Raw genomic sequence first — 71,159 nt, 5'->3', positions numbered from 1 at the left:
AAACCACCATGACAGTGTATTTAAAAACCAGTTCAACACCAAAGACTGTAACTCAACCAAGTCACATTTCAATTTTATTGAAGCATTTTTTGACAAATAAAGCAGCTCAATTGAGGGAGAGGATTCAGTTGTGTTTCCTGGACAGTAGGAAGGCCACCAGAGAGGTGGAGATCAGGACCCCAGCTGCCGACGTCACAGCCACGACCAGAAGTAGCTCAGAACACACATCACCTGCCGAGAACGAGAAGCCAATATGGAGTCAGGAGTCACAGGACTGGAATTGGGTTTTCATACAATCAACACTCACCTCGATAAGAACTCGGAACATCCTCACAAGTCCCAACAGCTTCACTATCCACCGAATGAACCAGGTCCAGATCTACATCCAGAACGATCAGAGGTCCAAGTGAGGCCTCACTCTCCCACACAGGCTCAGACTCTGCAACAATTAGTTCCATCCAGTTACAAAACATCCTTCTTCACCCTCAACACCCAACACAACATTCCAAGCTCAGATGGGACCTCCCTCCTGCACCTGGAGTGTGGTCTTCCTCCAGATCGCAATCTCTCGCCCCTGCAGTTGCCCCCATCACAACAGGCACAAACCTCATTGGATCCTTCCACCAGGGACAGGCCCAACTCGTTCACCAGGGACCATCTAAACAAGGAAGCAAGCCATCAGTCAGAATGCATCCATACGCCAAAAAGAAAGAGGTCCACCATTCGGGGGTAGATTCCTCTCACCGGTTGGCTGGCTTGTGGAAGGAACAGGCTTTGTTGACCGAATCCGGCCTTTGATCTGCTGCAGCTACTCTCAGGTGGCAACTGATGAAGATCTGCAGGAGACACATCCAGGAGTTACTCAGCGTCAACGCTCACCGTCTTACCTTCCAACATCTGGCCAACTCTTACCAGGTCCCTGGCATCCTCAAAGAAGCGGAACGCATCCAGGTTGAACCAGAGCTTGTCCCGGTGATCTCGCGGCGACACAGAAGACGAAAGGGAGTTTTCGCCTCGGCTGTGTCAACAGGCAACTGGAAAGAGGGTGGGAAAGAGCTGCCCGATTGCCTGCCTCTCTTCCGCGGCCACGTTCGCGCCCGGGTGGCCCTGGATATGGAGTACGCGGTATCCACTGGCAGGCTTGAGGCCTTCCGCGACCGGTGGGCGCCGCGGAGAATGGAGTGCATCACCACCCCCGGCAACCAAATTTTAATTTGATTTGTTAAGGTTCCTTTCAAATTTATGTTAATTTACAGACCTTATCGTTTGCGACCCTTTAAAAAGGGAGCACGTGGTTGACTTTTAATAGGCCGTTGCCTATGATAAAGAAAGAGGCAGAGATTGGGTTGACCTTCTCCAAAACCATCAATTGGAAGACACTGGGCGATGTCATCAACCAAAAACCAAACCAAAGTGCCCCCATTGGGTGGAGAGCTTTGGGAACCATCGGCCCAAAGTCGCCTGTAAAAGAAAGACTTGCATTTATATCGCGCCTTTCACAGCCTCAGGACATCCCAAACGCTTTACAGCCAATGAGGTACTTTTTGGAGCGCAGTCACTGTTGTAATGTAGGAAACATGGCAGCCAATTTGCACACAGCATGCTCCCACAAACAGCAATGTGATAATGACCAGATAATCTGTTTTTAGTGATGTTGATTGAGGGATAAATATTGGCTAGGACACCAGGGGATAACTCCCTGCTCTTCTACGAAATAGTGGCCATGGGATCTTTTACATCCACCCGAGAGGGCAGACGGGCCCTCGGTTTAACGTCTCATCCGAAAGATGACACCTCCGACAGTGCGGCGCTCCCTCAGCAGTGGCACTAGAGTGTCAGCCTGCATTAATGTGCTCTTGTCACTGGAGTGGGACTCGAACCCACAACCTTCTGGGAATACCGCACCTATCATGAACTCAGGACGTGCCAGGCTCCCAGAGATGAATCTTTTAATTCCTGGAGACTCTGGGACAATCCTGGAGGGCTGCTAACCCGAGCACAGACCCACAAAATAATACAGCAACTGGGCTTTGATGGCAGCTGTTTACGGGGTGAGCTGGCTGTGTATAAAATGTTAACTGGTTTACTCAAACAAGCACTTCTGTGATTATACATATTTATTGGAAGACTTCAGTGTGAATGCACATCAACTTTTTGTATGTTGTGGATGAGGCTTTGTGTAGACACTCACTAAACCCAGGCGAGACTGACTGCCACATCTCCATTCGCCTGTAGTCTCGACTATTCCAATGCTGACCTTCCACGCACTACACGCAATTTACTTGAGGCCGTCCAAAACTCAGCTGCCCGTATCCTAACTCGCACCAAGTCCCATTCACCCGTCGCTGACCTACATTGATTCCCGGTTAAGCAACGCCTTGATTTTAAAAATTCTCATCGTTGTTTTGAAATCCCTCCAACCTCCTCCAGCCCCACAACCCTCCGCGAGCTCAGCGCTCCTTCAATTTTGGCCTCTTGAGCATCCCCAACTGGGGAATTTATAATGGGGAACAAAGAAATGGCAGACCAATTAAATACATACTTTGGTTCTGTCTTCACAAAGGGGGACACAAATAACCTCCCAAAAATGTCGGGCAACATAGTATCCGACGAAAGGGAGGAACTGAAAGAAATCAGTATTTGTAGGGAAATGGTGTTAGGGAAATTGATGGGATTGAAGGCCGATAAATCCCCAGGGCCTGATAATCTACATCCTAGCGTAATTAAGGAAGTGGCCCTAGAAATAGTAGATGCATTGCTGATCATCTTCCAACATTCGATGGACTCTGGAACAGTACCCATGGATTGAAGGGTAGCTAATGTTACCCCACTATTCCAAAAAGGTGGTAGAGAGAAAACGGGGAATTACAGATCTCGGTAAGCCTGAGATCGGTAGTGGGGAAAGTGCTACAGTCCATTATAAAAGATGTAATAGCAGAGCACTTGGAAAACAGAGACAGGATCGGACAAAGTCAACATGGATTTACAAAAGGTAAATCGTGCTCGACTAATCTACTGGAATTTTTTGAGGATGTCAGTAGTAAAATAGATAAGGGAGAACCAGTGGGTGTGGTGTATTTGGACTTTCAGAAGGCTTTCGATTAAGGTCCCACATAAGAGATTTATATGTAAAGTTAAGGCACATGGGATTGGGGGCAAGGTACTGACTTGGATAGAGAACTGGTTGGCAGATAGAAAGCAAAGAGTTGGAATAAACGGGTCTTTTTCCCCTGAGTGGAAGGCAGTGACTAGTGGGGTACCGCAGGGATCGGTCATTGGACCCCAGCTATTCACAATATATATATTAATGATCTAGACAAGGGAACTAGATGCAATATCTCTAAATTTGCGGACGACACAAAGCTGGGTGGGCGTGTGCGCTGTGAGGAGGATGCCGAGAAACTACAGGATGATTTACAGGTTGGGTGATTGGGCAGAAGCAATAGAACGTGGATAAATGTGAGGTTATCCACTTGGTGGCAAAACCAGGAAGGCAGATTATCTGAATGGCAATAGATTGGGAGAAGGGGAAGTGCAACGAGACCTGGGTGACCTTGTGCACCAGTCGCTGAAGGAGGAATTTCTTCACCCACAGCGTGGTGAACCTGTGGAATTCTCTACCACAGAAGGCAGCTGTTGTGTATGTAACCGTTTACCTTTAAGGGAACTATAGAATGTAACCGTTCGCCTTTAAGAGCACTACTTTAGGGTGGCACTATTTGTTGGCTCATGTATACTGTAATACCGATAGTGACCACACCAGTATATAAGGGTTGTGATACGTTAACTAGGGCAGATTCGCCCGAACCTCTGAATAGTAAAGACCTGTTTTATTTGTTAATTTTGGAGTCTGTGTATTATTTGCAATACAACCCACAGACTTAACAATGGCGACGAGGACGATCGTACCCTGCGGCAACAGTACTTCCTAAGCTACTAAGGAGCGTCGAAGTGAGGCAACCGCCTTCGTCGTGCTGCTGGAAGAACACACGAGGCTGCAGCAACAGACAGGAAGCAGACTAGCAACGAAAGTTCATCAGCAACAGGCACAACTACCCTTTTACCACGGTGCGGAGTGCGTCGATCAACTAACAAAAGAAAGCAACCGGCGACCGCAACGACTGAGTAGGGGAAAGTGTGGAAAATATCCGGAGGATAAGGGCAGTGAGCACCACGGTCGAGGGGGTGAAAAAGGCCGGACAGCGACCGGGATCACAAGGCGCGGTGGCGATAAATAAATAAATAACTAAATAACCCGCGAAGAATCAGCCACAGCCGGGGAGGAAAGGGCCGGACTGCGGGAGGTCGGGGAGAGGCGTTTGAATCCGCTGAGCGAGAGCCCGAGAGGGAGCGAGCAAGAGCCGCGCGAGCCAGAGCCCGAGAGGGAGCGAGCAAGAGCCGCTTCGAGCGGGAGGCGCTTCGCGAGCCAGCGATCGCACCAGCGATAAGGGCCGAGAGCCGCTTCGGGCGAGAGGCGCAGCGCGGGCCATCGATCGCATCCACTGATAAGGGCCGGGCCGCTTTGAAGTGAGGGGCGCAGCCGGGCCATCGATCGCAATCCCTGATAAGGGCCGCACTCGGGCTGGTAGGGCAGAGTCAGCAGACACTGAAGGCGCGAGAGCCGCGGTGAACAGCGCAGGCCATCGTTCGCGGCGGAGATAAGGGCCGCACTCGGGTCAGGTGAAGACCGTCAAGCGCGGGAAAACCGCCATTGAAGTGGGCGGGGAGAGCGAGAAGCGCGGGAAAGCCGCCATTTTTCGCGGGAAAACCGCTGGGGAAGAAGACAGAAGCGGGAAACCGCCATCTTAGAAAATTAATTAGAATTTTCAGAAAGGCTGGTGTGTTCTCAAGAAGAGAGGAAAAATAAGAATAAGTAAAGCAATACTTGTGGTGTTCTCAAGAAGAGAAGAAAATTAATAATAAGTAAAGAAATATTTGTACTGTTCTCGGAAAGAGAAGAAGATGCCTAAGCGAGGAAATATTAATGATTTTAATGCTGAAATAGAAGACTGGGCCACGTATGTGGAACGCATAGGAATATATTGCGTAGCCATATACGACAAGGCAATAACTTTGTTAAATTCGATGGGAGCAAAAACATATGGGCTCTTGAAACATCTAATAGCACCAGTTAAACCAGTGGACCAGACCTTCGAAGAGATCGTAGCAGTGCTGAAGGATCAAATTACTGCAAGCACTTCCAAATGCTACCGTTGTGGAAAGACAACGCACGACCAGAATCAGTGCTGGTTTAAGAACTAGGAGTGCAGGAAATGTGGCAAACTGGGTCACATCGCGAAGGTATGCAGGTCCGGAAAGAAGACCAACAAGCAAAGGAAGCCACCACCACAAGGAAAGTACAAGGTACATCAGGTGGCTGAAACGAGTTCAGACGAACAAAATTCAGACTCGGACCCAAACAGCCAGGAGTTGGATAGTCTGAGAATCCACAATGTGGGTAAAGTGACTGATCTACAGACGATCTGGGTCACACTAAAAATAGCCGGAGTCCAAGTACGAATGGAGCTGGACACGGGATCAGCTGTATCAGTCATCAACCAAAAGGACTACCACCGGCTATTCTCTCACATACCCTTAAGAAATACCAAGTTCGTATTACGGACATATACGGGGCATAACGTATACCCCATGGGGAAAATAAGAGTCAAGGTGAGATAGGGGTAAAGTACACCCAAGAATGAATTTGTACGTACTACCTGAGGGAGGACCACCACTTCTAGGACGGGAGTGGATCAAGAAAATAGACATGGAATGGCACTACCTACAAGCAATGACGAGTGAGGACTCGGTGCAGACAAGCAGCTCAGACTCCGAGCCGGAAGACGATAAGTCCAGCTTATGTATGAAAAACAAGGTTGGAAAATCGATGGCGTGCATAAAAAGAGAATTCTGAGTCTGTTCAAGCTACAGACATATGCATTACGGAGGAACACCGGGCTCGAACTCAACGTTATTGCAAAGTACAACAATTAGAACAATTAAGTTACCGCCTCGTACAAGAGATGAAAACAATGAAAAAGTTCTATGACACCGAATGGGAGAGTCTGGAAAGACAACAGAACCTACTGGCTAAAGCAGAGAGCGACCATAGAGCCATCGTGACCAATTACCGATCACATCTCCTTTATGATGTTCAGGAGTTAGAATATTTGCATGATCTAGAGATACAGCAGAAGGGCAAACCACGCTACACTGAGGATTTTGTTCTGCAATTAGAGACGGAGCTAGTGCAGGCAAGGTTAAGAGAAGTTGAATCGCAGTGTGCTCTTAAGGAGATGGAGAAACAAATCTTGGACATGGAAAAGAGAAATGCTTCTTTACCTGATGTGAATAATGTGGACATGTTGCGAGAGGGGATTATTGAGGCGAAACTGAAAGAAGCTAAGCAAAGGATGTTGGAACTTGAAACACAGAACCAAATCAGCAGAAATCAGCTATGTCGAGCAGAGAAGGAGTGCTATGGTCTACATGAGAAGGTGCAATATCTCTCAGCCCAGAATAAGGGGCTACTCACTCAGTTAAATGAGAGTAAAAGGGAAATGGCTGAGATAGACTGCAAGAATAAAGAAGAATTGATGGCAGTGAGACTTCGAGAGGCAGATAGCATAACAGCCTTGGCTGAACTCCAACAGGAAATTGCAAAAAAACCAATTGCAGAGGAATCTTCAGGAAGCCAGGATTTTATTCCAGTCCTTCTCCATGACTCCTTACAAGCAGAGTGTGAGAAGTTGAAAGAACAGTATGGACAGGCCCAGGCTACAATTCTGGAGGGGATTAACTCGGCAACCCCCGAAAAGCTAGTTTCAGTAGAAGCACATGAACAACTAAAGGTTGAACATGAGCAAGAAGTCCAAAGGCTGCAGGAAATGTTTGATGAGCTCCAGGCCAAGGCTGCCTCATCGGTAAAGATTCCATCCATAGATGAAACATTAGTGGTGGAAGAGGAGGGGTTTGGAGCTCTCAAAAGTTATTGAAATAGCTGAGGTTGCAACACAGACTGAGAAGATGGCAGCAGAGCAACCCTTGGATACCAAAAGTACGCTGACTCACGTCAAGGTAGAACAACAGACCGCTGAAACAGCTGCTCCGGTAGAGGGATTGAATAGTCCGATCAATCAATCTCCAAAGGAAGTTGAAGTATTAAAATCACAAGTGAGGTCATTAGTAAACGACTTGCTGAAAGCCCAGAAAAAGCTGGATGAAGAGGTACACATGAAGAAGTCTCTTCAGGAAAGATGTCTGGATTTGGAACAAGAGCTGGCTAACGTCCAGCTGGGTATGGAGGAAATAGACGACCCTCTCGCTGGCCTACCTCAGGACGACACTGAATATTACCATGACCTGGTGGACTACACCGAATATTGCGATGTCCTGTCCTGCCCAGCTTGTAACTTCGACTCCCAAAGGGCAGAAATCATGGAGGAGCACCAAAAGTCTACGGAACATCGGGTGAAGCTGGCTCTACGACGGAAACAGGAGGCAGAGAAGGAGGAACTGCGCAGGCAGCTGGCAGTGGAGCCCAGAGAGTCTCCAAGAAGCAGAAAAGGAAAAGTCGAAACAGAAGATGACCCATCTGAACCATTATCACCTCTACCAGATCACACACGTGGTCCCTCCGAACGGAGCCAAATCAGTTCGGAAGTTCAAACTGTTAAATCCATGGAAGGACTATTGAACGAGTCACTCCAGCAACGTGAACTGTTTTCCGCAGAGACTGAATCTGTGATCTGTTTGACATGAAGTTATATATATATGTTAAACATGAAGTTATATGATGTTGACTCCATCGAGAGTATATCTGTAAACTGTTTATATGAAGTTGAAGATTGTATGTTTAAAGGGGATTCTGTAAGTAATAAGCTAAAAAGGGAGGTGTTGTGTATGTAACCGTTCGCCTTTAAGAGCACTACTTTAGGGTGGCACTATTTGTTGGCTCATGTATACTGTAATACCGATAGTGACCACACCAGTATATAAGGGTTGAGATACGTTAACTAGGACAAATTCGCCCAAACCTCTGAATAGTAAAGACCTGTTTTATTTGTTAATCTTGGAGTCTGTATTATTTGCAATACAACCCACAGACTTAACAGCAGCAGAGGCCAATTCATTAGATATATTCAAGAAGGAGTTGGATACATTTCTTAAGGCTAAAGGGATCAAGGGGTTATGGGGAGATAGCAGGGATCGGGTACTGAATTTGGATGATCAGCCATGATCGCATTGAATGGCAGAGCAGGCTCAAGCGGCCTACTCCTATCTTCTATGTTTCTATGTAATCGCTCCACCATTGGCAGCCTTGCCTTCAGCTGCCTGGGCCCCAAAAACTCGAATTCCCTCCCTAAACCTCTCCAGTGCTCCCTCCTCCTTGAAACCTACCTCTTGCACAAGCTTTAGGTCATCTGCCCTAATATCTCCGTATGTGGCTCGGTGTCAAATTTTATTCAATAGGGCTTCTGTGAAGCACCTTGGGACATTTCAGTACGTTGAAGGGGCTACGTAAATGTAAGTGGTTAAGTATTGACAACAATTCTACTGCAGATTTCAGCCAGCATTCACTGACCAGGGTCAGCCACAAGAAATACAAAACTCTGCTCGTTAAGTTGGTATGGATTCTATCCCCACCTGCTGTTGGAGATCCAGTACGGCAACTGAATCCCAATTGGGGGCCTAGTATGTTGGTTAGGGATAATTATATTTAATTTTAGGTCCCAAACTCACGTCAGATGTTTAGAAAGAACAATCTTATTTATACAGCACCATACCCAGATTCAGGATGTCACACCAACACCTTAAACATTCACTCCCTCCAGCACTGGCGCACTGCAGCATCTCGCCAAGGCTTCTTCGGCAGCACCTCCCAAACCCGCGACCTCTACCACCTAGAAGGACAAGGGCAGCAGGCATATGGGAACACCACCACCTCCAAGTTACACACCATCCTGACTTGCAAGTATATCGTCAATCCTTCATCGTCACTGGGTCAAAAATCCTGGAACTCCCCAACAGCACACTGACCAACTGGACACTAGAATGCAGCTCACCACCACATTCTCAAGGCTAACTAGGGCTGGGCAATAAATGCAGGCCTTGCCAATGACACCCACAGCCCATGAACGAATTAAAAAATGCATTTCATAACCAATGAATTACTTCTGAAATGTAGTCACTGTTGTCAGAAACATGGTGGCCTATCAAGAGCCTATAAACAGCAATGCGATAATGGCCAGATCATCTTATGATGTTGGCGAATGGATAATAATTGGTCAGAGGGAAGAACTCCCCTGCTCTTCTTCCAAAAGTGCCATAGGATCTTTTACATCCACCCGAGGGGCCAGAAGTGGCCTCGGTTTAACTTCTCATCCGAAAAGATGGCACCTCCAACAGTGCAGCACTGGGGGCGTCAGCCTGGCTTTTGTACTCAAGGTTTCTATAGTGGGATTTGAACCTACGACCTTCCGACTCAGGCTAGAGTGCTGCCCACTGAGCCACGGCCAACACCAAAAGCCATTTAAGGGGCCTTCAGAGATGCAATTCCTCAGGTGACTAATCCTGCAGGTTAACAAGCCATCGACAGCACAGAAACAGGCTATTCAGTCCAACTAGTCCATGCTCCACACAAGCCTCCTCCCACCCTTCATCTCACCCAAACAGCATATCCTTCCTCCCTCATGCTTAGAGCTCCCCCTTAAATGCAGCTACACCATTCGCCTCAACCGCTCCGTGATAGCGAGAGCCACATTCTCACCACTCTCTGGGTAAAGAAGTTTCTCCTGAATTCACCATTGGAGTCATTAGTTAGTTACTACCTTGTAGTTACAGGCCCCTAGTCCTGGTCTTGCCCATAAGTGGAAACATCTCTATATCTAACCTGTCGAACCAAGTCATAATTTTAAACACCTGCAGCCTTCTCTTTCCTAGAGAAGGCAACCCAAACAGGTCAATCTTTCCTAATAAGTCGAATCTCAGTTCTGGAATCATCCAAGTAAATGTTTTGCACCCTCACTAGTGCCTCTATCATTTTTATAATGTGGACATCTACCCCATTTAGACTCATTATCCCAGTCAGTTATAGAGGACTAAACAACCTCCACTTCTAGTAATAAACTAATCCCAGCATTAAAATTTCCAGGAACATTGCAATTTCATGGGGCTCAATAATCAGTCCCACTAACCTCACTCCACAAGAGCCCCACAAAGCTCCTTAACAAGGGACAAACAGCAGGCCAAGATAACTCGCTCCAGGCAAACACTTCCAAGTTGCTGTTAATAAACTAGTGAAATGGGGCACATACCCCAGTAGCCTGATATCTGGTGAAAAGCTTAAATACACTCAGCAGGCATGCCACTGGGTCAAGAATCATTAATGGAAGTAAATAAATATGGAAAACTTCCCATATTCAGAATGCAAATCCCCAGCCGTGATCAATGACCAAATGCAAGCAATAACCATTACAGATTTGCTAATTTCACCACTTTATTAATCACAAGTTGTTGCGCAGGGTTTGCTTGTGTTTCCTGTACAGGAACAAGGCGATCAAAGAAGCAGAGATCAGAGACACAGCAGTCACAGTCAGGGCCACCATCAGGACCACCTCCGACTCAGCACCTAAACAGCAATGAGAAACCAACAGTGAGTGAAGGAAATACTGAGAGGGAAATGGAAACTAGCAGTCGGCCAACTCACCACCTGGAGACCTCTCCTCCATCCGTTGCTCAACCTCATTAAGGGACTCGGTTGCCAGGTCTGTCACATCAGTGTCCAGAATGACCAGGGGTCCAAGGGAGGCCTCACCCTCCCACTTCAATTCAGCATCACTCCCTGCGATATCAAACATTCCAGTTAGAGAGAGGGTAAAGGGCAACCTCCAACATCTAGAGAATCAATCAATGTCCTACCAGCGTCAGGTACAAGATCCCTCCTTGCTCTGGAATCAAATCCAAACTCCCTTGTGGCACTGCAGTTGCCCAAGTGACAACAGGCACAAACGTCATTGTTGGAGACTTCCAATGGGGTCCAGCTAAACAAGAGAATCAGTTTCACAATCAGGTTGGGCATCACTTCCCCACACAACACATCCCTGAGGGAGAGAGGGGGAACTTACACATTCTGCATCTTCTGGAAAGTACAAACTTTGCTCATGGAATCTCTCCGATCCACTGCAGCAACCTTCAGGTGACAGGAGATGAAAATCTGAGGGACACAGTCAACACAAGTCATTATATAGTGACTCCCTCCCAACTTGGGAACTCAATGAACAGGTGGATTCAGGGGACAAGTAGCAGAATGGATAGCAAGCTGGCTAGAAACAGAGAAAAGTGGTTAATGTTAGTGATTCATAGGAACACAGGATATACAGCAGAGGGATTTCAGGGGAAACTTCTTTACCCAGAGTGGTGAGAATATGGAACTCGCTACCACAGGGAGTGTTTGAGGCAAATAGTGTAGATGCATTTAAGGGGAAGCTAGATAAATACATCAGGGAGAAAGGAATAGAAGGATATGTTGGAGTTAGATGAAGAGGGGTGGGAGGACACTCGTGTGGAGCACAAGCCAGTTATGCAGAATGGCTGTAAATACTTGGCAATGGTCGGCTTCCTCTTACCAAGGAACGGTCATCTCCAAAGAAGCGGAACGCATCCAGGTCAAAGTGGAGCTTGTCCAGCTCACGCCTATCTCTTGGCAACACGAAGGTTGAGAAGGAATCCTCAGCTTTGCTGTCCAGGAGGCAACTGAAGAAATAATTTTTTAAAAAGGGACATTGAGTGAATCAAGAGAAGCCATTGAGACAGGACTAGCTGGAGAAAGCAGAGCGCTCCTTACCCATTGTAGTCAATGATGCTGTATCTCGGGGTGGAGTCCGTGTCTGGGCTCAACGTAGCGACACAGCGATCAATGTAGAGCTTCAGGGGCATGTGGTTGGTCATTGAAACAGAGGCCTCAATGTGAATGAGGTCACCCAGGTAGTAGACAGTCGAGGTGCGCTCTGTGAGCCAGTCATCTGAAGTACAAGAGGGACAAGGGTTGGAGACTGGGTACAACTGCCAGTGGGTGACTACAGGAAGTCATTCCCCATCCACCCATCACATACCGTTCATTAGGCGCAGAGAGAATGACAGAAGCCCCTCTCCAGACTTGGTGGAGCTGAACGGGATCCAGGTGGGCTTGATCGGGTCACTGCTCACATTGCCCTTCCTGGAAAGACAATGGAGCCATTTTAGGACAAGGTCAGAGAACTACACCAGCTGTAGACGTTATTTGCGACAGTGTAAAGAATCTTACCTAAAATAGTGGCACTCAATGGGAACGACAGCTCCATTAGTTCTCACAATGACAGATCCATGGGCCTTGGGGGTGTGGTTCAGGTGGGTGGCGTAGACCAGGAAATCTCCAGACATCTGAAAGACATCAGGTTCAGAAATGGACAACATTCTACTCAGGTGGTTGGAAGTTGTGCAGCCTCAGTAGCTAATGCAAGGAGGGGGATTGCAAGCACAAGACAATTAAACAGAATAAAGACTCAATGAAAGGACAGCTTCACTTCAATAAAAGGAGCCACAGGTTGATAATTTAGAGCAATGAAAAGAACAAGATTAAATCCTCATTTAAATCACAGCTCCTCTGTATGAGAGAGAGAGAGAGAGAGAGAGAGAGAGAGAGAGAGAGAGAGAGAGAGAGACAAAAACTGAATATTGTAGATAACTGAACCATTAAACTGAATCCCCAGGGACCTGAAAATCCACAAGACAAGATGCATGGAAGGAAAAGTTTGAAGAACTAAGTGAAGGCTCAAGGCCAATAGGGCTGAGATCACAAGGTTGGAGAGACTCGGGAAGACCAGTTGAAGCAAAGGACAATGCATAATTCAACACAAGTCTGGGGATTTAAAAGCAGGAGACAGGAATCTCCTCAACATCAATGACATTTCACCAAAGTTAGGAATAGAGAGTTGGGTCTAATCCAGCCACCAAGCTTAGAGCAAGAGTTGAGGAATCACATTACCTTCACTCTGCTGCCACACTCATGCAGCCCATAATCAAAGAGGACGGTGTGGTTCTGAGAGTAGATCCCAGTTGGCCGACAACCTGCCGTCCCCAGGGTCAGGTCAGCAGCTTTAATCAGGTGCCTGGTTCCAAATAAATCCATCTGTACCCTGACCAGCAGGTTGTGCTCTCCACACTGCACCCTCACAGTCTGCAGTGGAGACACACTGCGCCCCGCAGACACACTGAAACCAGAGCCAAAGGGAGACCCAGGAGAAGGAACTCGCTGAGGCCCAGGGGTGGCTTTTACTCTTCTCCATGGAAACCTCTGGCCCCCAAACTGTTGCCAAATATCAGAGGAACAAACAGCTCCAACTAACACCAGCACTGGGAGCAAACCCCTCACTACAAAATCCCCCATGATACTAAACAACTCAACTATCCCTTCACCCCTCAACAAGCACCTTTTATACACACAACCTGCAGTCACATTGAGCCAATTAACCCCAAGCTCCACAATTTCTACCCAATGACAGAACTCATGTATTTATTGCCAGGAGGGCCTATTTTAATTCGACCAATCGGAGTGACTCTTTTGATTGGGTGGTTACACAAATCAACTGTACACTTTTATGTGTGGGTGATTAACCAGTTAGTCTGTAAATAAATAAAACTTTAAAGGAACCTGAACAAACTAATTTCAAATTTGATTGCTCTTCTTGATTAAAGCAATTGACTGTAACTTAAGAAAACATTCGACCAATAGGGGTGCTCTTTTGGTTAAACTAATCAACTGTAAATTAATAAAACTTGAAATAAAACTTGACAAAAAAAGAAAAAAAAAGAATAAAAAAAGGAAAAGAAAGCCAGAACTGATGGATTTATTGCCAGGAGGGCCTATTACAATTTGGTCAATCACCCCCACCTGAAAGAGTCGCACAAGGGCACATTTTGATGGGCACCATTAATACAGTAGTCATCCACTTTGGATCTAAAAAGGATAGATCAGCGTACTTTCCTAATGGTGAAAAGCTCGGGATTTAGAAAGTTAAGGGGTGATTTGATTGAAGTTTTCCAGATATTAAGGGGAACCGATAGGGTACACAGAGAAAAACTAATTCCGCTGGTTGGGAGTTCAGGACAAGGGGACATAGCCTAAAAATTAGAGGCAGATCTTTCAGAAGTGAAGTTAGGAAACACTTCTACACACAAAGGGTGGGAGAGGTTTGGAACTCTCTTCCGCTAACGGCAGTTGTTGCTGGGTCAATTGTTCATTTTAAATCTGACATTGATAGATTTTTGATAACCAAAGGTATTAAGGGATATGGGCCAAAGGCGGGTATATGGAGTTAGGTCCCAGATCAGCCATGATCTCATTGAATGAGGCGACAGGCTCGAGGGGCTGAATGGCCTCCTCCTGTTCCCATGTTCCTATGTCTAATGTGGATTTCTTTAATTGAGCCGTAAAATGACATGGGTTGTCCCGGTGTCATCAACAGAGGAACGAATTTATACCTGGCCTCCCTCTTTAAGTTGGCACAACTAACAAAGGAACTCAAAAACAGAATGTTCTTTCGACAAAACAACAGGAAACTCATAAAAGTCAATCATAATATTATTACTCGTGTCGATAAGACTCTCCATTCCCTGCGGTGCCCACCGGTTGCGGGAGGCCTCGAGTGTACCGGTGGGCATTGCCCGCTCCCTCTCCAGGGAGCCAGGCATGCAAACACTCGGAGTCCAATGGGTTTTCCAGAAGCTTCTACAAGTGGCTGGATCCGGACGGGATCATTGCCTCATTGAACCGGATCGGAAAGTTGGACCTTAATCAGTTGATATGTACTGTGGGACATTAGTTCGGACAGACTCTTTGTTCTTGTTAGTGGTGTCCTGTCCCTTGTGGGGAGGACCCCTTATAGATGATCAGTGTGGGCCTGAGCTTCACCCACTGCCCCTAACTCGTAGTCTGCAAAACAGGACAAGCTCCCCCGTCCCTGCTGATAACTAAAAGGACATCACGAGGGGGAAACAGTCTATCCAATGAAAACCCCCAAATAGAGGCAAAGTCACTCTAATTGCAATTGTCCTGTTTCATACAGTCTGATAAAGAGTGTGATGGTAAATGGAGACTGTCACACTGGAACAACAACACCAACTTGTCATCATATCGCACCTTTAACGCAGAAAAACATCCCAAGGTGCCAATGGTGGAGTGAAGGAAGGGGAGGATCCACAAATGGCTGAGCTGTGGGAACATGAAATCTGAGGGAGGTGGTTAATAGGGTCTGATCCTCTGAGGTTGGGATTTGCTACCTTGTTTGCGCAGAGCACAGGGAGCTTTACTGTGTATCTAACCCGTGCTGTACCTGCCCTGGGAGTGTTTGATGGGACATTGTAAAGAGAGCTTAACTCTGTGTCTAACCCGTGCTGTACCTGCCCTGGGAGTGTTTGATGGGACATTGTAAAGAGAGCTTTACTCGGTGTCGAACCCGTGCTGTACCTGCCTTGGGAGTGTTTGATGGGGTAGTGTAGAGGGAGCTTTACTCTGTATCTAACTCATGCTGTATCTGCCATGGGAGAGTTTGATGGGACAGTTTAAAGGGGGCTTTACTCTGTATCTAACCTATGCTGTAGCTGCCCTGGGAGTGTTGGATGGGACAGTTTAAAGGGAGCTTTACTCTGTATCTGACCCGTGCTGTACCTGTCCTGGGAGTATTTGATGGGACAGTGTAGAGGGAGCTTTACTCTGTATCTAACCGTGCTGTACCTGCCCTGGGAGTGTTTCATGGGACAGTGCAGAGGGAGCTTTACTCTGTATCTAACCCATGCTGTGCGTGTCCTGGGACTGTTTGAAGTGACAGTGTAGAGGGAGCGTTACTCTATATCTAACCCGTGCTGTACCTGCCCTGGGAGATTTTGACGTGACGTTGTAAAGGGAGCTTTATTCTGTATCTAACCCGCGCTGTAGCTGCACTGGGAGTGCTTGATGGGACAGTGTAGAGGGAGCTTTACTCTGTATCTAACTCATGCTGTAACCTGTATCTGTTACATCGTTATATTATCACATTGTTAAATGGAACTACTTGTTACATTGTTATATGGAACTACTTTGGTTAGTGCATTTATACTGCTATGTGGCACACTGTGTCAGGCAGTGCACAGTGCAAGGTCGGACATCTTGTATCACTCCGCACCATGCGGCAGCAACATCATGAAAGCACGGAGTAAAAGCTGTAAACTAAAAATGAGTTAAAAGTGTCTGTATTACATAGTAATAAAAACACAAGGGGACACAACAGTATCTAACTTATGCTGTACCTGCGCTGGGAGTGATTGATGAGACAGCGTAGACGGAGCTTTACTCTGTATCTAACCCGTACTCTTGCTGCCCTGGGAGTGTTTGATGGGACAGTGTAGAGCGTGCTTTGCTTTCTATCTAACTCCCCACCCCACAGAGCCCTCTATTTCATTCTCCCTCCTCTATGCTACCAGCCTCCTTTACAAATGAACAGGAGGAGTCCATTCAGGCCCTCGAGCCTGTTCTGCCATTCAATTCGATCATGGTCGATCTGTATCTCAACTCCAAATATATCTGCTTCAACCACTCCATGTTCCACATTCTGTGTAAAGAATGTCCTCCTAAATTCTTAATTTGATCTGTTAATGGCCATCTTATATTCCTGCCCCTTTATCCTCACCATCTGGTTGCAGTGGTGCCTTGTTACACCGCCCAATGTTCAACTAAGCAAAGCGTTCAACTAAGCAAAGCATTCAACTCACGTAAATCAGACAAAAACGTGACAGAGTCAAAGGAGGAGACATTAGGACAGGTAAATGCCTGGACACTGATGTAGGTTTGAAGCAATGTATTAGGAGGAGAGGTTGAGGGATTTAGGGAGAGAATGTCTGAGCTTAGGGGCTAGATGTCTGAAGGCACGGCCACCAACAGGGGGTGATGGGAGGTGGGGTGGGCGAAGGATTTTGGGCGGGTGGGGGAAATGCACCAGAAGCCAGAGTGCAATGAAAAAGATCATTGATCATTTACCAATCCCCTCAGCACTGTTTGATTCCACTACCCACCCATGTGTGATGGTGGGTGGTAGGTTACATCACTATATTCAAAAAGGCAATTGTAACTAACCTTTAAGGGATGTTAAATGTGGAACAGAGCCAGCAGAGTGACAGTACGAGGCCAAGACACACCTACCGCCAGTGGACATGGAGCAAGATGGCCAATTAAGGAGATGCTGCTTTGGTCTAGTCTCTTGACCCCGATGTGGGACTGGAACCTTCTCACAGCGGACTCCTAGCTGGGTGTCTGTAACCCCATCTACTCACTCTAGAAAGATGGCAGAAACTCCCCATCGCTTTCATCCCTTTACAAAGGTCACAACATTACTGCAGAGAAGCTGGGATTGTTCTCCTTAGAGCAGAGAAGGTGAAGGGAGGGGTTCAAAATGGTAAGGGTTTTGATTAAAGTAAATAAGGAGAAACGGTTTCCACTGACAAAAGGGTTAGTAAATAACGTCATTGACAAGAGAGCCAGAGATGAGGTGACGAGACTTCTAATATAAAGAAGTTGTTGTGATCTGGAACACGCTCCCTGAAAGGGCGGAGGAAGCAGATTCAATAGTGTCTTTCAAAAATGGGAATTGGATAAATACAAAAAGGTGAAAATGGCAGGGATATGGGGAAGAGCCGGGGGGAGTGGGACTAATTGGAGAGCTCTTTCAAAGAGCTAGCACAGGCACGATGGGCCGAATGGCCTCTTTCTGTGCTGTATGATTCCAGTTGCCATCCTATTAAGGCCACAATCTTATTCCAGGTGCAAATGCCTACTTTCAACTACCCAAAACTGAGCGGTGTGTGGTGAAATTGTCAGTTAAATATAGGCCTCCAAAACTGGTCTAGTGTCATTTAGACAACTTAGTTCAAACCACCATGACAGTGTATTTAAAAACCAGTTCAACACCAAAGACTGTAACTCAACCAAGTCACATTTCAATTTTATTGAAGCATTTTTTGACAAATAAAGCAGCTCAATTGAGGGAGAGGATTCAGTTGTGTTTCCTGGACAGTAGGAAGGCCACCAGAGAGGCGGAGATCAGGACCCCAGCTGCCAACGTCACAGCCACGACCAGAAGTAGCTCAGAACACACATCACCTGCCGAGAACGAGAAGCCAATATGGAGTCAGGAGTCACAGGACTGGAATTGGGTTTTCATACAATCAACACTCACCTCGATAAGAACTCGGAACATCCTCACGAGTCCCAACAGCTTCACTATCCACCGAATGAACCAGGTCCAGATCTACATCCAGAACGATCAGAGGTCCAAGTGAGGCCTCACTCTCCCACACAGGCTCAGACTCTGCAACAATTAGTTCCATCCAGTTACAAAACATCCTTCTTCACCCTCAACACCCAACACAACATTCCAAGCTCAGATGGGACCTCCCTCCTGCACCTGGAGTGTGGTCTTCCTCCAGATCGCAATCTCTCGCCCCTGCAGTTGCCCCCATCACAACAGGCACAAACCTCATTGGATCCTTCCACCAGGGACAGGCCCAACTCGTTCACCAGGGACCATCTAAACAAGGAAGCAAGCCATCAGTCAGAATGCATCCATACGCCAAAAAGAAAGAGGTCCACCATTCGGGGGTAGATTCCTCTCACCGGTTGGCTGGCTTGTGGAAGGAACAGGCTTTGTTGACCGAATCCGGCCTTTGATCTGCTGCAGCTACTCTCAGGTGGCAACTGATGAAGATCTGCAGGAGACACATCCAGGAGTTACTCAGCGTCAACGCTCACCGTCTTACCTTCCAACATCTGGCCAACTCTTACCAGGTCCCTGGCATCCTCAAAGAAGCGGAACGCATCCAGGTTGAACCAGAGCTTGTCCCGGTGATCTCGCGGCGACACAGAAGACGAAAGGGAGTTTTCGCCTCGGCTGTGTCAACAGGCAACTGGAAAGAGGGTGGGAAAGAGCTGCCCGATTGCCTGCCTCTCTTCCGCGGCCACGTTCGCGCCCGGGTGGCCCTGGATATGGAGTACGCGGTATCCACTGGCAGGCTTGTGGCCTTCCGCGACCGGTGGGCGCCGCGGAGAATGGAGTGCATCACCACCCCCGGCAACCAAATTTTAATTTGATTTGTTAAGGTTCCTTTCAAATTTATGTTAATTTACAGACCTTATCGTTTGCGACCCTTTAAAAAGGGAGCACATGGTTGACTTTTAATAGGCCGTTGCCTATGATAAAGAAAGAGGCAGAGATTGGGTTGACCTTCTCCAAAACCATCAATAGGAAGACACTGGGCGATGTCATCAACCAAAAACCAAACCAAAGTGCCCCCATTGGGTGGAGAGCTTTGGGAACCATCGGCCCAAAGTCGCCTGTAAAAGAAAGAAATAAAGACTTGTATTTATATAGCGCCTTTCACAACCTCAGGACATCCCAAAGCGCTTTACAGCCAATGAGGTACTTTTTGGAGCGCAGTCACTATTGTAATGTCGGAAAGAAAGCAGCAATTTGCGCACAGCAAGCTCCCACAAACAGCAACGGGATAATGACCAGATCATCTGTTTTTAGTGATGTTGATTGAGGGATAAATATTTGCCAGGACACCTGGGGATAACTCCCCTGCTCTTCTACGAAATAGTGGCCATGGGATCTATTACGTCCATCTGAGAGGGAAGACGGGGCCTCAGTTTAGCATTGCGGCCGAAAGACGGCACCTCCGACAGTGCAGCACTCCCTCAGTCCTGCCCTGGGGTGTCAGCCGAGATTATTATGCTCGAGTCTCTGGAGTGGGACTTAAATCCACAACCGTCTAAGTCAGAGGCAAGGGTGAGTTTGGGATCGATACAGGGTTATGGAGAGAGCGGGGCAGTGGGATTAGTTTAGGATTGATACAGGGCTATGGGGAGAGAGCGGGGCAGTGGGATTAGTTTGGGATCGATACAGGGTTATGGAGAGAGCGGGGTAGTGGGATTAGTTTTGGATTGATACAGGGCTATGGGGAGAGAGCGGGGCAGTGGGATTAGTTTGGGATTGATACAGGGCTATGGGGAGAGAGCGGGGCAGTGGGATTAGTTTGGGATTGATCCAGGGCTTTGGGGAGAGAGTGGGGCAGTGGAATTAGTTTGGGATTGATACAGGGCTATGGGGAGAGAGTGGGGCAGTGGAATTAGTTTGGGATTGATACAGGGCTGTGGAGAGAGAGCGGGGCAGTGGGTAAGTGGAAAAGAGGGAAGTCATATGAAGTCAGAAATAGATGGTAGAAAGGTGAGAAGCAATAAGCAAAGGAGAGAAACACAAAGGGCCAAACTAATTCATAATGAGAGTGTGAAAAAAGCAAGCCTGAAGGCTTTGTATCTTAATGCTAGAAGCATTAGGAACAAGGTGGATGAATTAGTTGTGGAAATAGAGGTAAACAAGTATGATTTGATTGGGATTACAGAAACGTGGCTGCAGGGTGGGCAAGGCTGGGAACTTAACATCCAGGGATATACAATATTTAGGAAGGATCGGCAAAAAGGTAGGGGAGGTGGGGTAGCATTGCTGGTAAAGGAGGGGATTAATGCAATGGAAAGGAAGGATATTAACTCGGATGAAACGGAATCTGTATGGGTAGAAATGAGAAATAGCAAGGGGAGGAAAACGTTAGTGGGTGTGATATATAGGCCTCCAAATAGTAATATGGAGGTGAGGGAAGGCATAAAAAGGGAAATTAGAGAAGCGTGCGATAAGAGCACAGCTGTCATCATGGGTGACTTTAATTTACATATTGATTGGACTACCCAAATTAGTAAAAATTCTGAGGAGGAGGAATTCCTGGAATGTTTTCGGGACGGTTATCTGGACCAATATGTCGAGGAGCCGACTCGAGATCAGGCCATTTTAGACTGGGTATTGTGCAATGAGAAGGGACTTATCAGCAATCTTCTTGTACGAGGCCCCTTGGGTCAGAGCGATCATAATATGATCGAGCTCTCAGTCGAGATGGAGAGTGAGGAAATTGAATCAGAGACTAAGGTCCAGAACTTAAATAAAGGGAATTACGAGGGTATGAGACGGGAATTGGGTAAGATTGATTGGGTGGTGTTTCTGGGGGGATTGACAGTGGATAGACAATGGCAAGCATTCAAAGATAGAATGGAAGAATTCCAGAACATGTTTATACCGGTTTGGCATAAAAATAAACCTAAAAAGGTGACTCAACCGTGGATAACGAGGGAAATTAGGGACAGCATAAAATCAAAAAAAAGGGCATATCAACTGGCAAAAAAAAGCACCAGACCGGAAGATTGGGGGCAGTACAGGATACAGCAAAAGAGGACAAAGGGATTAATCAGGAAGGGGAAAATAGAATACGAAAGTAAACTTGCAGCAAACATAAAGACAGACTGCAAAAGCTTTTATCGGTATATCAGGAGGAAAAGACTGGTAAAATCCCAAGTCGGTCCCTTGCAGTCCGATTCGGGAGAATATATAATGGAGAATAAGGAAATGGCAGACCAATTAAACTCATACTTTGGTTCTGTATTCACAAAGGAGGACACAAATAACCTCCCAGGAATATCGGCAAACATAGGGACTAATGAGAGGGAGGAGCTGACAGAAATTAGTATCTCTAGGGATATGGTGTTGGGTAAGTAGAGGGGACTGAAGGCCGACAAATCCCCGGGGCCTGATAAACTACATCCTAGGGTACTTAAGGAGGTGGCCCTGGAGATAGCAGATGCTCTAAGGATCATCTTCCGGAACTCCATTGACTCGGGAACAGTACCCGTGGATTGGAGGGTAGCTAATGTTACCCCAATATTTAAAAAGGGGGGTAGAGAGAAAGCAGGGAATTATAGACCAGTAAGCCTTACATCGGTTGTGGGCAAAATGCTAGAGTCCATTATTAAGGATAAAATAGCGGAGCACTTGACAAATGGGGAAAGGATCGGACAGAGTCAACATGGATTTACAAAGGGTAAATCGTGTTTGACTAATCTGCTGGAATTTTTTGAGGAAGTAACTGGTAAAATAGATGGGGGAGAGCCAGTGGATGTGGTGTACCTTGACTTCCAGAAAGCCTTCGATAAGGTTCCACACAAAAGATTATCATGCAAAATTAAGGCTCATGGGATTGGGGGCAAAGTATTAACGTGGATAGAGAACTGGCTGGCGGATAGAAAACAGAGAGTTGGAATAAACGGCTCGTTTTCGGAGTGGCAGGCAGTGACCAGCGGGGTGCCGCAAGGATCTGTCCTGGGACCCCAGCTGTTCACAATATATATATAAATGATCTGGATCAGGGAATTGGATGCAATATTTCCAAATTCGCTGACGATACTAAACTAGGAGGAGGGGTGGGCTCTGATGAGGATGTCAGGAGGCTACAGTGCGATTTGGACAGGTTGGGGGAATGGGCGGATACGTGGCAGATGCACTATAATGTGGATAAATGCGAGGTTATCCACTTTGGGGGTAAAAACAGGAGGGTAGATTATTATCTAAATGGCAATAGATTGGGAGATGGGGAAGTGCAGAGGGACCTGGGTGTTCTTGTGCACCAGTCACTGAAGGAGAGCATGCAGGTGCAACAGGCGATTAAGAAGGCAAATGGTATGTTGGCCTTCATATCAAGGGGGTTCGAGTATAGGAATAGGGATACCTTACTACAGCTGTACAAGGTGCTGGTGAGACCGCATCTGGAGTATTGTGTACAGTTTTGGTCGCCCCATCTGCGGAAGGATGTTCTTGCCATGGAAAGAGTGCAACGGCGATTCACCAGGCTGATACCTGGAATGGCGGGAATGACCTACGAAGAGAGATTAAATAGTTTGGGCTTGTACTCACTGGAGTTTAGAAGATTGAGGGGATCTCATCGAAACATATAAAATTATGGCAGGCCTGGACAGGCTGAATTCAGAGAGAATGTTTCCAATGGCCGGGGAGCACAGAACCAGGGGCCACAGTCTAAAAATAGCGGGCAAATCATTTAAAACAGAGATGAGGAAGAATTTCTTCACTCAAAGAGTGGTGAGCCTGTGGAATTCCCTGCCACAGAGGGCTGTGAAGGCTAATTCAATAAATATTTTCAAGAGAGAATTGGATATATTTCTGAAGGCTAAGGGGATTAAGGGTTACGGAGAAAAGGCGGGGACGGGGTACTGAACTGGTAAGATCAGCTATGATCTCAGACGAAGATCAGCCATGATCTCATTGAATGGCGGAGCAGGCTCGAAGGGCCGAATGGCCGACTCCTGTTCCTATCTCTATGTTTCTATGATTAGTTTGGGATTGATACAGGGCTATGGGGAGAGAGCGGGGCAGTGGGATTAGTTTGGAGATTGATACAGGGCTATTCGGGTAGAGCGGGCCAGTGGGATTAGTTTGGGATTGATACAGGGCTATGGAGAGAGAGCGGGGCAGTGGGGTTAGTTTGGCATTTATACAGGGCTATGGGAAGAGAGTAGATCAGTGGGATTAGTTTTGGACAGTGACGGCTGATTTACCATTTTGGACAGGTGTGGCCTACACTGCCTAACCAAGCCAGCTTGTTCCCATGGCAATGGGGCCTTGGCACAGTCCTCCCAGCAATCTGCCTGACACTTTTTGCGTAGTCTTTGTGATGAAATGCCAACAAAAAAGACAGGGCTGAAGTGGGAACTGCCTGACCATCGTGAGCCGGAACGCTCAGCCGCTGAGTCGAGGACATGACTACGACCCCTGCACTGGAAGTCTCGGAGAGGCAGGTTTGGATTGCTGCATCGGAGAGAGAGAGCTGGCACTGATTTGATGGGCTGAACGGCCTCCCGCTGCGCTGCGAACCTCGGGGGTTCAGAGACACCTGAGCCAACAAACTCATCTGATTGGCGGTCCGACAGAAAACCGCTCCCACCGCACGTGCTCAAAAGTTTCTACCCCCATCGCAGGCAGAAGAGTCTCTGATCTTCAAATGTAATTCACTGCCTGAAGTGTTGTGAGGCATTTTAACGTGGTAAGGAACCATATAATTGCAGATGTTATCAATAAACCGGAAACCTGCCCCAACAGTAGATCATCTTAAAGGTGTCAGCCGGTAGCACACTTGCCTCTGAGTCAGAAGGTCGAGGGTTCAAGTCCCACTCCAGAGACTTGAGCCCATAATCCAGGCTGACACTCCCAGTGCAATGCTGAGGGAGTGCTGCACTGTCAGAGGTGCCATCTTTTGGGTGAAACGTTAAACCGAGGTCCCATCTGCCCTCTTAGGTGAATGTAAAAGATCCTACGGCTGCTATTGGAAGAAGAGCAGGAGGAGTTCTCCCCAGTGTCCTGGGGACAATATTTATCCCTCAATCAACATCACTAAATACAGATTATCTGGTCATTTTCACATTGCTGTTTTTGGAAGCTTGCAAATTGGCTGCTGCGTTTCCCACATTACGACAGTGACTCCATTTCAAAAGTAAAGCGCTTTGGGACATCCTGAGGCCCCCAGCCCTACAACACCCCCGTCTCCGAGATATCTGCACTTCTCCAATTCTGCCCTCTGGAGGATCCCAGATTTCAATCGCTCCACCGTTGGCGGCCTCGTCTTCAGCTGCCTGGGCCCCAAGCTCTGGAATTCCCTCCCTAAACCTCTCCAGCGCTCCATAATACCTCCCTCTTTGACCAAGCTTTTGGTTATCTGCCCTAATATCTCCTTATGTGGCTTGGTGTCAAATTTTAATTGAAAGCGCTTCTGGGACATTTTAGTACGTTGAAGGGGCGACATAAATGTAAGTGGTTAAGTATTGACAACAGTCCTACTGCAGATTTCAGCCAGCATTCACTGACCAGGGTCGGCCACGAGAGATACAAAAGTGTGCTCGTTAAGTTTGTGTGGATTCTAGCCCCACCTGATGTTGGAGATCCAGTACGGCAACTCAATCCCACTTGGGGACCTAGTATGTTGGTTAGACATAATTATTTTTTATTGTAGGTCCCACACTCACGTCAGAGATGTTTAGAAAGAACAATCTTTTATTTATACAGCACCATACCACGTTCAGGATGTCCCACCAACACCTTAAACATTCACTCCCTCCACCACCGGCGCACACTGGCTGCAGTGTGTACCATCTACAAGATGCACTGCAGCAACTCACCAAGGCTTCTTCGGCAGCATCTCCCAAATCCATGGCCTCTACCAGCTAGAAGGACAAGGGCAGCAGGCGCATGGGAACACCAGCACCTCCAAGTTCCCCTCCAAGTCACACACCATCCTGACTTGGAAATATATCGCCGTCCCTTCATATAGTCGCTGGGTCAAAATCCTACAACTCCCTGCCCAACTGCAGCTGGACTAGAAAGCAGTTCACCACCACCACCTTCAAGCCTAACTAGGCATGGGCAATAAATGCAGGTCTTGGCAGTGACACCCACATCCCATGAACAAATTAAAAAATGCACTTCATAACCAATGAATTACTTCTGAAATGTAGTCACTGTTGTCAGAAACATGGCAGCCCATCAAGAGCCTACAAACAGCAATGTGATAATGGCCAGGTCATCTTATGATGTTGGCTGATGGATAACAATTGGTCAGAGGGAAGAACTCCCCTGCTCTTCTTCCAAAAAGTGCCACAGGATCTTTTACATCCACCCGAGGGGGCAGAAGTGGCCTCGGTTTAACTTCTCATCCGAAAGATGGCACCTCCGACAGTGCAGCACTGGGAGTGTCAGCCTGGCTTTTGTACTCAAGGTTTCTATAGTGGGATTTGAACCTACGACCTTCCGACTCAGGCTAGAGTGCTGTCCACTGAGCCACGGCCAAGACCGAAAGCCATTTAAGGGGCCTTCAGAGATGCAATTCCTCAGGTCACTAATCCTGCAGGTTAACAAGCCATCGACAGCACAGAAACAGGCTATTCAGTCCAACTAGTCCATGCTCCACACGAGCCTCCTCCCACCCTTCATCTCACCCAAACAGCATATCCTTCCTCCCTCATGCTTAGAGCTCCCCCTTAAATGCAGCTACACCATTCGCCTCAACCACTCCGTGATAGCGAGAGCCACATTCTCACCACTCTCTGGGCAAAGAAGTTTCTCCTGAATTCACCATTGGAGTCATTAGTTAGTTACTACCTTGTAGTTACAGGCCCCGAGTTCTGGTCTTGCCCCCAAGTGGAAACATCTCTATCGAACCCAGTCATAATTTTAAACACCCTCAGCCTTCTCTTTCCTAGAGAAGGCAACCCAAACAGGTCAATCTTTCCTAATAAGTCGAATCTCAGTTCTGGAATCAGCCTAATAAATGTTTTGCACCCTCACTAGTGCCGCTATCATTTTTAGAATATGGACATCTACCCCATTTAGACTCATTATCCCAGTCAGTTATAGAGGACTAAACAACCTCCACTTTAGTAATAAACTAATCCCAGCATTAAAATTTCCAGGAACATTGCAATTTCATGGGGCTCAATAATCAGTCCCACTAACCTCACTCCACAAGAGCCCCACAAACCTCCTTAACAAGGGACAAACAGCAGGCCAAGATAACTCGCTCCAGGCAAACACTTCCAAGTTGCTGTTAATAAACTAGTGAAATGGGGCACATACCCCAGTAGCCTGATATCTGGTGAAAAGATTAAATACACTCAGCAGGCATGCCACTGGGTCAAGAATCATTAATGGAAGTAAATAAATATGGAAAACTTCCCATATTCAGAATGCAAATCCCCAGCCGTGATCAATGACCAAATGTAAGCAATAACCATGACAGATTTGCTAATTTCACCACTTTATTAATCACAAGTTGTTGCGCAGGGTTTGCTTGTGTTTCCTGTACAGGAACAAGGCGATCAAAGAAGCAGAGATCAGAGAGACAGCAGTCACAGTCAGGGCCACCATCAGGACCACCTCAGACTCCACACCTAAACAGCAATGAGAAACCAACAGTGAGTGAAGGAAATACTGAGGGGGAAATGGAAACTAGCAGTCGGCCAACTCACCACCTGGAGACCACTCCGCCATCCGTTGCTCAACCTCATTAAGGGACTCGGTTGCCAGGTCTGTCACATCAGTGTCCAGAATGACCAGGGGTCCAAGGGAGGCCTCACCCTCCCACTTCAATTCAGCATCACTCACTGCAATATCAAACATTCCAGTTAGAGAGGGTAAAGGGCAACCTCCAACATCTAGAGAATCAATGTCCTACCAGCGTCAGGTACAAGATCCCTCCTTCCTCTGGAATCTAATCCAAACTCCCTTGTGGCACTGCAGTTGCCCAAGTGACAACAGGCACAAACGTCATTGTTGGATACTTCCAATGGGGTCCAGCTAAACAAGAGAATCAGTTTCACAATCAGGTTGGGCATCACTTCCCCACACAACACATCCCTGAGGGAGAGAGGGGGCACTTACACATTCTGCATCTTCTGGAAAGTACAAGCTTTGCTCATGGAATCTCTCCGATCCACTGCAGCAACCTTCAGGTGACAGGAGATGAAAATCTGAGGGACACAGTCAACACAAGTCATTATATAGTGACTCCCTCCCAACTTGGGAACTCAATGAACAGGTGGATTCAGGGGACAAGTAGCAGAATGGATAGCAAGCTGGCTAGAAACAGAGAAAAGTGGTTAATGTTAGTGATTCATAGGATCACAGGATATACAGCAGAGGGATTTCAGGGGAAACTTCTTTACCCAGAGTGGTGAGAATATGGAACTCGCTACCACAGGGAGTGGTTGAGGCGAATAGTGTAGATTCATTTAAGGGGAAGCTAGATAAACACAGGTGGGAGAAAGGAATAGAAGGATATGTTGGAGAGTTAGATGAAGAGGAGATGGAGGACACTCATGTGGAGCACAACCCAGTTATGCAGATTGGCTGTAAATACTTTGCAGTGGTCGGCTTCCTCTTACCAAGGAACGATCATCTCCAAAGAAGCGGAAGGCATCCAAGTCAAAGTGGAGCTTGTCCAGCTCACGCTCGTCTCTTGGCAACACGAAGGTTGAGAAGGAGTCCTCAGCTTTGCTGTCCAGGAGGCAACTGAAGAAATAATTTTTTTTTAAAAACGACATGGAGTGAATCAAGAGAAGCCATTGAGACAGGATCAGCTGGAGAAAGCAGAGTGCTCCTTACCCATTGTAGTCAATGATGCTGTATCTCGGGGCGGAGTCCGTGTCTGGGCTTAACGTAGCGACACAGCGATCAATGTAGAGCTTCAGGGGCATGTGGTTGGTCATTGAAACAGAGGCCTCAATGTGAATGAGGTCACCCAGGTAGTAGACAGTCGAGGTGCGCTCGGTGAGCCAGTCATCTGAAGTACAAGAGGGACAAGGGTTGGAGACTGGGTACAACTGCCAGTGGGTGACTACAGGAAATCATTCCACATCCACCCATCACATACCATTCATTAGGCGCAGAGAGAATGACAGAAGCCCCTCTCCAGACTTGGTGGAGCTGAACGGGATCCAGGTGGGCTTGATCGGGTTACTGCTCACATTGCCCTTCCTGGAAAGACAACGGAGCCATTTTAGGACAAGGTCAGAGAACTACACCAGCTGTAGACGTTATTTGCGACAGTGTAAAGAATCTTACCTAAAATAGTGGCACTCAATGGGAACGACAGCTCCATTAGTTCTCACAATGACAGATCCATGGGCCTTGGGGGTGTGGTTCAGGTGGGTGGCATAGACCAGGAAATCTCCAGACATCTGAAAGACATCAGGTTCAGAAATGGACAACATTCTACTCAGGTGGTTGGAAGTTGTGCAGCCTCAGCAGCTAAAGCAAGGAGGGGGATTGCAAGCACAAGACAATTAAACAGAATAAAGATTCAATGAAAGGACAGCTTCACTTCAATAAAAGGAGCCACAGGTTGATAATTTAGAGCAATGAATAGAACAAGATTAAAGCCTCATTTAAGCCAGACTCCCCTGTATTCTGATACAAAGGAGTGGAAGAAAAAAAACTCAATATTGTAGATAACTAAACCCCCAGTGACCTGAAAATCCACAAGACAGGATGTAAGGAAGGAAAAGTTAAGAACTAAGTGAAGGATCAAGGCCAATAAGGCCGAGATCAAAGTTGGAGACACTCAGGAAAACCAGTTAAAGCAAAGGACAATACATAATTCAACACAAGTCTGGAGGTTTTAAAAGCAGGAGACAGGAATCAGGGTAGGAAAAACAAGTTGGGTCTATTCCAGACACCAAGCTTAGAGCAAGAGTTGAGGAATCACATTACCTTCACTCTGCTGCCACACTCATGCAGCCCATAGTCAAAGAGGACAGTGTGGTTCTGAGAGTAGATCCCGGTTGACGGACAACCTGCCGTCCCCAGGGTCAGGTCAGCAGCTTTAATCAGGTGCCTGGTTCCAAATAAATCCATCTGTACCCTGACCAGCAGGTTGTGCTCTCCACACTGCACCCTCACAGTCTGCAGTGGAGACACACTGAAACCGGAGCCAAAGGGAGACCCAGGAGAAGGGACTCGCTGAGGCCCAGGGGTGGCTTTTACTCTTCTCCATGGAAACCTCTGGCCCCCAAACTGTTGCCAAATATCAGAGGAACAAACAGCTCCAACGAACACCAGCACTGGGAGCAAACCCCTCACTACAAAATCCCCCATGATACTAAACAACTCAACTATCCCTACACCCACCAACAAGCACCTTTTATACACACAACCTGCAGTCACATTGAGTCATTAACCCCAAGCTCCACAATTTCTACCCAATCACAGAACTCATGTATTTATTGCCTGGAGGGCCTATTTTAATTCGACCAATCGGAGTGACTCTTTTTTTGATTGGGTGGTTAAACAAATCAACTGTTGGACGGGCTGACCGTGGAGTTCCACAGGGCGTTCTGGGACGTCCTGGGGGGCGACTACGCGCGGGTCCTGGGGGAAAGTTTGGCGACCGGGGAGATGCCCCTCTCGTGGCGCAGGGCGGTGATTGTCCTGCTGCCTAAGAGGGGCGATCTCCGCCTTCTTAAGAACTGGCGCCCGGTCTCCCTCCTCAGCACGGATTATAAAATTTTTGCCAGGGCCATGTCTGCTCGCCTTGGCGCCGTGCTGGCCCACATGATCCACCCCGACCAGTCCTACACGGTCCCGGGCCGGTCTATTCATGATAACATCCATCTGGTCCGGGACCTGGTCCACCATTTCCAGAGGGCTGGTCTGTCGGTCGCCTTCCTTTCCCTGGATCAGGAGAAGGCGTTCGACAGGGTGGATCACGAGTATCTTTTCGGGACTCTGCGCGCATTCGGGTTCGGAACGCATTTTGTCGCCCGGATCTGACTTCTGTACGCTGCCGCGGAGTGTCTGATTAAAGTTAACGGGTCCTTGACGGCGCCCCTTCGCTTCGGGAGGTGGGTGCGTCAGGGATGCCCCATGTCCGGCCAGTTATATGCCATTTGCGTGGAGCCTTTCCTGCGCCTCTTGCGGAAGAGGTTGACGGGACTGGCTCTGCAAGGGCCGGGCGTGGAGGTGGTCCTCTCAGCTTACGCCGATGACGTGCTCCTCATGGTCATGGATCCCGTTGACTTGCGGAGGATGCGGGAATGCCAGCAGATTTACTCGGACGCATCCTCCGCCAGGATCAACTGGGGGAAATGTTCTGGACTCCTGGTGGGTCAGTGGCAGGTGGACTCCCTGCCGGAGGAGTTCAGGCCCTTCGCCTGGAGCACTACGCACCTCCTCTACCTGGGAGTCTACCTCAGCCCGGCCGAGGACGCCTGGCCGGCGAACTGGCACAAGTTGGAGGCCAAAGTCGCCACTCGCTTAGGACGCTGGACGGGATTGCTCCGAGTGTTGTCCTACAGGGGTCGGGCGTTGGTCATAAACCAACTGGTGGCCGCCAAGTTGTGGTACCGGTTGGTTACTCTGATCCCTCCCCCTGCGTTTGTCGCCAAGATACAGAAGAAGCTCGTCGACTTCTTCTGGAACAACAGGATGCACTGGGTCTCTGCCGCGGTTCTGAGTCTCCCGCTTAGGGAGGGCGGTCAGGCGCTGGTGTGCCTTCGCACCCAGGCTGCGACTTTCCATCTTCAGACGCTGCAGAGATACCTGTACGTTGAGATTCCTCCAAGATGGTGCGCGATGGCGACGTATTTTTTCCGCCAGCTGCGCGGCCTCAATTATGACACGCAGCTCCTGTTTGTGGAAGTGGGTGGCACGCGTACCAGCCTGCGAGAGCTGCCTGTCTTCTACCAGGAACTGCTATGGGTTTGGAACCGGGTCGCTTCCAGGCGCAGCTCTCCCCCGACAGGAATGGTGGCTGTCCTTCGGGAGCCACTGTTCAGGAATCCGCACCTCCACGTCCGCAGGTTCGGGTGGCTGGCGGAGCGCAGAGCTGTGGCTGGCAAGGTGACTCGAGTCGAGGACCTGCTCGATGGCGGAGGAGTGGGCTGGATGGCGCCGGAGGAGTTGGCGAGGCGCATGTCTTGGGTAAACGTCTGGCTCGCGGCCGATGCCATCGAGTCGATAAAGGCGAAAGTGCGCCCCGGCACCACTAGGTGTTTCAAGGCGGCTCAAGCGTGTGGGGCGATCCCGTCTGAGCTTTCCCCCGTTCGGACGGAATTCCTTGTCGGCGCCCAGCCCCGAACCCCCCCTCGGGAGCCGGCGCCTCACAACTTGAGCCGTCTCGAGGAAATACCCTCCGTGCCTTTTCATTCCGCACGGAGGGGTTTCCTGTACGGGCTGCTCCTGCACACCTTCCACTTTGCCATCTTCGCCTGCCGTCCGGACACGCCGTGGCGTGCCGTTTTACCTTCCGACGGAGGCGGAGGTCCCCAATGGGGGGCTCTCTATGCGGGAGTCCTCCCTTGTTCTATTGGGGACTTGGCCTGGAGGGTGTTGCACAGGGCAGTCCCGTGCAATAGGTATTTAAGTAGGTTCACGGACTCCCAGACCGCATGTTTGTTCTGCGGTCTGGAGGAGTCCGTATTTCATATTTACATCGAATGTGAGAGGTTGCAGCCCCTCTTTCATTATTTGAAGGGGCTGCTCCTCAAGTTTTGGTTGCACTTCAGTCCCACGCTCTTGATCTACGGTCACCCGGTGCGGAGGGGAGCGGGCAGGTCGGACGACCTCCTCGTGGGTCTGCTCCTGGGCCTGGCCAAGAAGGCCATTAATTGGTCCAGGCAGCGGGCGGCCGAGGGGGTCGTCCGGCCGGATTGCCTCCCTCTCTTCCGTGGCCATGTTCGCGCCCGGGTGGCCCTAGAGCTGGAGCACGCGGTGTCCGCCGGCGCGCTCGATCACTTTCGTGACCGGTGGGCGCCGCGGGGACTGGAGTGCATAATTGGGCTGGAGAACCAAATTTTAATTTGATTATTAAGGTTTATTTGGAGTTTTATTGGTTTAATTACAGTTTTATAGTTTATTTACAGTTTTTATTTGTCTAAATTATGTGTTTACAAAATAGAGGATCACAGAACTCATGGATTTATTGCCAGGAGGGCCTATTTTAATTCGACCAATCGGAGTGACCCTTTTGATTGGGTGGTTAAGCAAATCTACAGTAATCTTTTTTGTGTGGGTGATTAACCAATTAGTTTATAAATAAAACTTTAAAGGAACCTTAACAAATTAATTTAAAATTTGGCTGCTCTTTTTGATTAAAGCAATTGACTGTAACTTAAGAAAACATTCGACCAATTAGGGATGCTCTTTTGATTAAACTAATCAACTGTAAATTAATAAAACTTTAAATAAAACTTGACAAAAGAAGAAAAAAAAATAATAATAAAAAAAGGTATAATAAGACAGAACTCACAGATTTATTGCCAGGAGGGCCTATTACAATTTGGTCAATCACCCCCACCTGAATGAGTCGCACAAGGGCACATTTTGATGGGCACCATTAATACAGTAGTCATCCACTTTGCATCTAAAAAGGATAGATCAGCGTACTTTCCCAATGGTGGAAAGCTCGGAATTTACAATGTTAAGGGGTGATTTGATTGGCGTTTTCAAGATATTAAGGGGAACCGATAGGGTACACAGAGAAAAACTATTTCCGCTGGTTGGGAGTCCAGGACAAGGGGACATGGCCTAAAAATTACAGCCAGATCTTTCAGAAGTGAAGTTAGGAAACATTTCTACACACAAAGGGTGGGAGAGGTTTGGAACTCTCTTCCGCTAACGGCAGTTGTTGCTGGGTCAATTGTTAATTTTAGATCTGAGATTGATAGATTTTTGATAACCAAAGGTATTAAGGGATATGGGCCAAAGACGGGTATATGGGGTTAGGTCCCAGATCAGCCACGATCTCATTGAATGGAGCGACAGGCTCGAGGGGCTGAATGGCCTCCTCCTGTTCCGATGTTCCTATGTCTAATGTGGATTTTGAAAAATTGAGCCATAAAATGACATGGGTTGTCCCGGTGTCATCAACAGGGGAACGAATTTACACCTGGCCTCCCTCTTTAAGGTGGCACAATTAACAAAGGAACTCAAACGCAGAATGTTCTTTCGACAAAACAACAGGAAACTCATAAAAGTAAATCATAATATTATTACTCGTGCCGATAAGACTCTCCATTCCCTGCGGTGCCCACCGGTTGCGGGAGGCCTTGAGTGTACCGGTGGGCATTGCCCGCTCCCTCTCCAGGGAGCCTGGCACGCAAACACTCGGCGTCCAATGGGTTTTCCAGAAGCTTCTACAAATGGCTGGATGCGAACGGGATCATTGCTTCATTTTACCGGATCGGAAAGTTGGACCTTAATCAGTTGATATGTACTGTGGGACATTAGTTCGGACAGACTCTTTGTTCTTGTTAGCGGTGTCCTGTCCCTTGTGGGGAGGACCTCTTATAGATGATCAGTATGGGCCTGAGCTTCACCCACTGCCCCTAACTCGTAGTCTGCAAAACAGGACAAGCTCCCCCGTCCTTGCTGATAAGTAAAAGGACATCATCAGGGGGAAACAGTCTATCCAAACTAAAACTCTAAAATAGAGGCAAAGTCACTCTAATTACAATTGTCCTGTTTCATACAGACTGATAAAGGTTGTGATGGGAAATGGAGACTGTCACACTGGAACAACAACACCAACTTGTCATCATTGTAGGGGGTTTCTCTTGCTCGTTCTGGTCTCCTGCCAGGCTTTGTGCAATAATTACCCTTGAGTGGTTCGACCCACTCTCCCCTACGGTTCTAGACCTTGGACTTAGATGCAGAGAACTGTAGTGCAGAGAAAGGACTCAATAGACCAGGTTGAATAGCACGAAATGGATGCTTTTATTTTTAAACAGTTTGAAGCATTACAAAATACATGTCATAGGCACAGATTAAAGTAACTACAATCATGCACAAATTTATGAACTTGACTCTATGGAAATGGGGAACACACGGCACGTCGTAAAAGGGGAAACACATTACGATTTAACCTTACTCCCTCCCCTAATACCTAAACTAAGTTTCGACTTGAGGAACTCGGGATCATGCTCACCACTATCAGAATCGCAAAAAGGAGGGGTTCGCAGCCTTTCTGGCACAGCTTTCCGTCGTCACGTGGATTTGGAAACTTCTGGCGCAGCTTGTTTTTCTCTCTCTCTCTCTCAGGCGATGAGGCAGTGGACACAGCCTCGGTGAGCGCTCGTCATGGCTGAAATCCACCAAGTCTGTTGTGGATTTGGGTTCATGGAACAGAACAACACCTCGATGGGATGTTGAGGCACGGAAGTGCTAGGCCCGGAATGTCCTTTCTCTCCGGCCTGGATCGTCGGTTTTCCTGAGGGTGTCTTCTTCTTCGGCCTGGGTCGTCGATGATCTCCCGACAACGGTACCCGGGCCACCCTCGTCGTGGCCGAGCCTTGTCTGGCTGAACACCGACCACGTTGTCCTTTCCGAAATGTCCGTCCGAAACTTCCTGATCGAATTCCGAAGCTACCGAGGTAGAAGAGGCGCTGATGGACTTTTCAAAATCCATATTTATACCCTTTTTGGGCCAGCCTTATCTCCCGCCAGATCATAGTCCAGTCTTTGTAATATTTTGGCGGGCAGAAATCTCTGCAGGGGCGCTTTGTCTTGTAACGGGAGCCGGTGATAACTTAACTGGCCTTCCTGGCCGATAATGTCTTTTAATGTCTTTTACTTTGTCACCGTAAGTCGGTTCGCATATTGATCGGTCTGGAGATTTCCCTTGATGGCTGTTAAACGGTTTCTCCTTTGTACATTGATGCGCTATCAATTACTCATAAAAGACTGAGAGTTAGAAGAGTAACTAAAGGCTTTTATTAACAACAGAATGGAGGTCTGCCTCGAGTGGTCGACCGGTCCAGGATACCAAGGGCTGGGGAGCAGTCACCTTTATACTAGGACCTGTGGGAGGAGTCAGCCGAGGCATGTCCAGGCATGTACACAGTGGAATACAAACAGGACAAACAGGAATACAAACAGTGGTTTACCACATTCACCCCTTGTTTAAAATTGAGTCCGGCGGGGTGAAGTGTATTAAAAGTTAGTGTATTGGAGTCTCTCCGGAGGTCTTGTCTGCCGCTGTGATCGGCGTGGCGACGGCAGGGGTAGTGAAGCTTCCGGCGTCGAGTCCAGCGTAGGCTGTGGCACAGGCGTGTCGTCCTCGTAGATGTCGAGCGGGTCGCGGGGCCCAGGCCTGCCGTCTGCTGGGGCTGGATATCGGATCGTGGGGGGGGGGTGGTAGTGGGTAGTGGGTTACTGTGGTCCCCGAGGGTGCAAGGTCTCTTATGGAGACTGTGTCCTCCCGCCCGTCCGGGTATGCGATGTAAGCATACTGGGGGTTGGCGTGGAGGAGGTCGACCCTCTCGACCAGGGGGTCCGTTTTATGGGTCCTCACGTGTCTTCTCAGTAGGACCGGCCCTGGGGACGTCAGCCATGGCGGTAGCGATGTCCCTGATGTGGACTTCCTTGGGAAGACAAACATTTTCTCATGAGGGGTGGCGTTAGTGGCAGTGCAGAGCAGTGACCGAATAGAGTGGAGCGCATCGGGGAGCACATCCTGCCAGCGGGAGGTTGGAAGGCCCCTAGACTTTAAGGCTAGCAGGACGGCCTTCCAAACTGTCGCATTTTCTCTTTCCACCTGTCCGTTCCCCCGGGGGTTGTAACTGGTGGTCCTGCTTGTGGCAATACCCCTAGTTAGCAGGTACTGACGGAGTTCGTCGCTCATAAACGATGAGCCCCGGTCGCTATGGATATAGCTGGGGAAGCCGAACAGGGTGAAGAGGTTGTTCAGACATTTAATGACCGTGGCACTGGTCATGTCCGGGCAGGGGAAGGCGAACGGGAAACGGGAGTACTCATCAATAATATTGAGGAAGTACACATTGCGGTCGGAGGAGGGGAGAGGCCCTTTAAAATCAACGCTCAGGCGCTCAAAGGGGCGAGTGGCTTTTATCAGGTGGGCCCTGTCTGGTCTATAAAAGTGTGGTTTGCACTCAGCGCAGACTTGGCAGTTCCTGGTCATGGTCCTGACCTCCTCAATAGAGTAAGGCAGGTTGCGGGCCTTGATGAGGTGGAAGAACCTGGTGACCCCCGGGTGGCAGAGGTCATTGTGGAGGACCCGTAGTCTATCGATCTGCGCGCTGGCGCAGGTGCCACGCGATAGCGCATCCGGGGGTTCATTGAGCTTCCCGGGCCGGTACAAGATCTCGTAGTTGTAGGTGGAAAGTTCGATTCTCCACCTCAAGATCTTGTCATTTTTGATTTTGCCCCTCTGCTTGTTGTTAAACATAAAAGCAACTGAACGCTGGTCAGTGAGCAGGGTAAATCGTTTTCCGGCCAGGTAGTGCCTCCAATGACGCACAGCCTCCACAATCGCCTGGGCCTCCTTCTCAACAGCGGAGTGTCTGGTCTCCGGGCCTTGGAGGGTTCGTGAAAAGAAGGCCACGGGTCTCCCCGCCTGATTGAGGGTAGCGGCCAGGGCAAAGTCGGACGCGTCGCTTTCCACCTGGAAGGGGATGGATTCGTCCACTGCGTGCATGGTGGCTTTGGCAATGTCCTCCTTGATACGGTGGAAGGCTAAGCGGGCCTCTGCCGTCAAGGGAAAAGAGGTGGACTTGATCAGCGGACGGGCCTTGTCCGCATAGTAGGGGACCCACTGGGCGTAATAGGAGAAAAACCCTAGGCACCTCTTCAGGGCCTTGAGGCAGTGGGGCAGTGGAAGTTCCATAAGGGGACGCATCCGGTCGGGGTCGGGGCCGATGACTCCGTGTTCCACAACACAGCCAAGGATGGCGAGGCGGTTTGTGCGGAATATGCACTTCTCCTTGTTATATGTCAGGTTTAGGAGTTGGGCGGTGCGGAGGAATTTTTCGAGGTTTGCGTCATGGTCCTGCAAGTCACGGCCGCAGATGGTCACATTGTCCAGATATGGGAAAGTGGCCTGCAACGCATTTTGATCTACCATCCGGTCCATCTCCCTTTGGAAGATGGAGACCCCGTTGGTGACGCCAAAGGGAACCCTAAGGAAGTGATAGAGGCGGCCGTTTGCCTCAAAGGCAGTGTACTGGCGGTCCTCAGGGCGGATGGGGAGCTGGTGGTACGCTGATTTCAGGTCAATGGTCGAGAAGACGCGGTACTGCGCGATCTGGTTGACCATATCAGCTATACGGGGGAGTGGGTAGGCGTCCAGCAGGGTGTAGCGATTTATTGTCTGGCTGTAGTCGATGACCAGGCGCTGCTTCTCGCCGGTCTTAACGACCACAACCTGGGCTCGCCAGGGGCTGGTGCTGCCCTCAATAATCCCTTCTTTCAGGAGCCGCTCCACTTCGGTTTTAATGAAAACCCTGTCCCCGGCACTGTATCGCCTGCTCTTTGTGGCGATGGGCTTACAGTCGGGGGTGAGGTTAGCAAACAGTGGTGGGGGGGTGACTCTGAGTGTGGAGAGGTTGCACCTGGTGCGCGGCGGGCAATTTGGAAGCTGCTGGCTGCGGACTGTGAGTGGGGGTAGGGGTCCACCGTACGCCATCGTAACACTTTTAAGGTGGCACTGAAAATCTAACCCCAGCAGGACGGCAGCGCAGAGGTCAGGCAGGACCAGAAGTTTAAAATGATCGTACACGGTCCCGTCTACTACGAGTGTCACCACGCAGTAGCCGCCGATGTCCGCCGACTGGGACTCGGAGGCCATAGAAATCCGCTGTTGCGCAGGCAGGACTGGGAGAGAGCAACGCCGCACCGTGTCGGGGTGGATGAAGCTCTCCGTGCTCCCAGAGTCAAAAAGGCAGATTGTATCGTGACCATTTACCTTAATGTCCATTGTGGAACTGGCCAGTTGGTGCGGTCTCGCTTGGTCCAGTGTAACGGATGCCAGCGTAGGGGTCGGTGTGTCGCTGCGGGTATCAGATGAGGCGGTGTCGGGGGCCTGCTGCATCCCGGCTGTCGTCCAAGATGGCGGCGTCCATGATCCCCATGTGGCTGGAGGCGTCCAAAATGGCTGCTGTACCGGTGATTCGCACACGGCCGGGGAGGTCCAAAATGGCGGCCCGCATGGCCCACACGCGGCGCTGCTGGGGTTCGGGGTGGCTTTGGCCCTGCAGACGCTAGCGTAGTGTCCCTTCTTCCCGCAGCCTGAGCAGATCGCGTTTTTCGCCGGGCAGCGCGCTCTGGGGTGTTTTGCCTGGCCACAGAAGTAGCATTTCTGGCCTTGGGGCACTGCTGTCTGGCCTTGGGACACTGCTGCGGTAGTTGGGCCATTGTTGGGGTGTGGCTGGGGTGGCACGGCGCTATGAGGCGGTCCTACCGTGTCCCAGGCTGTCATTCCCCGCGGCGTCCACGGTGCAGAGGAGTAGGCATCCATGCCCTGGTAGGCTGCATCCAACGATAGTGCGAGTTCAGAGGCCTTGTTGAGGTCGAGGTTACTCTGCTCCAACAGTCGCTGTCGTGTGTAATTGGATCTGTGGCCCGCTACAAAAGCGTCCCGGATAAGTTCCTCTGTGTACACGGCGGCCTTTACATCCTTACAACCACAGGCCCGGCCAAGCACAGACAGTGCCTGAAGGTATTCCACGGTCGATTCCCCAGGTTGTTGTTTACGACTCCCCAGGAGGTGCCTGGCGTACACTTCGTTCACTGGGCGCGTGTACTGGTCCTTGAGGAGCTTGATAGCATCCGCGTACGAGGTCGCGTCTTGGATGACCGAGTACACTCGGTGGTTCACTTTGGAGGTCAGGACATCCAGTTTGTCCTCGTCCGATTTGATTGCTTCGGAGGCGGTCAGGAATTTTTCGAAACACTTAAGCCAGTGAGTAAACTTGGTGGATGAGTCCGCCTCCCGATGATCTAAGTCCAGGCATGCTGGTGTGAGGATCTTCTCCATTATAAAAATGTTGTTAATAAAATTGATGCACTATCAATTACTCATAAAAGACTGAGAGTTAGAAGAGTAACTAAAGGCTTTTATTAACAACAGAATGGAGGTCTGCCTCGAGTGGTCGACCGGTCCAGGATACCAAGGGCTGGGGAGCAGTCACCTTTATACTAGGACCTGTGGGAGGAGTCAGCCGAGGCATGTCCAGGCATGTACACAGTGGAATACAAACAGGACAAACAGGAATACAAACAGTGGTTTACCACATACATTAAATGGGTTTAAGTGTTCATTCATTGTCCGCCCATATCTTGATGGGCCCCATCCTGTTTGCCTGAAACTGTCTTGTACTTAGAATCTATTGAATATGTATGCTGTTTCCCTGAGTTTCGGTTTCCCGATACTGGCTTTCGCGGGCTTACTGTCTTCAATCCACAAGCCTGTCTGGCTTGCAGTAACAGAAATCAAATGGTCCAGAAACTGATCACGAGGCCCGGCGGCCATTTTGTATGCCCTTTTATCAAAGGTTTTTCTGTGCAAGCTTACTTTGGTCAATAAACTGTCTTATTTTATCCTGTTTTCTTGCGTGATTATTGCTGAAAATTTCAAATCTTACATCATATCGCACCTTTAATGCAGAAAAACATCCCAAGATGCCAATGGTGGAGTGAAGGAAGGGGAGGATCCACAAATGGCCGGAGCTGTGGGAACATGAATTCTGAGGGAGGTGGTTAATAGGGTGTGAGCCTCTGAGGTTGGGATTTGGTAACTTTTTTGCGCAGAGCACAGGGAGCTTTACTCTGTATCTGACCCGTGCTCTACATGCCCTGGGAGTGTTTGATGGGACAGTTTAAAGGGAGCTTTACTCTGTATCTAACGCGTGCTGTAACCTGTATCTAACTCGTGCTGTACCTGCCCTGGGAGTGTTTGATGTGGACAGTGTAGAGGGAGTTTTACTCTGTATCTAACCTGTGCTGTTCCTGCCCTGGGAGTGTTTGATGGGACAGTGTAGAGGGAGCTTTACTCTGTATCTGACCCGTGCTCTACCTGCCCTGGGAGTGTTGGATGAGACATTGTAAAGAGAGCTTTACTCTGTACCTAACCTGTGCTGTACCTGCCCTGGGAGTGTTTGATGGGACAGTTTAGAGGGAGCTTTACTCTGTATCTAACTCGTGCTGTAACCTGTATCTAACTCGTGCTGTACCTGCCCTGGGAGTGTTTGATGTGGACAGTGTAGAGGGAGCTTTACTCTGTATCTAACCTGTGCTGTTCATGCCCTGGGAGTGTTTGATGGGACAGTGTAGCGGGAGCTTTACTCTGTATCTGACGCATGCTCTACCTGCCCTGGGAGTGTTGGATGAGACATTGTAAAGAGAGCTTTACTCTGTACCTAACCTGTGCTGTACCTGCCCTAGGAGTGTTTGATGGGACAGTTTAAAGGGAGCTTTACTCTGTATCTAACGCGTGCTGTAGCTGCCCTGGGAGTGTTTGATGGGACAGTGTAGAGGGAGCTTTACTCTGTATCTAACTCGTGCTGTAACTTGTATCTAACTCGTGCTGTACCTGCCCTGGGAGTGTTTGATGTGGACAGTGTAGAGGGAGCTTTACTCTGTATCTAACCTGTGCTGTTCCTGCCCTGGGAGTATTTGATGGGACAGTTTAAAGGGAGCTTTACTCTGTATCTAACGCGTGCTGTAGCTGCCCTGGGAGTGTTTGATGGGACAGTGTAGAGGGAGCTTTACTCTGTATCTGACCCGTGCTCTACCTGCCCTGGGAGTGTTGGATGAGACATTGTAAAGAGAGCTTTACTCTGTACCTAACCTGTGCTGTACCTGCCCTAGGAGTGTTTGATGGGACAGTTTAAAGGGAGCTTTACTCTGTATCTAACGCGTGCTGTAACTGCCCTGGGAGTGTTTGATGGGACAGTGTAGAGGGAGCTTTACTCTGTATCTAACTCGTGCTGTAACCTGTATCTAACTCGTGCTGTACCTGCCCTGGGAGTGTTTGATGTGGACAGTGTAGAGGGAGCTTTATTCTGTATCTAACCTGTGCTGTTCCTGCCCTGGGAGTATTTGATGGGACAGTTTAAAGGGAGCTTTACTCTGTATCTAACCCGTGCTGTAGCTGCCCTGGGAGTGTTTGATGGGACAGTGTAGAGGGAGCTTTACTCTGTATCTAACCCGTGCTGTACCTGCCCTGGGAGTGTTTGATGGGACAGTGTAGAGGGAGCTTTACTCTGTATCTGACCCGTGCTCTACCTGCCCTGGGAGTGTTGGATGAGACATTGTAAAGAGAGCTTTACTCTGTACCTAACCTGTGCTGTACCTGCCCTGGGAGTGTTTGATGGGACAGTTTAAAGGGAGCTTTACTCTGTATCTAACGCGTGCTGTAGCTGCCCTGGGAGTGTTTGATGGGACAGTGTAGAGGGAGCTTTACTCTGTATCTAACCTGTGCTGTTCCTGCCCTGGGAGTATTTGATGGGACAGTGTAGAGCGTGCTTTACCTTGTATCTAACCCCCTGCCTCCACAGAGCCCTTTATTTCATTCTCCCTTATCTATGCTACCAGCCTCCCCTTACATAGGAGCAGGAGGAATCCATTCAGGCCCTCGAGCCTGTTCTGCCATTCCATTTGATCATGGTCGATCTGTATCTCAACTCCAAATATATCTGCTTCAACCACTCCCTGTTCCACATTCTGTGTAAAGAATGTTCTCCTAAATTCTTAATTTGATCTGCTAATGGCCATCTTATATTCCTGCCCCTTTGCCCTCACCATCTTGTTGCAGTGGTGCCTTGTTACACCGCCCAATGTTCAACTAAGCAAAGCATTCAACTCACGTAAATCAGACAAAAACGTGACAGAATCAAAGGAGGAGACATTAGGACAGGTAAATGTTTGGACACTGATGTAGGTTTTAAGCAATGCCTTAGGAGGAGAGGTTGAGGGTTTTAGGGAGAGAATGTCTGAGCTGAGGTGCCAGATGTCTGAAGGCACGGCCACCAACAGGGGGTGATGGGAGGTGGGGTGGGCGAAGGATTTTGGGCGGGTGGGGGAAATGCACCAGAGGCCAGAGTGCAATGAAAAAGATCATTGATCCTTTACCAATCCCCTCAGCACCGTTTGACTCCACTAACCACCCATGTGTGATGGTGGGTGGTAGGTTACATCACTATATTCAAAAAGGCAATTGTAACTAACCTTTAAGGGATGTTAAATGTGGAGAGCTCTTTCAAAGAGCCAGCACAGGTATGATGGGCCGAATGGCCTCTTTCTGTGCTGTATGATTCTAGTTGCCATCCTATTAATGTCACAATCTTATTCCAGGTGCAAATGCCTAATTTCAACTACCCAAAACGCAGTAGTGTGTGGTGAAATTGTCAGTTAAATATAGGCCTCCAAAACTGGTCTAGTGTCATTTAGACAACTTAGTTCAAACCACCATGACAGTGTATTTAAAATCCAGTTCAACACCAAAGACTATAACTCAACCAAGTCACATTTCAATTTTATTGAACCATTTGACAAATAAAGCAGCGCAATTGAGGGAGAGGATTCAGTTGTGTTTCCTGGACAGTAGGAAGGCCACCAGAGAGGCTGAGATCAGGACCCCAGCTGCCAACGTCACAGCCACGACCAGAAGTAGCTCAGAACCCACATCACCTGCCGAGAACGAGAAGCCAATATGGAGTTAGGAGTCACAGGACTGGAATTGGGTTTCCATACAATCAACACTCACCTCGATAAGAACTCGGAACCTCCTCACGAGTCCCAACAGCTTCACCTTCCACCGAATGAACTAGGTCCAGATCTACATCCAGAACGATCAGAGGTCCAAGGGAGGCCTCACCCTCCCACACAGGCTCAGACACTGCAACAATTAGTTCCATCCAGTTACAAAACATCCATTATCACCCTCAACACCACCACAACATACCAAGCTCAGATGGGACCTCCCTCCTGCGCCTGGAGTGTGGTCTCCCTCCAGATCGCAATCTCTCGCCCCTGCAGTTGCCCCCATCACAACAGGCACAAACCTCATTGGATCCTTCCAGCAGGGACAGGTCCAACTCGGTCACCAGGGACCATCTAAACAAGGAAGCAAGCCATCAGTCAGAACGCATTCATGCGCCAAAAAGAAAGAGGTCCACCATTCGGGGGTAGATTTCTCGCACCGGTTGGCTGGCTTCTGGAAGGAACAGGCTTTGTTGACCGAATCCGGCCTTTGGTCTGCTGCAGCTACTCTCAGGTGGCAACTGATGAAGATCTGCAGGAGACACATCCAGGAGTTACTCAGCGTCAACGCTCACCGTCTTACCTTCCAACATCTGGCCAACTCTTACCAGGTCCCTGGCATCCTCAAAGAAGCGGAACGCATCCAAGTTGAACCGGAGCTTGTCCCGGTGATCTCGCGGCGACACAAAAGACGAAAGGGAGTTTTCGCCTCGGCTGTGTCGACAGGCAACTGGAAAGAGGGTGGGAAAGAGCTGCCCGATTGCCTGCCTCTCTTCCGCGGCCACGTTCGCGCCCGGGTGGCCCTGCAGATGGAGTACGCGGTATCCACTGGCAGGCTTGAGGCCTTCCGCGACCGGTGGGCGCCGCGGAGAATGGAGTGCATCATCACCCCCGGCAACCAAATTTTAATTTGATTTGTTAAGGTTCCTTTCAAATTTATGTTAATTTACAGACCTTATCGTTTGCGACCCTTTAAAAAGGGAGCACATGGTTGACTTTTAATAGGCCGTTGCCTATGATAAAGAAAGAGGCAGAGATTGGGTTGACCTTCTCCAAAACCATCAATAGGAAGACACTGGGTGATGTCATCAACCAAAAACCAAACCAAAGTGCCCCCATTGGGTGGAGAGCTTTGGGAACCATCGGCCCAAAGTCGCCTGTAAAAGAAAGAAATAAAGACTTGTATTTATATAGCGCCTTTCACAGCCTCAGGGCATCCCAAAGCGCTTTACAGCCAATGAGGTAATTTTCAAAGTGTAGTCACTGTTGTAATGTAGGAAACGCCACAGCCAATTTGCACACAGCAAGCTCCCACAAACAGCAATGTGATAATGACCAGATAATCTGTTTTTAGTGATGTTGATTGAGGGATAAATATTAGCTGGGACACCAGGGGACAACTCCCTGCTCTTCTACGAAATAGTGGCCATGGGATCTTTTACATCCACCCGAGGGGGCAGACGGGCCCTCGGTTTAACGTCTCATCCGAAAGATGACACCTCCGACAGTGCGGCGCTCCCTCAGCAGTGGCACTAGAGTGTCAGCCTGCATTAATGTGCTCTCGTCACTGGAGTGGGACTCGAACCCACAACCTTCTGGGAATACCGCACCTATCATGAACTCAGGACGTGCCAGGCTCCCAGAGATGAATCTTTTAATTCCTGGAGACTCTGGGACAATCCTGGAGGGCTGCTAACCCGAGCACAGACCCACAAAATAATACAGCAACTGGGCTTTGATGGCAGCTGTTTACGGGGTGAGGCGGGGTGTGCTGGCTGTGTATAAAATGTTAACTGGTTTACTCAAACAAGCACTTCTGTGATTATACATATTTATTGGGAGACTTCAGTGTGAATGCACATCAACTTTTTGTATGTTGTGTATGAGGCTTTGTGTAGACACTCACTAAACCCAGGCGAGACTGACTACCACATCTCTATTCGCCTGTAGTCTCGACTATTCCAATGCTGACCTTCCACGCTCTACCCTCCATTATCTTGAGGCCGTCCAAAACTCTGCTGCCCGTATCCTAACTCGCACCAAGTCCCATTCACCCCTCGCTGACCTACATTGATTCCCGGTTAAGCAACGCCTTGATTTTAAAAATTCTCATCCTTGTTTTGAAATTCCTCCAACCTCCTCCAGCCCCACAACCCTCCGCAAGCTCTGCGCGCCTCCAATTTTGGCCTCTTGAGCATCCCCAACTGGGGAATTTATAATGGGGAACAAAGAAATGGCAGACCAATTAAATACATATTTTGGTTCTGTCTTCACAAAGGGGGACACAAATAACCGCCCAGAAATGTCGGGGAACATAGGGTTCGATGAAAGGGAGGAGCTGAAAGAAATCAGTATTTGTAGGGAAATTGATGGGATTGAAGGCCGATAAATCACCAGGGCCTGATAATCTACATCCTAGGGTACTTAAGGAAGTGGCCCTAGAAATAGTAGATGCATTGCTGATCATCTTCCAACATTCGATGGAATCTGGAACAGTACCCACGGATTGAAGGGTAGCTAATGTTACCCCACTATTCAAAAAAGGTGGTAGAGAGAAAACGGGGAAATACAGACATCGGTAGTGGGGAAAATGCTAGAGTCCATTATAAAAGATGTAATAGCAGAGCACTTGGAAAACAGAGACCGGATTGGACAAAGTCAACATGGATTTACAAAAGGTAAATCGTGCTTGACTAATCTACTGGAATTTTTTGAGGATGTAACTAGTAAAATAGATAAGGGAGAATCAGTGGATGTGGTGTATCTGGATTTTCAAAAGGCTTTCGATAAGGTCCCACCTAAGAGATTAGCGTGTAAATTTAAGGCACATGGGATTGGGGGCAAGGTGTTGACTTGGATGGAGAACTGGTTGGCAGATAGAAAGCAGAGTTGGAATAAACGGGTCTTTTTCCGAGTGGCAGGCAGTGACTAGTGGGGTACCGCAGGGATCGGTCCTTGGACCCCAGCTATTCACAATATATATTAACGATCTAGACAAGGGAACGAGATGTAATATCTCCAAATTTGCAGCCGACACAAAGCTGGGTGGGCGTGTGTGCTGTGAGGAGGATGCCGAGAAAGTACAGGATGATTTGGACAGGTTGGGTGATTGGGCAGAAGCACGGCAGATGCAATATAACGTGGATAAATGTGAGGTTATCCACTTTGGTGGCAAAAACAGGAAGGCAGATTATCTGAATGGCAATAGATTGGGAGAAGGGGAAGTGCAACGAGACCTGGGTGACCTTGTGCACCAGTCGCTGAAGGTAAGCACACAGGTGCAGCAGGCGGTTAAGGCGGCAAATGGTATGTTGGCCTTCATAGCGAGAGGGTTTGAGTACAGGAACAAGGATGTCTTGCTGCAGTTGTACAGGGCCTTGGTGAGACCACATCTTCAGTATTGTGTGCAGTTCTGGTCGCCTTATCTGAGGAAGGTTATTCTTGCCTTGGAAGGAGTTCAGCAAAGATTCACCAGGCTGATAGCCGGGATGGCAGGAATGACGTATGAGGAGAGATTGGGTCGATTGGGCTTGTACTCGCTGGAGTTTAGAAGAATGAGAGGGGATCTCATTGAAACTTATCAAATTCTGGCAGGACTGGACAGAGTAGATGCAGGGAGGATGTTCCCGATGGTCGGGGAATCTAAAACCAACGGTCGCAGTCTAAGGATAACGGGTAGGCATTTTAGGACAGAAATGAGGAGGAATTTCTTCACCCAGAGAGTGGCGAACCTGTAGAATTCTCTACCACAGAAGGCAGTAGAGGCCAATTCATTAAATATATTCAAGGAGGTGTTGGATATATTTAAGGCTAAAGGGATCAAGGGGTGTGGGGGAAAAAAGCAGGGACCGGGTACTGAACTTGGATGATCAGCCATAATCGCATTGAATGGTGGAGCAGGCTCGAGGGGCTGAATGGCCTACTCCTGCTCCTATTTTCTATGTAATCGCTCCCCCATTGTTGGCCTTGCCTTCAACTGCCTGGGCCCCCAAACTCTGGAATTCCCTCCCTAAACCTCTCCAGTGCTCTATGCTCCTTAAAACCTACCTCTTTCACCAAGCTTTTGGTCATCTGCCCTAATATCTCCTTATGTGGCTGGGTGTCAAATTTTATTCAATAGGGCTTCTGTGAAGCACCTTGGAACATCTCAGTCCGTTGAAGGGGCTACATGAATGCAAGTGGTTAAGTATTGACAACAGTTCTACTGCAGATTTCAGCCAGCATTCACTGACCAGGGTCGGCCACGAGAGATACAAAAGTGTGCTCGTTAAGTTGGTGTGGATTCTATCCCCACCTGCTGTTGGAGATCCAGTACGGCAACTGAATCCCCATTTGGGGACCTAGTATGTTGGTTAGGCATAATTATTTTTTATTGTAGGTCCCATACTCACGTCAGATGTTTAGAAAGAAGAGTCTTTTATTTATACAGCACCATACCCAGATTCAGGACATCCCACCAACACCTTAAACATTCACTCCCTCCACCACCGGCGCACCGTGGCTGCAGTGTGTACCATCTACAAGATGCACTGCAGCAACTCGCCCAGGCTTCTTCAGCATCACCTCCCAAACCCATGACCTCTACCACTTAGAAGGACAAGGGCAGCAGGCATATGCGAACACCACCACCTCCAAGTTCCCCTCCAAGTCACACACCACCCTGACTTGCTAATTTGTCAATCCTTCATAGTCACTGGGTCAAAAATCCTGGAACTCCTCAACAGCACACTGACCAACTGGACTAGAAGGCAGCTCACCACCACATTCTCAAGGCTAACTAGGGATGGGCAATAAATGCAGGCCTTGCCAGTGACACCCACATCCCATGAACAAATTGAAAAATGCATTTCATAACCAATGAATTACTTTTGAAATGTAGTCACTGTTGTCAGAAACATGGCAGCCCATCAAGAGCCTACAAACAGCAATGTGATAATGGCCAGATCATCTTATGGCATTGGCTGATGGATAACAATTGGTCAGAGGAAGAACTCCCCTGCTCTTCTTCCAACAGTGCCATAGGATCTTTTACATCCACCCGAGGGGGCAAAAGTGGCCTCAGTTTAACTTCTCATCCGAAAGATGGCACCTCTGACAGTGCAGCACTGGGAGTGTCAGCCTGGATTTTGTACGCAAGGTTTCTGCAGTGGGATTTGAACCTACGACCTTCCGACTCAGGCTAGAGTGCTGCCCACTGAGCCACAGCCAACACCGAAAGTCATTAAGGGGCCTTCAGAGATGCAATTTCTCAGCTGACTAATCCTGCAGGTTAACAAGCCATCGACAGCACAGAAACAGGCTATTCAGCCCAACTAGTCCACGCCAGTGTTTATGCTCCACACGAGCCTCCTCCCACCCTTCATCTCACCCAAACAGCATATCCTTCCTCCCTTATGCTTAGAGCTCCCCCTTAAATGCATCTATACTATTCGACTCAACCACTCCGTGGTAGCGAGTTCCACATTCTCCCCACTTTCTGGGCAAAGAAGTTTCTCCTGAATTCACCATTGGAGTCATTAGTTAGTTACTACCTTGTAGTTACAGGCCCCGAGTTCTGGTCTTGCCCACAAGTGGAAACATCTATATCTAACCTAGTCACAATTTTAAACACCCTCAGCCTTCTCTTTCCTAAAGAAGGCAAGGCATCCCAAACAGGTCAATCTTTCCTAATAAGAATAATCTCAGTTCTGGAATCATCCTAGTAAATGATTTGCACCCTCGCTAGTGCCGCTATCATTTTTAGAATATGGACATCTACCCCATTTAGACTTATTATCCCAGTCAGTTATAGAGGACTAAAGAACCTCCACTTCTAGTAATAAACTAATCCCAGCATTAAAATTTCCAGGAACGTTGCAATTTCATGGGGCTCAATAATCAGGCCCACGAACCTCACTCCACAAGAGCCCCACAAACCTCCTTAACAAGGGACAAACAGCAGGCCAAGATAACTCGCTCCAGGCAAACACTTCCAAGTTGCTGTTAATAAACTAGTGAAATGGGGCACATACCCCAGTAGCCTGATATCTGGTGAAAAGATTAAACACTCAGGAGGCATGCCACTGGGTCAAGAATCATTAATGGAAGTAAATAAATATGGAAAACTTCCCATATTCAGAATGCAAATCCCCAGCCTTGATCAATGACCAAATGTAAGCAATAACCATGACAGATTTGCTAATTTCACCACTTTATTAATCACAAGTTGTTGCGCAGGGTTTGCTTGCGTTTCCTGTACAGGAACAAGGCGATCAACGAAGCAGAGATCAGAGACACAGCAGTCACAGTCAGGGCCACCATCAGGACCACCTCCGACTCCACACCTAAACAGCAATGAGAAACCAACAGTGAGTGAAGGAAATACTGAGGGGGAAATGGAAACTAGCAGTCGGCCAACTCACCACCTGGAGACCTCTCCGCCATCCGTTGCTCAACCTCATTAAGGGACTCAGTTGCCAGGTCTGTCACATCAGTGTCCAGAATGACCAGGGGTCCAAGTGAGGCCTCACCCTCCCACTTCAATTCAGCATCACTCCCTGCGATATCAAACATTCCAGTTAGAGAGAGGGTAAAGGGCAACCTCCAACATCTAGAGAATCAATGTCCTACCAGCTTCAGGTACAAGATCCCTCCTTCCTCTGGAATCAAATCCAAACACCCTTGTGGCACTGCAGTTGCCCAAGTGACAACAGGCACAAACGTCATTGTTGGATACTTCCAATGGGGTCCAGCTAAACAAGAGAATCAGTTTCACAATCAGGTTGGGCATCACTTCCCCACACAACACATCCCTGAGGGAGAGAGGGGGCACTTACACATTCTGCATCTTCTGGAAAGTACAAGCTTTGCTCATGGAATCTCTCCGAGCCACTGCAGCAACCTTCACGTGACAGGAGATGAAAATCTGAGGGACACAGTCAACACAAGTCATTATATAGTGACTCCCTCCCAACTTGGGAACTCAATGAACAGGTGGATTCAGGGGACAAGTAGCAGAATGGATAGCAAGCTGGCTAGAAACAGAGAAAAGTGGTTAATGTTAGTGATTCATAGGATCACAGGATATACAGCAGAGGGATTTCAGGGGAAACTTCTTTACCCAGAGTGGTGAGAATGTGGAACTCGCTACCACAGGGAGTGTTTGAGGCAAATAGTGTAGATGCATTTAAGGGGAAGCTAGATAAATACATCAGGGAGAAAGGAATAGAAGGATATGTTGGAGTTAGATGAAGAGGGGTGGGAGGACACTCATGTGGAGCACAAGCCAGTTATGCAGAATGGCTGTAAATACTTTGCAATGGTCGGCTTCCTCTTACCAAGGAACGGTCATCTCCAAAGAAGCGGAACGCATCCAGGTCAAAGTGGAGCTTGTCCAGCTCACGCTCGTCTCTTGGCAACACGAAGGTTGAGAAGGAGTCCTCAGCTTTGCTGTCCAGGAGGCAACTGAAGAAATATTTTTTTTTTTTTTTTTTTTTTTTTTTAAAAAAGGGACATTGAGTGAATCAAGAGAAGCCATCGAGACAGGACCAACTGGAGAAAGCAGAGGGCTCCTTACCCATTGTAGTCAATGATGCTGTATCTCGGGGTGGAGTCCGTGTCTGGGCTCAACGTAGCGATCAATGTAGAGCTTCAGGGGCATGTGGTTGGTCATTGAAACAGAGGCCTCAATGTGAATGAGGTCACCCAGGTAGTAGACAGTCGAGGTGCGCTCTGTGAGCCAGTCATCTGAAGTACAAGAGGGACAAGGGTTGGAGACTGGGTACAACTCCCAGTGGGTGACTACAGGAAGTCATTCCCCATCCACCCATCACATACCGTTCATTAGGCGCAGAGAGAATGACAGAAGCCCCTGTCCAGACTTGGTGGAGCTGAACGGGATCCAGGTGGGCTTGATCGGGTCACTGCTCACATTGCCCTTCCTGGAAAGACAATGGAGCCATTTTAGGACAAGGTCAGAGAACTACACCAGCTGTAGACGTTATTCGCGACAGTGTAAAGAATCTTACCTAAAATAGTGGCACTCAATGGGAACGACAGCTCCATTAGTTCTCACAATGACAGATCCATGGGCCTTGGGGGTGTGGTTCAGGTGGGTGGCGTAGACCAGGAAATCTCCAGACATCTGAAAGACATCAGGTTCAGAAATGGACAACATTCTACTCAGGTGGTTGGAAGTTGTGCAGCCTCAGTAGCTAATGCAAGGAGGGGGATTGCAAGCACAAGACAATTAAACAGAATAAAGACTCAATGAAAGGACAGCTTCACTTCAATAAAAGGAGCCACAGGTTGATAATTTAGAGCAATGAAAAGAACAAGATTAAATCCTCATTTAAATCACAGCTCCTCTGTATGAGAGAGAGAGAGAGACAAAAACTGAATATTGTAGATAACTGAACCATTAAACTGAATCCCCAGGGACCTGAAAATCCACAAGACAAGATGTATGGAATGAAAAGTTTGAAGAACTAAGTGAAGGCTCAAGGCCAATAGGGCTGAGATCACAAGGTTGGAGACTCAGGAAGACCAGTTAAAGCCAAGGACAATGCATAATTCAACACAAGTCTGAGGATTTAAAAGCAGGAGACAGGAATCTCCTCAACATCAATGACATTTCACCAAAGGTAGGAATAAAGAGTTGGGTCTAATCCATACTCCAAGCTTAGAGCAAGAGTTGAGGAATCACATTACCTTCACTCTGCTGCCACACTCATGCAGCCCATAATCAAAGAGGACGGTGTGGTTCTGAGAGTAGATCCCAGTTGGCCGACAACCTGCCGTCCCCAGGGTCAGGTCAGCAGCTTTAATCAGGTGCCTGGTTCCAAATAAATCCATCTGTACCCTGACCAGCAGGTTGTGCTCTCCACACTGCACCCTCACAGTCTGCAGTGGAGACAGACTGCGCCCCGCAGACACACTGAAACCGGAGCCAAAGGGAGACCCAGGAGAAGGGACTCTCTGAGGCCCAGGGGTGGCTTTTACTCTTCTCCATGGAAACCTCTGGCCCCCAAACTGTTGCCAAATATCAGAGGAACAAACAGCTCCAACTAACACCAGCACTGGGAGCAAACCCCTCACTACAAAATCCCCCATGATACTAAACAACTCAACTATCCCTGCACCCATCAACAAGCACCTTTTATACACACAACCTGCAGTCACATTGAGCCAATTAACCCCAAGCTCCACAATTTCTACCCAATGCCAGAACTCATGTATTTATTGCCAGGAGGGCCTATTTTAATTCGACCAATCGGAGTGACTCTTTTGATTGGGTGGTTACACCAATCAACTGTACACTTTTATGTGTGGGTGATTAACCAGTTAGTCTGTAAATAAATAAAACTTTAAAGGAACCTGAACAAACTAATTTCAAATTTGGTTGCTCTTTTTGATTAAAGCAATTGACTGTAACTTAAGAAAACATTCGACCAATAGGGGTGCTCTTTTGGTTAAACTAATCAACTGTAAATTAATAAAACTTTTAATAAAACTTGACAAAAAAAGAAAAAATAAGAAGAATAAAAAAAGGAAAAAAATGCCAGAACTGATGGATTTATTGCCACGAGGGCCTATTACAATTTGGTCAATCACCCCCACCTGAAAGAGTCGCACAAGGGCACATTTTGATGGGCACCATTAATACAGTAGTCATCCACTTTGGATCAAAAAAGGATAGATCAGCGTACTTTCCCAATGGTGAAAAGCTCGGGATTTAGAAAGTTAAGGGGTGATTTGATTGAAGTTTTCAAGATATTAAGGGGAACCGATAGGGTACACAGAGACAAACTATTTCCGCCGGTTGGAAGTTCAGGACAAGGGGACATGGCCTAAAAATTAGAGCCAGATCTTTCAGAAGTGAAGTTAGGAAACACTTCTACACACAAAGGGTGGGAAAGGTTTGGAACTCTCTTCCGCTAACAGCAGTTGTTGCTGGGTCAATTGTTAATTTGAAATCTGAGATTGATAGATTTTTGATACCCAAAGGTATTAAGGGATACGGGCCAAAGACAGGTATATGGAGTTAGGTCCCAGATCAGCCATGATCTCATTGAATGGGGCGACAGGCTCGAGGGGCTGAATGGCCTCCTCCTGTTCCCATGTTCCTATGTCTAATGTGTTTTTTTTTAAATTGAGCCATAAAATGACATGGGTTATCCCGGTGTCATCAACAGAGGAACGAATTTACACCTGGCCTCCCTCTTTAAGTTGGCACAACTAACAAAGGAACTCAAACACAGAATGTTCTTTCGACAAAACAACAGGAAACTCATAAAAGTAAATCATCATATTATTACTCGTGTCGATAAGACTCTCCATTCCCTGCGGTGCCCACCGGTCGCGGGAGGCCTCGAGTGTACCGGTGGGCACTGCCCGCTCCCTATCCAGGGAGCCTGGCGCACAAACACTCGGAGTCCAATGGGTTTTCCAGAAGCTTCTACAAGTGGCTGGATCCGGACGGGATCATTGCCTCATTGAACCGGATCGGAAAGTTGGACCTTAATCAGTTGATATGTACTGTGGGACATTAGTTCGGACAGACTCTTTGTTCTTGTTAGTGGTGTCCTGTCCCTTGTGGGGAGGACCCCTTATAGATGATCAGTGTGGGCCTGAGCTTCACCCACTGGACAAGCTCCCCCGTCCCTGCTGATAACTAAAAGGACATCACGAGGGGGAAACAGTCTATCCAATTAAAACCGCCAAATAGAGGCAAAGTCACTCTAATTGCAATTGTCCTGTTTCATACAGTCTGATAAAGAGTGTGATGGTAAATGGAGACTGTCACACTGGAACAACAACACCAACTTGTCATCATATCGCACCTTTAATGCAGAAAAACATCCCAAGGTGCCAACGGTGGAGTGAAGGAAGGGAAGGATCCACAAATGGCCGAGCTGTGGGAACATGAAATCTGAGGGAGGTGGTTAATAGGCTCTGATCCTCTGAGGTTGGGATTTGGTACCTTGTTTGCGCAGAGCACAGGGAGCTTTACTGTGTATCTAACCCGTGCTCTACCTGCCCTGGGAGTGTTTGATGGGACAGTGTAGAGGGAGCTTCACTCTCCATCTAACCCGTGCTGTACCTGCCCTGGGAGTGTTTGATGGGACATTGTCAAGAGAGCTTTACTCTGTGTCTAACCCGTGCTGTACCTGCCTTGGGAGTGTTTGATGGGGTAGTGTAGAGGGAGCTTTACTCTGTATCTAACTCATGCTGTATCTGCCATGGGAGAGTTTGATGCGACAGTCTAAAGGGAGCTTTACTCTGTATCTAACCTATGCTGTACCTGCCCTGGGAGTGTTTGATGGGACAGTTTAAAGGGAGCTTTACTCTGTATCTGACCCGTGCTGTACCTGTCCTGGGAGTATTTGATGGGACAGTGTAGAGGGAGCTTTACTCTGTATCTAACCGTGCGCTACCTGCCCTGGGAGTGTTTCATGGGACAGTGCAGAGGGAGCTTTACTCTGTATCTAACCCATGCTGTGCGTGTCCTGGGACTGTTTGAAGTGACAGTGTAGAGGGAGCGTTACTCTATATCTAACCCGTGCTGTACCTGCCCTGGGGGATTTTGACGTGACATTGTAAAGGGAGCTTTATTCTGTATCTAACCCGCGCTGTAGCTGCACTGGGAGTGCTTGATGGGACAGTGTAGAGGGAGCTTTACTCTGTATCTAACTCATGCTGTAACCTGTATCTGTTACATCGTTATATTATCACATTGTTAAATGGAACTACTTGTTACATTGTTATATGGAACTACTTTGGTTAGTGCATTTATACTGCTGTGTGGCACACCGTGTCAGGCAGTGCACAGTGCAAGGTCGGACATCTTGTATCACTCCGCACCATGCGGCAGCAACATCATGAAAGCACTGAATAAAAGCTGTAAACTAAAAATGAGTTAAAAGTGTCTGTATTACATAGTAATAAAAACACAAGGGGACACAACAGTATCTAACTTATGCTGTACCTGCGCTGGGAGTGATTGATGAGACAGTGTAGACGGAGCTTTACTCTGTATCTAACCCGTACTCTTGCTGCCCTGGGAGTGTTTGATGGGACAGCGTAGAGCGTGCTTTGCTTTCTATCTAACTCCCCACCCCACAGAGCCCTCTATTTCATTCTCCCTCATCTATGCTACCAGCCTCCTTTACAAATGAACAGGAGGAGTCCATTCAGGCCCTCGAGCCTGTTCTGCCATTCAATTCGATCATGGTCGATCTGTATCTCAACTCCAAATATATCTGCTTCAACCACTCCATGTTCCACATTCTGTGTAAAGAATGTCCTCCTAAATTCTTAATTTGATCTGTTAATGGCCATCTTATATTCCTGCCCCTTTATCCTCACCATCTGGTTGCAGTGGTGCCTTGTTACACCGCCCAATGTTCAACTAAGCAAAGCATTCAACTCACGTAAATCAGACAAAAACGTGACAGAGTCAAAGGAGGAGACATTAGGACAGGTAAATGCCTGGACACTGATGTAGGTTTGAAGCAATGTATTAGGAGGAGAGGTTGAGGGATTTAGGGAGAGAATGTCTGAGCTTAGGGGCTAGATGTCTGAAGGCACGGCCACCAACAGGGGGTGATGGGAGGTGGGGTGGGCGAAGGATTTTGGGCGGGTGGGGGAAATGCACCAGAAGCCAGAGTGTTAAATCTGTGAGTTGTTCAAGTAATTAATACTCAGACTTAATCAGTAACAATAAAACAGGTCTTTACTGGTTGGAGGTAGGGACTATACGTAGGTCTTTACTTCATGCCCACAGGCGGGAACTGAGGGGGATCAGTACCCACAGTACTATTTATACCCCTATGGCCAGGAGTGGTACTGCGTATCACTACGCCCAACAAGTAGTGCAGGCCTGTCCATAGGTTCAAAGTAGCACACAAATTACATACACAACATTCCTCCCTTCCTAGCTTTACAGTCATCTCCCCATTTAACATAACGTAATAACATATATACATATATAACTTCAGGTTTACATAACAGAATAACATAGATACATAGATAACTTCATGTCAAAACAGATCACAGATTCAGTCTCTGCGGAAAACAGTTCACAGATTCAATCTCTGTGGTGGAGTCAGTTCACGTTGCTGGAGTGACTCATTCAATAGTCCTTCCATGGATTTAACAGTTTGAACTTCCGAACTGAATTGGCTCCGTTCGGAGGGACCACGTGTGTGATCTGGTAGAGGTAATAATGGTTCAGATGGGTCATCTTCTGTTTCGACTTTCCCTTTTCTGCTTCTTGGAGACTCTCTGGGCTCCACTGTCAGCTGCCAGCTGCATGCGCAGTTCCTCCTTCTCTCCCTCCTTTTTCCGTAGTAGAGCCACCTTCTCCCGATGTTCCGTAGACTTTCGGTGCTCCTCCATGATTTCTGTATGGTGGGAGTCGAAGTTACAAGTTGGGCAGGACAGGACATAGTAATATTCGGTGTCGTCCTGATCTAGGCCAGCGAGAGGGTCTTCTATTTCCTCCATACCCAGCTGGGCGTTAGCCAGCTTTTGTTCCAAGTCCAGACATCTTTCCTGAAGAGACTTCTTCATGCGTACCTCTTCATCCAGCTTTTTCTGGGCTTTCAGCAAGTCGTTTACTAATGACCTCATTTGAGATTTTACTACTTCAACTTCTTTTGGAGATTGATTGATCGGACTATTCAATCCCTCTACCGGAGCAGCTGTTTCAGCGGTCTGTTGTTCTACGTTGACGTGAGTCAGCGTACTTTTGGCATCCAAGGGCTGCTCTGTTGCAGTCATCTCAGTCTGTGTTGCCACCTCAGCTCTTCCAATAACCTTTGAGAGCTCCGAACCCCTTTCGTTTGAATATTGAAGTTCATGTTCAAGTTTTTCCCATTTCAGAGTCCTGTCCTTCAGCATATGCAGGAGTTGGCTGACCGTTAACTCCTCTGACATCAGACGTTTTGTGTGCTCCTGCTCCATTTTCTCCATCAGCTGCTTCTGTTGTCTTTCCAGATTCTCCAACTCTATATCAAAGAACTCTTTCGTTGCATTCAACTCTTGCTCACAACGGCGAAGCATTTGTTCTAATTGCTGTTGTAGTTTGAAATGGAGTTGAGTTCGAGCCCGGTGTCCCTCAGAAATGGGCACATCAGTAGACTTGCCAGACTCAGAATCCACAGTTAAACTATGTTGTTGTTGCTCAGTGGAATTCTGTGCTGAAACTTTGTCTTTTGCACCTGAGTTGGGCTTACCATCATCCGTTCCAGAGTCTGGGCCGACTATCTTCACCGAGTTCTCACTCGTTATTGTTTGTAGGAAATGCCAGTCCATATTCATTTTCCTAATCCACTCCCGTCCTAGTAGTGGAGAACCTCCTTCAGATATCACATATAAGTCCATTATTTGACTGTCTTCGCCCTTGTGGACCACTGCAACCTCTATTTTCCCGATGGGGTACACTCTTTGCCCCGTGTATGTTTTCAATATAATCCCCGTATCCTGTAGGGGAATATGTTGGAATAACTTTCCGTAATCTTTCTTATTTATGACCGTCAATGCCGATCCAGTGTCCAATTCCAGTTTTACTTGGACTCCTTCTATCTGAAGAGTGACCCAAATTGTCTGGAGGTCTGCACCCTTACCAGCGTTGAGTACTCTTAAGCTAGCCAGTTCATTACAGCTTAAGCTAGCCAGTTCATTACTGCTAGCGTCTGAATCGGACTCCTGTTCGGTCACCTTGTGTACCTTTGCGTATTTTCCTTGCGGTGACTTCTTGTTGCTGGTCTTCTTCCCTGACCTGCATACTCTAGCTATATGTCCAAGCCTACCACAAGTTCTACATTCTTGGTTTTTAAACCAACACTGGTTCTGATCATGCGTTGTCTTTCCACAACGATAACATTTGCCAGAACTCACACCCAATTTGTGTGCACTGAGCTCCGGTGACCGTAGCTGCATTACTGCCGTGCCTCTCGCTGCGGCTTCGTGTGCTGCTGCCATAGTGACCGCCTTCTCAAGCGTCAGCTCATTCTCCTCGAGCAGTCGCTTTTGTGTATCCTGTTTAAATAAACCACACACAAATTTGTCTCGAAGTGCCTCTGTCAGTCCCGTTCCAAACTGGCAATATTTCGCTAATTTACGCAATTCCAGCAAATAATCAGCATTGCTTTCATGCTGTAGCTGCCTTCTGTCGTAAAATTTAAATCGTTCCGCTAGCATCAGCGGCGTGGGGTTTAGATGATCTTTCAGGACAGTAACAATCTCATCGAACGTCTTATCCGCCGGTTCATCTGGTGATAACAGGTGTTTCAATTGCCCGTATGTCTTCGCACCCATTAAATTTAATAATGTTAGAGCTTTATCTTGGTCACGAATTTTATTGGCCTTACAATAATTTTTTACTCTTTCAACATATATGGCCCAATCTTCGAGGTCACTATCAAAGGTGCTAATATTCCCATGTTTAGGCATTGTAGATTTGCAATTTCTCAGATTTTTTTTTTTTTACTGCTATCCAAGATGGCGGCTTCCCGCTCTTGCCGTCGTCCTCCGCCCACAAAATGGCGGTTTTCCCGCTTCTGCCTTCTTCCCCAGCGGTTTTCCCGCGAAAAATGGCGGCTTTCCCGCGCTTCTCGCTCTCCCCGCCCACTTCAATGGCGGTTTTCCCGCGCTTCTCATCGCTGACTTTCAGCCCGACTGCGGCTCTTATCTCCTGTGCGATCGCTGGTGCGCCGCCCGCCCGAAACGGTTCTCAGCCCTTATCACCGGTGCGATCGCTGGCCCGCTAAGCGCCTCCCGCTTGAAGCGGCTCCCGGCCTCTGGCTCACCCGCTCGGCGGCTCTTGCTCGCTCCCTCCCGGGCTCTGGCTTACCCGCTCGCGCCCTCCCGGGCTCTGGCTTACCCACGAGGTTATGGAGGCTTCAGGGTCCTAATGCCTGTCGCTTCCAGTCGCTGGAAGCTGTCAGGATTTCTGCTGCCCTTCAGTTTTCAGTGGGGTGTTGAGGATTGGAACCTCTCTTCAACGTCCTGTCTTTGGACGAAGCCGCTGTGGAATAACTGCCGCAGGGTTCGAACCGACTCGTCGCCAGTGTTAAATCTGTGAGTTGTTCAAGTAATTAATACTCAGACTTAATCAGTAACAATAAAACAGGTCTTTACTGGTTGGAGGTGGAACTATACGTAGGTCTTTACTTCATGCCCACAGGCGGGAACTGAGGGGGATCAGTACCCACAGTACTATTTATACCCCTATGGCCAGGAGTGGTACTGCGTATCACTACGCCCAACAAGTAGTGCAGTCCTGTCCATAGGTTCAAAGTAGCACACATATTACATACACAACACAGAGTGCAATGAAAAAGATCATTGATCATTTACCAATCCCCTCAGCACTGTTTGATTCCACTACCCACCCATGTGTGATGGTGGGTGGTAGGTTACATCACTATATTCAAAAAGGCAATTGTAACTAACCTTTAAGGGATGTTAAATGTGGAACAGAGCCAGCAGAGTGACAGTACGAGGCCAAGACACACCTACCGCCAGCGGACATGGAGCAAGATGGCCAATTAAGGAGATGCTGCTTTGGTCTAGTCTCTTGACCCCGATGTGGGACTGGAACCTTCTCACAGCGGACTCCTAGCTGGGTGTCTGTAACCCCATCTACTCGCTCTAGAAAGATGGCAGAAGCTCTCCATCGCTTTCATCCCTTTACAAAGGTCACAATATTACTGCAGAAAAGCTGGGATTGTTCTCCTTAGAGCAGAGAAGGTCAAGGGAGGGGTTCAAAATGGTAAGGGTTTTGATTAAAGTAAATAAGGAGAAACGGTTTCCACTGGCAGACGGGTTAGTAAGTGACGTCATTGACAAGAGAGCCAGAGATGAGGAGACTTCTAATATAAAGAAGTTGTTGTGATCTGGAACACACTGCCTGAAAGGGCGGTGGAAGCAGATTCAATAGTGTCTTTCAAAAATGGGAATTGGATAAATACAAAGAGGTGAAAATGGCAGGGATATGGGGAAGAGCCGGGGAGAGTGGGACTAATTGGAGAGCTCTTTCAAAGAGCTAGCACAGGCACGATGGGCCGAATGGCCTCTTTCTGTGCTGTATGATTCCAGTTGCCATCCTATTAAGGCCACAATCTTATTCCAGGTGCAAATGCCTACTTTCAACTACCCAAAACTGAGCGGTGTGTGGTGAAATTGTCAGTTAAATATAGGCCTCCAAAACTGGTCTAGTGTCATTTAGACAACTTAGGTCAAACCACCATGACAGTGTATTTAAAAACCAGTTCAACACCATAGACTGTAACTCAACCAAGTCACATTTCAATTTTATTGAAGCATTTTTTGACAAATAAAGCAGCTCAATTGAGGGAGAGGATTCAGTTGTGTTTCCTGGACAGTAGGAAGGCCACCAGAGAGGTGGAGATCAGGACCCCAGCTGCCAACGTCACAGCCACGACCAGAAGTAGCTCAGAACACACATCACCTGCCGAGAACGAGAAGCCAATATGGAGTCAGGAGTCACAGGACTGGAATTGGGTTTTCATACAATCAACACTCACCTCGATAAGAACTCGGAACATCCTCACGAGTCCCAACAGCTTCACTATCCACCGAATGAACCAGGTCCAGATCTACATCCAGAACGATCAGAGGTCCAAGTGAGGCCTCACTCTCCCACACAGGCTCAGACTCTGCAACAATTAGTTCCATCCAGTTACAAAACATCCTTCTTCACCCTCAACACCCAACACCACCACAACATACCAAGCTCAGATGGGACCTCCCTCCTGCACCTGGAGTGTGGTCTTCCTCCAGATCGCAATCTCTCGCCCCTGCAGTTGCCCCCATCACAACAGGCACAAACCTCATTGGATCCTTCCACCAGGGACAGGCCCAACTCGTTCACCAGGGACCATCTAAACAAGGAAGCAAGCCATCAGTCAGAATGCATCCATACGCCAAAAAGAAAGAGGTCCACCATTCGGGGGTAGATTCCTCTCACCGGTTGGCTGGCTTCTGGAAGGAACAGGCTTTGTTGACCGAATCCGGCCTTTGATCTGCTGCAGCTACTCTCAGGTGGCAACTGATGAAGATCTGCAGGAGACACATCCAGGAGTTACTCAGCGTCAACGCTCACCGTCTTACCTTCCAACATCTGGCCAACTCTTACCAGGTCCCTGGCATCCTCAAAGAAGCGGAACGCATCCAGGTTGAACCAGAGCTTGTCCCGGTGATCTCGCGGCGACACAGAAGACGAAAGGGAGTTTTCGCCTCGGCTGTGTCAACAGGCAACTGGAAAGAGGGTGGGAAAGAGCTGCCCGATTGCCTGCCTCTCTTCCGCGGCCACGTTCGCGCCCGGGTGGCCCTGGATATGGAGTACGCGGTATCCACTGGCAGGCTTGAGGCCTTCCGCGACCGGTGGGCGCCGCGGAGAATGGAGTGCATCACCACCCCCGGCAACCAAATTTTAATTTGATTTGTTAAGGTTCCTTTCAAATTTATGTTAATTTACAGACCTTATCGTTTGCGACCCTTTAAAAAGGGAGCACGTGGTTGACTTTTAATAGGCCGTTGCCTATGATAAAGAAAGAGGCAGAGATTGGGTTGACCTTCTCCAAAACCATCAATAGGAAGACACTGGGCGATGTCATCAACCAAAAACCAAACCAAAGTGCCCCCATTGGGTGGAGAGCTTTGGGAACCATCGGCCCAAAGTCGCCTGTAAAAGAAAGAAATAAAGACTTGTATTTATATAGCGCCTTTCACAACCTCAGGACATCCCAAAGCGCTTTACAGCCAATGAGGTACTTTTTGGAGCGCAGTCACTATTGTAATGTCGGAAAGAAAGCAGCAATTTGCGCACAGCAAGCTCCCACAAACAGCAACGGGATAATGACCAGATCATCTGTTTTTAGTGATGTTGATTGAGGGATAAATATTTGCCAGGACACCTGGGGATAACTCCCCTGCTCTTCTACGAAATAGTGGCCATGGGATCTATTACGTCCATCTGAGAGGGAAGACGGGGCCTCAGTTTAGCATTGCAGCCGAAAGACGGCACCTCCGACAGTGCAGCACTCCCTCAGTCCTGCCCTGGGGTGTCAGCCTAGATTATTATGCTCGAGTCTCTGGAGTGGGGCTTAAATCCACAACCGTCTAAGTCAGAGGCAAGGGTGAGTTTGGGATCGATACAGGGTTATGGAGAGAGCAGGGCAGTGGGATTAGTTTAGGATTGATACAGGGCTATGGGGAGAGAGCGGGGCAGTGGGATTAGTTTGGGATCGATACAGGGTTATGGAGAGAGCGGGGTAGTGGGATTAGTTTTGGATTGATACAGGGCTATGGGGAGAGAGCGGGGCAGTGGGATTAGTTTGGGATTGATACAGGGCTATGGGGAGAGAGCGGGGCAGTGGGATTAGTTTGGGATTGATCCAGGGCTTTGGGGAGAGAGTGGGGCAGTGGAATTAGTTTGGGATTGATACAGGGCTATGGGGAGAGAGCGGGGCAGTGGAATTAGTCTGGGATTGATACAGGGCTGTGGAGAGAGAGCGGGGCAGTGGGATTAGTTTGGGATTGATACAGGGCTATGGGGACCATGTGGGGCAGTCAGGTTAGTTTGGGATTGATACAGGGCTATGGGGAGAGAGCGGGGCAGTGGGATTAGTTTGGAGATTGATACAGGGCTATTCGGGTAGAGCGGGCCAGTGGGATTAGTTTGGGATTGATACAGGGCTATGGAGAGAGAGCGGGGCAGTGGGGTTAGTTTGGCATTGATACAGGGCTATGGGAAGAGAGTAGATCAGTGGGATTAGTTTTGGACAGTGACGGCTGATTTACCATTTTGGACAGGTGTGGCCTACACTGCCTAACCAAGCCAGCTTGTTCCCATGGCAATGGGGCCTTGGCACAGTCCTCCCAGCAATCTGCCTGACACTTTTTGCGTAGTCTTTGTGATGAAATGCCAACAAAAAAGACAGGGCTGAAGTGGGAACTGCCTGACCATCGTGAGCCGGAACGCTCAGCCGCTGAGTCGAGGACATGACTACGACTCCTGCACTGGAAGTCTCGGAGAGGCAGGTTTGGATTGCTGCATCGGAGAGAGAGAGCTGGCACTGATTTGATGGGCTGAACGGCCTCCCGCTGCGCTGCGAACCTCGGGGGTTCAGAGACACCTGAGCCAACAAACTCATCTGATTGGCGGTCCGACAGAAAACCGCTCCCACCGCACGTGCTCAAAAGTTTCTACCCCCATCGCAGGCAGAAGAGTCTCTGATCTTCAAATGTAATTCACTGCCTGAAGTGTTGTGAGGCATTTTAACGTGGTAAGGAACCATATAATTGCAGATGTTATCAATAAACCGGAAACTTGCCCCAACAGTAGATCATCTTAAAGGTGTCAGCCGGTAGCACACTTGCCTCTGAGTCAGAAGGTCGAGGGTTCAAGTCCCACTCCAGAGACTTGAGCCCATAATCCAGGCTGACACTCCCAGTGCAATGCTGAGGGAGTGCTGCACTGTCAGAGGTGCCATCTTTTGGGTGAAACGTTAAACCGAGGTCCCATCTGCCCTCTTAGGTGAATGTAAAAGATCCTACGGCTGCTATTGGAAGAAGAGCAGGAGGAGTTCTCCCCAGTGTCCTGGGGACAATATTTATCCCTCAATCAACATCACTAAATACAGATTATCTGGTCATTTTCACATTGCTGTTTTTGGAAGCTTGCAAATTGGCTGCTGCGTTTCCCACATTACGACAGTGACTCCATTTCAAAAGTAAAGCGCTTTGGGACATCCTGAGGCCTCCAGCCCTACAACACCCCCATCTCCGAGATATCTGCACTTCTCCAATTCTGCCCTCTGGAGGATCCCAGATTTCAATCGCTCCACCGTTGGCGGCCTTGTCTTCAGCTGCCTGGGCCCCAAGCTCTGGAATTCCCTCCCTAAACCTCTCCAGCGCTCCATGCTCCTTAATACCTCCCTCTTTGACCAAGCTTTTGGTTATCTGCCCTAATATCTCCTTATGTGGCTTGGTGTCAAATTTTAATTGAAAGCGCTTCTGGGACATTTTAGTACGTTGAAGGGGCGACATAAATGTAAGTGGTTAAGTATTGACAACAGTCCTACTGCAGATTTCAGCCAGCATTCACTGACCAGGGTCGGCCACGAGAGATACAAAAGTGTGCTCGTTAAGTTTGTGTGGATTCTAGCCCCACCGGATGTTGGAGATCCAGTACGGCAACTCAATCCCACTTGGGGACCTAGTATGTTGGTTAGACATAATTATTTTTTATTGTAGGTCCCACACTCACGTCAGAGATGTTTAGAAAGAACAATCTTTTATTTATACAGCACCATACCACGTTCAGGATGTCCCACCAACACCTTAAACATTCACTCCCTCCACCACCGGCGCACACTGGCTGCAGTGTGTACCATCTACAAGATGCACTGCAGCAACTCACCAAGGCTTCTTCGGCAGCATCTCCCAAATCCATGGCCTCTACCAGCTAGAAGGACAAGGGCAGCAGGCGCATGGGAACACCAGCACCTCCAAGTTCCCCTCCAAGTCACACACCATCCTGACTTGGAAATATATCGCCGTCCCTTCATATAGTCGCTGGGTCAAAATCCTACAACTCCCTGCCCAACTGCAGCTGGACTAGAAAGCAGTTCACCACCACCACCTTCAAGCCTAACTAGGCATGGGCAATAAATGCAGGTCTTGGCAGTGACACCCACATCCCATGAACAAATTAAAAAATGCACTTCATAACCAATGAATTACTTCTGAAATGTAGTCACTGTTGTCAGAAACATGGCAGCCCATCAAGAGCCTACAAACAGCAATGTGATAATGGCCAGATCATCTTATGATGTTGGCTGATGGATAACAATTGGTCAGAGGGAAGAACTCCCCTGCTCTTCTTCCAAAAAGTGCCACAGGATCTTTTACATGCACCCGAGGGGGCAGAAGTGGCCTCGGTTTAACTTCTCATCCGAAAGATGGCACCTCCGACAGTGCAGCACTGGGAGTGTCAGCCTGGCTTTTGTACTCAAGCTTTCTATAGTGGGATTTGAACCTACGACCTTCCGACTCAGGCTAGAGCGCTGTCCACTGAGCCACGGCCAAGACCGAAAGCCATTTAAGGGGCCTTCAGAGATGCAATTCCTCAGGTCACTAATCCTGCAGGTTAACAAGCCATCGACAGCACAGAAACAGGCTATTCAGTCCAACTAGTCCATGCTCCACACGAGCCTCCTCCCACCCTTCATCTCACCCAAACAGCATATCCTGCCTCCCTCATGCTTAGAGCTCCCCCTTAAATGCAGCTACACCATTCGCCTCAACCACTCCGTGATAGCGAGATCCACATTCTCACCACTCTCTGGGTAAAGAAGTTTCTCCTGAATTCACCATTGGAGTCATTAGTTAGTTACTACCTTGTAGTTACAGGCCCCGAGTTCTGGTCTTGCCCCGAAGTGGAAACATCTCTATCTAACCTATCGAACCCAGTCATAATTTTAAACACCCTCAGCCTTCTCTTTCCTAGAGAAGGCAACCCAAACAGGTCAATCTTTCCTAATAAGTCGAATCTCAGTTCTGGAATCATCCTAGTAAATGTTTTGCACCCTCACTAGTGCCGCTATCATTTTTAGAATATGGACATCTACCCCATTTAGACTCATTATCCCAGTCAGTTATAGAGGACTAAACAACCTCCACTTTAGTAATAAACTAATCCCAGCATTAAAATTTCCAGGAACGTTGCAATTTCATGGGGCTCAATAATCAGTCCCACTAACCTCACTCCACAAGAGCCCCACAAACCTCCTTAACAAGGGACAAACAGCAGGCCAAGATAACTCGCTCCAGGCAAACACTTCCAAGTTGCTGTTAATAAACTAGTGAAATGGGGCAGATACCCCAGTAGCCTGATATCTGGTGAAAAGCTTAAATACACTCAGCAGGCATGCCACTGGGTCAAGAATCATTAATGGAAGTAAATAAATATGGAAAACTTCCCATATTCAGAATGCAAATCCCCAGCCGTGATCAATGACCAAATGCAAGCAATAACCATTACAGATTTGCTAATTTCACCACTTTATTAATCACAAGTTGTTGCGCAGGGTTTGCTTGTGTTTCCTGTACAGGAACAAGGCGATCAAAGAAGCAGAGATCAGAGAGACAGCAGTCACAGTCAGGGCCACCATCAGGACCACCTCAGACTCCACACCTAAACAGCAATGAGAAACCAACAGTGAGTGAAGGAAATACTGAGGGGGAAATGGAAACTAGCAGTCGGCCAACTCACCACCTGGAGACCTCTCCGCCATCCGTTGCTCAACCTCATTAAGGGACTCGGTTGCCAGGTCTGTCACATCAGTGTCCAGAATGACCAGGGGTCCAAGGGAGGCCTCACCCTCCCACTTCAATTCAGCATCACTCCCTGCAATATCAAACATTCCAGTTAGAGGGTAAAGGGCAACCTCCAACATCTAGAGAATCAATGTCCTACCAGCTTCAGGTACAAGATCCCTCCTTCCTCTGGAATCAAATCCAAACTCCCTTGTGGCACTGCAGTTGCCCAAGTGACAACAGGCACAAACGTCATTGTTGGATACTTCCAATGGAGCCCAGCTAAACAAGAGAATCAGTTTCACAATCAGGTTGGGCATCACATCTCCACACAACACATCCCTGAGAGAGAGGGGGCACTTACACATTCTGCATCTTCTGGAAAGTACAAGCTTTGCTCATGGAATCTCTCCGATCCACTGCAGCAACCTTCAGGTGACAGGAGATGAAAATCTGAGGGACAGTCAACACAAGTCATTATATAGTGACTCCCTCCCAACTTGGGAACTCAATGAACAGGTGGATTCAGGGGACAAGTAGCAGAATGGATAGCAAGCTGGCTAGAAACAGAGAAAAGTGGTTAATGTTAGTGATTCATAGGATCACAGGATATACAGCAGAGGGATTTCAGGAGAAACTTCTTTACCCAGAGTGGGGAGAATGTGGAACTCGCTACCACGGAGTGGTTGAGGTGAATAATGTAGATGCATTTAAGGGGAAGCTAGATAAATACATCAGGGAGAAAGGAATAGAAAGATATGTTGGAGTTAGATGAAGAGGGGTGGGAGGACACTCATGTGGAGCACAAGCAAGTTATGCAGAATGGCTGTGAATACTTTGCAATGGTCGGCTTCTTCTTACCAAGGAACGGTCATCTCCAAAGAAGCGGAACGCATCCAGGTCAAAGTGGAGCTTGTCCAGCTCACGCCCGTCTCTTGGCAACACGAAGGTTGAGAAGGAGTCCTCAGCTTTGCTGTCCAGGAGGCAACTGAAGAAATAATTTTTAAGAAAAGGGACATTGAGTGAATCAAGAGAAGCCATTGAGACAGGACTAGCTGGAGAAAGCAGAGCGCTCCTTACCCATTGTAGTCAATGATGCTGTATCTCGGGGTGGAGTCCGTGTCTGGGCTTAACGTAGCGACACAGCGATCAATGTAGAGCTTCAGGGGCATGTGGTTGGTCATTGAAACAGAGGCCTCAATGTGAATGAGGTCACCCAGGTAGTAGACAGTCGAGGTGCGCTCTGTGAGCCAGTCATCTGAAGTACAAGAGGGACAAGGGTTGGAGACTGGGTACAACTGCCAGTGGGTGACTACAGGAAGTCATTCCCCATCCACCCATCACATACCGTTCATTAGGCGCAGAGAGAATGACAGAAGCCCCTCTCCAGACTTGGTGGAGCTGAACGGGATCCAGGTGGGCTTGATCGGGTCACTGCTCACATTGCCCTTCCTGGAAAGACAATGGTGCCATTTTAGGACAAGGTCAGAGAACTACACCAGCTGTAGACGTTATTCGCGACAGTGTAAAGAATCTTACCTAAAATAGTGGCACTCAATGGGAACGACAGCTCCATTAGTTCTCACAATGACAGATCCATGGGCCTTGGGGGTGTGGTTCAGGTGGGTGGCGTAGACCAGGAAATCTCCAGACATCTGAAAGACATCAGGTTCAGAAATGGACAACATTCTACTCAGGTGGTTGGAAGTTGTGCAGCCTCAGTAGCTAATGCAAGGAGGGGGATTGCAAGCACAAGACAATTAAACGGAATAAAGACTCAATGAAAGGACAGCTTCACTTCAATAAAAGGAGCCACAGGTTGATAATTCAGAGCAGCCACAGGTTGATAATTTAGAGCAATGAAAAGAACAAGATTAAATCCTCATTTAATCACAGCTCCTCTGTATTCGATATAGATATAGATAGAGAAAAAAAAAACTGAAGATTGTAGATAACTGAACCATTAAACTGAATCCCCAGGGACCTGAAAAATCCACAAGACAAGATGTATGGAAGGAAAAGTTTGAAGAACTAAGTGAAGGCTCAAGGCCAATAGGGCTGAGATCACAAGGTTGGAGACTAAGGAAGACAAGTTAAAGCGAAGGACAATGCATAATTCAACACAAGTCTGAGGATTTAAAAGCAGGAGACAGGAATCTCCTCATCAATGACTTTTCACCAAAGGTAGGAATAAAGAATTGGGTCTAATCCAGCCACCAAGCTTAGAGCAAGAGTTGAGGAATCACATTACCTTCACTCTGCTGCCACACTCATGCAGCCCATAATCAAAGAGGACGGTGTGGTTCTGAGAGTAGATCCCGGTTGGCCGACAACCTGCCGTCCCCAGGGTCAGGTCAGCAGCTTTAATCAGGTGCCTGGTTCCAAATAAATCCATCTGTACCCTGACCAGCAGGTTGTGCTCTCCACACTGCACCCTCACAGTCTGCAGTGGAGACACACTGCGCCCCTCAGACACACTGAAACCAGAGCCAAAGGGAGACCCAGGAGAAGGGACTCGCTGAGGCCCAGGGGTGGCTTTTACTCTTCTCCATGGAAACCTCTGGCCCCCAAACTGTTGCCAAATATCAGAGGAACAAACAGCTCCAACTAACACCAGCACTGGGAGCAAACCCCTCACTACAAAATCCCCCATGATACTAAAAACACAACTATCCCTGCACCCATCAACAAGCACCTTTTATACACACAACCTGCAGTCACATTGAGCCGATTGGCCCCAAGCTCCACAATTTCTACCCAATGACAGAACTCATGTATTTATTGCCAGGCGGGCCTATTTTAATTCGACCAATCGGAGTGACTCTTTTGATTGGGTGGTTACACCAATCAACTGTACACTTTTATGTGTGGGTGATTAACCATTTAGCCTGTAAATAAATAAAACTTTAAAGGAACCTGAACAAACTAATTTCAAATTTGATTGCTCTTTTTGATTAAAGCATTGACTGTAACTTAAGAAAACATTCGACCAATAGAGGTGCTCTTTTGGTTAAACGAATCAACTGTAAATTAATAAAACTTTTAATAAAACTTGACAAAAAAAGAAAAAATAAGAAGAATAAAAAAAGGAAAAAAATGCCAGAACTGATGGATTTATTGCCACGAGGGCCTATTACAATTTGGTCAATCACCCCCACTTGAAAGAGTCGCACAAGGGCGCATTTTGATGGGCACCATTAATACAGTAGTCATCCACTTTGGATCTAAAAAGGATAGATCAGCGTACTTTCCCAATGGTGAAAAGCTCGGGATTTAGAAAGTTAAGGGGTGATTTGATTGAAGTTTTCCAGATATTAAGGGGAACCGATAGGGTACACAGAGACAAACTATTTCCGCTGGTTGGGAGTTCAGGACAAGGGGACATGGCCTAAAAATTAGAGCCAGATCTTTCAGAAGTGAAGTTAGGAAACACTTCTACACACAAAGGGTGGGAAAGGTTTGGAACTCTCTTCCGCTAACAGCAGTTGTTGCTGGGTCAATTGTTAATTTGAAATCTGAGATTGATAGATTTTTGATACCCAAAGGTATTAAGGGATATGGGCCAAAGACAGGTATATGGAGTTAGGTCCCAGATCAGCCATGATCTCATTGAATGGGGCGACAGGCTCGAGGGGCTGAATGGCCTCCTCCTGTTCCCATGTTCCTATGTCTAATGTGTTTTTTTTTAAATTGAGCCATAAAATGACATGGGTTATCCCGGTGTCATCAACAGAGGAACGAATTTACACCTGGCCTCCCTCTTTATGGTGGCACAACTGACAAAGGAACTCAAACACAGAATGTTCTTTCGACAAAACAACAGGAAACTCATAAAAGTAAACCATAATATTATGACTCGTGTCAATAAGACTCTCCATTCCCTGCGGTGCCCACTGGTCACGGGCGGTCTCGAGTGTACCAGTGGGCATTGCCCGCTCCCTCTCCAGGGAGCCTGGCACGCACACACTCGGAGTCCAATGGGTTTTCCAGAAGCTCCTACAAATGGCTGGATGCGGACGGGATCATTGCCTCATTGTACCGGATCGAAAAGTTGGACCTTAATCAGTTGATATGTACTGTGGGACATTAGTTTGGACAGACACTTTGTTCTTGTTAGTGGTGTCCTGTCTCTTGTGGGGAGGACCTCTTATAGATGATCAGTATGGGACTGAGCTTCACCCATTGCCCCTAACTCGTAGTCTGTAAAACAGGACAAGCTCCCCCGTCCCTGCTGATAGCAGAAAGGACATCACGAGGGAGAAACAGTCTATCCAATTAAAACCCCAAAATAGAGGCAAAGTCACTCTAAGTACAATTGTCTAGTTTCATACAGACTGATCAAGGATGTGATGGGAAATGGAGACTGTCACACTGGAACAACACCAACTTGTCATCATATCGCACCTTTAATGCAGAAGAACATCCCAAGGTGCCAATGGTGGAGTGAAGGAAGGGGAGGATCCAGAAATGGCCAGAGCTGTGGGAACATGAGATCTGAGGGAGGTGGTTAATAGGGTGTGATCCTCTGAGGTTGGGATTTGGGACCTTGTTTGCGCAGAGCAGAGGGAGCTTTACTCTGTATCTAACACGCGCTGTACCTGCCCTGTGAGTGTTTGATGGGACAGTGAAGAGGGAGCTTTACTCTGTATCTAACCCGTGCTGTACCTGCCCTGGGAGTGTTTGATGGGACAGTGTAGAGGGAGCTTTACTCTGTATCTAACCCCGTGCTGTACCTGCCCTGGGAGTGTTTGATGGGACAGTGTAGAGGGAGCTTTACTCTGTATCTAACCCGGCTGTAACCTGTATCTAACTTATGCTGTATCTGCCCTGGGA

The 71,159-nt window shown here is 48.1% G+C and overlaps 3 protein-coding genes and 1 pseudogene across 3 annotated transcripts; all 4 read right to left on the bottom strand.

The window, feature by feature from the left end:
• Positions 1-26,763: 26,763 nt before the first annotated feature.
• On the bottom strand, positions 26,764-28,477 carry LOC147090539 (zona pellucida sperm-binding protein 3-like). Its single transcript, XM_085977292.1, has 7 exons — positions 28,378-28,477; positions 28,110-28,287; positions 27,890-28,016; positions 27,396-27,475; positions 27,181-27,302; positions 26,975-27,109; positions 26,764-26,896 (listed from the first exon to the last, which is right to left on the bottom strand). The coding sequence occupies exons 1-7, from the start codon at positions 28,382-28,384 to the stop codon at positions 26,772-26,774; spliced, it is 774 nt and encodes a 257-aa protein (XP_085833418.1). The 5' UTR covers positions 28,385-28,477; the 3' UTR covers positions 26,764-26,771.
• An 87-nt stretch (positions 28,478-28,564) lies between these two features.
• On the bottom strand, positions 28,565-29,629 carry LOC147090538 (zona pellucida sperm-binding protein 3-like). The gene is made up of 2 exons (XM_085977058.1): positions 29,217-29,629; positions 28,565-28,684 (listed from the first exon to the last, which is right to left on the bottom strand). Exons 1-2 carry the CDS (start codon positions 29,598-29,600, stop codon positions 28,565-28,567), a joined length of 504 nt encoding a protein of 167 aa, XP_085833184.1. The 5' UTR covers positions 29,601-29,629.
• Positions 29,630-42,949: 13,320 nt separating this feature from the next.
• On the bottom strand, positions 42,950-52,146 carry LOC147090537 (zona pellucida sperm-binding protein 3-like; annotated as a pseudogene).
• Positions 52,147-60,346: 8,200 nt separating this feature from the next.
• LOC147090536 (zona pellucida sperm-binding protein 3-like) lies at positions 60,347-69,000 on the bottom strand. Its single transcript, XM_085977056.1, has 10 exons — positions 68,578-69,000; positions 67,866-67,981; positions 67,675-67,778; positions 67,407-67,584; positions 67,253-67,314; positions 61,141-61,205; positions 60,973-61,064; positions 60,735-60,886; positions 60,530-60,661; positions 60,347-60,453 (listed from the first exon to the last, which is right to left on the bottom strand). The coding sequence occupies exons 1-10, from the start codon at positions 68,977-68,979 to the stop codon at positions 60,347-60,349; spliced, it is 1,410 nt and encodes a 469-aa protein (XP_085833182.1). The 5' UTR covers positions 68,980-69,000.
• Between the last annotated feature and the right edge of the window lie 2,159 nt (positions 69,001-71,159).

This window comes from Somniosus microcephalus, unplaced genomic scaffold, assembly GCF_052327205.1.
Source record: "Somniosus microcephalus isolate GS21.2 unplaced genomic scaffold, FLI_Smic_1.0 unresolved_chr4, whole genome shotgun sequence".
NCBI classification, from domain to species: Eukaryota; Metazoa; Chordata; class Chondrichthyes; order Squaliformes; family Somniosidae; genus Somniosus; species Somniosus microcephalus.
The sequence above is the reverse complement of the archived record's forward strand: the minus strand, read 5'-3'. Positions and strand labels throughout refer to the sequence as shown.

Bases quoted from the DNA above. Each gene is read 5' to 3' on its own strand.
- LOC147090539 (XM_085977292.1), bottom strand. The intron at 27,476-27,889 runs GTAAGAGGAAGC...TGTGTCCCTCAG, and splicing joins TTGGAGATGATCGTTCCTTG to ATTTTCATCTCCTGTCACCT. The intron at 27,110-27,180 runs GTAGGACATTGA...TTGATATTGCAG, and splicing joins GGATCTTGTACCTGACGCTG to TGAGTGATGCTGAATTGAAG.
- LOC147090538 (XM_085977058.1), bottom strand. From the start codon at position 29,600: ATGGGGGATTTTGTAGTGAGGGGTTTGCTCCCAGTGCTGGTGTTCGTT. The intron at 28,685-29,216 runs GTAATGTGATTC...GATGTCTTTCAG, and splicing joins AGTGTGGCAGCAGAGTGAAG to ATGTCTGGAGATTTCCTGGT.
- LOC147090536 (XM_085977056.1), bottom strand. From the start codon at position 68,979: ATGGGGGATTTTGTAGTGAGGGGTTTGCTCCCAGTGCTGGTGTTAGTT. The intron at 67,982-68,577 runs GTAATGTGATTC...GATGTCTTTCAG, and splicing joins AGTGTGGCAGCAGAGTGAAG to ATGTCTGGAGATTTCCTGGT. The intron at 60,887-60,972 runs GTGAGAGGAATC...TTCCTTGTTTAG, and splicing joins TTCCAGAAGCCAGCCAACCG to ATGGTCCCTGGTGAACGAGT.